A 60,948-nucleotide genomic window follows, 5' to 3' on the forward strand; every position below is an offset into this window, starting at 1 on the left:
TATTTTGAGAGAAAAAGTTTTCTCTGAAGATGTAAAATAGGCACATTAAGAAGCCAAATGTACATTAGTTACCTGCTCCCATCCTCCATTCCCTGCCCCCCCTTTTTTAAAGGTTATATTCTGCATGATGGAGGCTAAAAGGTGGCAGCTGTGCCAAAGTAGTGGACCCTAAATCGCTGAGCAAAAATGAGAGAGGAGAGGCTCTGATTGCTCGCAGTACAGGAGTGAATATGCACTCTCAACCACAAATCAAGCAAACTGAAAAAAAAAAAAAAAAGGCCCAATCAAGGCAGTAATGGCCTCCACTTCACAATCAGACAAGTGCTTCTTACTTGAAAAATCCTACCATTTATAGCTGATTGCTAACCCTGGCCTCATTTCTAATCTAAAGGGCGAGTAATAATTTGGAAAAGGAATTATAACAACTTCCCAACAATTTAGCAAATTGTTATTATTTCAGGGGGAGGGGAGGCAGGGAACAAGGAGTTGCTTTGGTAACGTGTTTCTCTTATGGGCTACCATTTTCATGACATCAAATCCCATTGCTTCCATGCTAAAATAGCAACTAATATATATTGGAAATATTTTTTTAAATGGTGATATTTTATGCCATGTTATGTATTTTATTTTTTTTAAAGATTTTACTTATTTATTTGTGAGAGAGTGACAGAGATTGCAAGAGAGAGCATGAGGCAGAGGGAGAAGCAGGCTCGCCGCTGAGCAGGGAGCCTGATGCGGGGCTCGATCCCAGGACCCCGGGATCATGACCTGAGCCGAAGGCAGACACTTAACCGACTGAGCCACCCAGGTGCCCCATATTACATATTTTAATATGGTCAAAATTACAGCTCTCCAAAGAAAAAGGGAAGAAGTGGAGGTGTCAGTTCTTCTGTACACATTTACCTACAATATTCCCAAATACGTTTGAGTGAATGTCCTTGAGCATCACTGTTTTAAAAGGGATTTTGACCTTTTGGAGAATTTGACTTCATAAAAAAATAATACTTTTAAATGCTCCACTGGGTTTTTCCTTCAGTATTGTAGTGTTGGTGGACTTGGTTCAGGTGAGGTTTCTGTTACTAGAAATATAGTAACATATAGAGTCATCTACACTCTTATTTTTGTATACTTCTACATTATAATGAAATAGAGAGATATCTATCTATCTCTCTATATCTATTTGGCATAGGTACTAGTTTGGAGATTAATTATTTTCTACTGTGCAAAACACACACATATGTGTGTGTATATAATATTCTCTTCACAAAGCAGCTGAGCATACATATCATACATATCTTATGTAATATTGTATGAAAGAGGTTAGGACCGTGTTGCTTTCTGCAAAAGAAAATTCATTGATAAGACTATAGGACAGAGGTTATATTGAATCACAGAGGTAGAAAAGATAGAGGAGACCATCCTATTCAGCCTCTTAATTATTATTCAAATGAGGAAACACAGGCTGGGTAAGGGTAGTAACTTCCTGAAGGTCACACATCTACTAAATGACAGATTAAATTAAAACGTGGATATCCTTACTCCGATCATCACACATTTTGCATTAATTATATCCATTCTTCCAAATGGCTTTAAATTATGTGGGGCTTTTTTAGGAACGGGACATGTTAGCCTCCTCTAGTATAGACATCAGTGATTTTTGTAAGAGAATATGCTTTTGTGAGCAATACCACTGTTTCTGCATGTTTCACCACTTTCCATGAACCCTGTAATGAAACTTCTTTGTAGTTTAGAACTCTTTTGCCCTTAGGTATGAGAAGATTAAAATGTCACCTATTGAAAATATATTTCATTCTCTTTTATTTTCCAAATTAAGACCAGTTGCCCACAATAGAATCGACAATTGAGTAGCAGAACCAAGACACAGTATTGTTCTTTCATTTCTCTCTTCAGGTGGGCAACCAACAGAATTCTGTGGGCAGACTGTAGGTCTCTGCTGTTGTAGTATACATGAGGCAGCTGACGTGTCTGGAAACTCAGGCGGTAATTCTGAATCTAAGTTAGAAAAACTGGAACTCCCTGTCATTTGAATCAATGTAAGCATAATGAACATTTATTATTATTTATTCATTTTCAGTGGAAAAAATAACTTTCTTTTGATATTTTTCATATGTTGTCTAGCAAATATTAGGGATAGAAAATATATCTCAAAGGAAATATTTTTATTTAAAATTGAAAATGTGAACTACGCTATGCTTTTTGAAGCACAACAGATTTTAAGCAGATCTAAAAATTGGATTTGGAAAAACAAATATAACTATCTTTATTTATGTGTGTAACTAGAGTAAGAAGGCTAAATTTTTCAGATACCCAGAAATGATTTATAGCTTGCAATTACCCACTCCATTCAATATAAACAGGATCATAATTCATATTACATAATCTATAGCACATTCTAAAATATATAATGCTACTCTGAAAAAAAAAATTTCCTTTATGTCATCTCTCATGTCCACCACCATGACCTGAAAGTGATTTTTTAAAAAAGATATAAAGATTTGATATTATTAAGTCCTAGAGACAAAAAGCAAAGTATTTTTAGGAAGGAGTTTGGAATTTAAAAACTTTTAAGAGTGGAAAATCAGATATTATAATGGGAGGTATTCATTTTGTTATGGGAAAGAAAAGCCCTGTTATAATGGATGCGTTTGCTGTAGTTCACAGATGTTTGAAAATTAGCAAAAATAAGTAAGACTTTCACTGTGGCTGAGGAGGATCAGAATGTAAATGCTTAAAGAAAAAGACTAGCAAACCCAAAAGTGGACAAAATTTAAAGTAGTGACCATAGGCAAAATTACAAAATGAAGCACTATGCCCTCAAAGTAGGCCAGATATTTTAGAAGAATTAACAAAAATGAACTTTAGATAAGAAATTCAAAGCATACTTTTGTTTTATAGTTTTAAAGTAACAGAATCTATTCACAGTCCAACTAGGAGAAAAATTTAGGGATCTAAGCTCAGGAAAATGTTTTTCAAGGATAGCACTCTTCTCGGAAGGGTCATATTCCTAACCTTCTGTTTTATTAAGTAAAACTAATATTGTAGAATATTAACACAAGCTAAAATGACCCCTAGTGTTAGGAAATAGATTCTTTAGGGTGAATCATAAGCACCAAATATTGTTATGAACACAGTAATGTTAGCACACACATTTTGTCACTGCCTGTAATACAATTAGTAACAATTGTGTTGCTTTAGTCACAAAGTGTGCAATAAAGGAGATCTCTTTCCTCTTGCCCATAAAACAAAAGAGTAGCTTATCCTCAGATTCACTCAAGCAGTTTTAGATTTTTATCATTCAGAAAAGATGTTTTCTCTCATTAGGAAATATATGTTTATAGCTACGAATTAGAGCAGATGTACCTACAAGGAGAAAAAAAAAAGGCAAGATTTTTAAATAAAAATTCTGGTCGCATCATCTAGGACAATGCGTGGAACAATTTCAAAGCAGGCTTCTTGAGTAGTAAAGTTACCTATATATGGGAAATCCTAGCCTTTATGGGCTAAATGGAAAAGTACTCAAGTTGTTTAGCTGTGTAAATCATTAGACACATTATAAGGAGACTCTAAAATGTCTAAGCATTTAAGAGCACTTGTTTCATTAAACCTGCACAAATGAATTTTGTGGTAGCCACTTAACAGTTCATTTTTATATCCTGAAGAGCGAATTTTGGAGGGAAAATGTAACGTTAAGGAATACAGTTCCCACAAGGCATCAAAGAAGTGCAACGTGTACGTAGTAACAATATCTCTTTCCTAAGAAAAACACAACCAAAAGAGGGTTGTGTTAAGATTCAATAAGGAATAACTAAACTCTCCTATGATTTTTGTGTGTTTGTGGCAAAGAAATGAAACTACTAAATACCAGTGTGGTTTAGAGAAGCAAGCAGGGATTAAAACAAAAATCAACAAAACCCTTGTATTTATTGTAATAAATGCAAAATGAAACATTATATAAAACACAGGCATATGGTTAAGCGTTTTAGAAACTATTGATTGTAAATGATAGATACTTCTGTTAAAAATAGGTTTTATCTGCACTGTATTATTTATCAATAACGATTAGAAAAAAAGTGAAAGTAAGAGCTAATAAAATACAGATTTATGATATAGATTAAGAAATAAAAATTGTTTAACCTAACATCCAAGCACAATGTAATTAATTTCAGAAAAAAATTAATACCACATACCTATGCATATTAAAAATACACAAAACCATTTTCAAATATATGTTTTGAATTCGGTGCTGAGCTTAATTGGAAAGCTTTCTTGGAGGAAAAAAACAAGAAGCTTCTTCCTATGCGCTTATTGCTACCACAGTAATTATCTACAAAGAATATGCCATGATGATAAACTTCATTATTCAATAACATTAGTAAACATTAAAATATTTAAAGAATATTGTACTGCATTATGGTTTATTCTATTTAAATCTCACAATTATAGCAGCCTTTTCTTCTTGTATTTCCCTATGGGATGAATTGCTAGGATTTGATAATCTGCTGCTAATGCAAGCTGATATTACAGTCATATGACCTAATTAAACATCAGAATTCATATTTAAAATATATAATTACCAGACTGTCATTTTTAAAAATGTAATTACTAGTTTCTACTTTAATAGCAAAAATTGATGTGCATGTCAACAGACTATGGAAAGTTTTCTGGAAAATGTTTTTCTTCTCTGATTGTAAAGAAACAATGAGAAATATCAGTGTTGAAACCCAATCATTAATATTTTTTTCATGGAATAAATTCCCTTGTCTTTCAGTTTTCAAGGGAAAATTTCGGCTTTCAGAGGTATATTACATGTCACTTCTTATTGTCACTTGGAATCCATTCATCTTTCTTTATAGGAACATATTTTCATTTTTGGCATTTAAGAAATCCATGCACAACACTAGTGTGATAGGTAAGTGAAGAAACAAACTTCCATTATTTTAAAACAAAATAGACTCAGATTTGGGGCTTTGGGGAGGAATTTTGCATTTCTGAATTGCACAAAATCATTTATAATTACCTCAGTGATTTCAATATCACAAATCCCTTCTGATTAGCCCTCTTTAAAAAAGAGACGAACTCGCTTTAGAATTGTTTGGCCCTGTTGGAAGCCCTGTCTTAGAGAAGGACAGATTATGTAATTAAGTTGAATCATGTATTTTCCATAGAAACAAGGCATGATACTGGAACTGATGCAAGCTATATGCTCATTTCTATATTTAGGCTGCTCAACGTCAACAGGGCAACAGTCCGCTGACCTACCAACCAAGAGTTAAGGCATCATAGGTAGCTTTTCAATTTTAAAAATATGGAAAGACCAAAAAAAAAAAGAATGACTATAGAAATGGCTGATGAAACATAACCCTTTTAAGGAACTATTCTTCGTTCCTTGAGTGAAAGAGTGTCCCCTCAAATAGTATTTTCCCACTTAGAAGACTGATTTGCTTTGAGCGCAGTATAGAGAAGTCTGGGGAAATAGTTAAGTTTAGCATCCAAAAAAGAGATCCAGGCAAGAAAGCGAAAACGTAAGTTCACAGAGGAACACATGCCAAGTACCTCCAGAAGTTTGTAAGTGAAAATGCAAATGCAATATTTAAGAAAAATGCTCCTTTGTTTTTTCAAATACGAAGTGTAAACTAGAGATTACAAGGTTAAACCAGACGTTGCTGAGACTACATCTAACACACAATAGCAATAGGAAAGAAACAAATCACTGAAGATTTCTCAGCTTTTGATTAGCTTTATCTTTGAATTAAGAACACTATTTCTTACTGGGCTTTACCTTTGGATTCTCTTATTTCCATTTTTTACCACCAAACCACAGTTGTAGTCCTAAATACCCAGTTGTGCTGTGTTTTGAAACCCACTGCACTACACTCTAAATTGAAAGTGTACTATGTACATTCTACCTATGCAATCATTAAGAAAATTCAGTGTCACAAGAGCCCCTCAAAACAAGAGATCAAAAAAACTTGTAAATGGTTGTACAAGATCTAGAATATGTTGTCGAGAATAAGTCATCAGGAATCAGTGAACCTCCATCTTACAATGATTCTTTTAAACCAATAGCAATGGACTATTTATAGACTTGGTGATTGTATATTTAAATTTTGTAACTAATTGCTGTCTAGGTGTTGAACTTACATTTAACATAAAGAATAGACAGGACCACATGAGGAATAGTAACATTAAAAAGACTAAAGAAAAAAATTTGACTTGGAAATCTATAATCCAAATAAATGCAATTATAATTACTCACTCTTTCTCTAGGATAACTGTAGACTTAATACAAATATACAGAGAGACACAGGAATTTTCTTTGAGGCCTATATAGCGTCATCTATAAATATATAGATCCATCTTTTGAATTTGTACAAAATGATGTTGATTGTTAGCTCTTTACACATACATTTTACTTACGTGTGTGTGAAAAATATTTAAAGTTATGAAGATGATCTTACAATTCTAACCCCGTAGATTTTAGATTCAAGCCAACTAAAAATTTGAAGTAAAACTTGTTCCCAACATTTCTTTCCTTTTAAGCCATAGACATCATTTTAATGGCATACTGGAATAGCAAAGGTGAAAACTTTGGAGAACATGGCTTTTTTATTAAGATACCAAATATCATTTGGCATTACATGATTTCATTTTTAGAAGAATAAGTGGAAGAGTCATTTTTTCTTATGTTACTTTTTCTTAAAAATAAAAACATCAAAATATTCTGGAATTGGTTTTATAAAGAAAAGAAAACAAACCCAAGCCCACAATTTCAGTTTTGAACGAGGCTCAGGCAGCTCTGCTGAGTCTACTGTGTGTAGTGTTCTGCCACCTGGTGGCTGCTTGTAAAAATTCTAGACAATGTGTTTGGGCGGTCTGTTTCTTTTTCTTTCTTCACCCTCCCCTTTATAGAACTGATGAATTAAACTTCAATTTGACAATATGCCTGATGCTGTGGGAAACACTGGCTATTTCATGGGACTTAATAATTAATTCTCTTTTGCCTCGTTTCAAAGCATAAGTACACATTAGCCACAAGATTAACAGGAGGTAAGTTATTGGCAATTGTTTAGTGAAATGAAATTAGCCAGAATTTCTTGATTTCTGCACAGTGCTTTCTTTACGCAAGGAATTAAAAATAGTTTATTTAAGTCTTACCATACCCTGGAAAATAGTCATAAAATAAGTCATGAAAAACTGAGGAACAAAGGAATTCATTAAATGAATATAATGCGACAGCATTTCTGTGTATTACTGTGAACATTCCCACTGCTACATTACAGGAAATAAACTTAGTATAGAGTCTGAGATGTCATTTCTGTCCATACATCTCATGGATTCTGTAAACTACAAGATCCAGCCTTTGAATAATGATCACTTACTGATTATTATACACTGATGAATCATTCCATAATTATATGTGTTTTTGTTTTTTTTTTTTAACTTGCTGTCATGAGCACACCTAGTGTTCAGAACATAATTGCTAAATGTCAAGGAACTGGGGCTTTTCAGCTGATTCTATGATTCTGTGGCAGCACACAATGAACCTAGAACATCTTTCTGTGAAAAATAATAAGGAAATGTTTAAAACCTGATGGGAACATGTGGAAAGAACACAGGAGCCAACTTGAAGTGACTCCCACTATTCACATCTGGGACAATAAAGAATGATAGCAACAGATTGTAATCCATTGAATAAAATAAGAATATTTGAATCCATCTCTCTCTCTCTCTCTCTCTCTCTCTCTCTCTCTCACACACACACACACACACACACACACACACACACACACACACACACACACACACACACAGTGAGGAGGAAACTTTCTCTTGAAGTAGAATGCCAACTAGTAAATGTAGAAGGAATAAAGGAATGGTGAATTACCCTTTTGCAATCATCATGGTAATAACTGATTCAAACAAGAGTTATGCTAAAACTACAGGTGAAAGTTTGATGAAGAACAGGTCGTTTACATACTCTTAAAGTATAGCGTCCTACAAATTTCTTATTAAATATAAAAGGAAAAAATATTACCTTAAGAATGGAGAAATCTGGCAGACACCACATTAACCAAAGTTAACGTCACCAATAAGAGAACCTGAAGTCACATGCCTCCTAAAATTATACATTGACTAGAATTCCTCATTATGTAGTTTTCTTGCCAAAAATGCATAACCTGAATCTAATTGTGAATAAATATGAGAAAAATATAAACTGATAGCTATTTTTAAAATCCTCTTCATGTATTTCTCAAACATGTCAGTGTTATGAAAAACAAAGACTTGCTAACAGTTAATGATTAAAAGAGTCTAAAGAAATACAGAAACTAAATGCAATTTAAGTTCCTAAATTGGATTCTGGGTCAGAAAAACGAATTACTAAAAAGCATATCATTGAGACAATTGATGAAATTTGAATACAATTTGTAGATTATATAATTAGGTTGTATAAATTTCAGATTTCCTGATTTTTATATTTGTGTTGAGATTATATAAGACTGTCCTTATTCTAAGGAAATATATATTGAAGTATTTAAGGATAATGAAGCATGGTATCTTCGATTTACCCTCGAATGGTTCAGAAAAAATGTTTATATTTATGGGTATGTATGTATATATACCCATATGCATAAAAAGAGAGAGAACCAAAGGGAGATGGAGTAATCAATCTGGGTAAAGTATATTCAGAAGTTCTTTATACTAGCATAACTTTTCTGTATATTTGAAATTATGTCACAATAAAAAGTTTTCAAAAGGCTTTCTATAAACAGAGACAGGACCTATGACCTTTAGTCACAAGATGTATCTTGGAATCTTGGAATGCTGGATCTGGAAATTTGGGTATCTTATCATATATAAAACAATATTATGCACACAGTGTCCTCTAAGCTTATTTTTTTCACCCCAGCCCCTTGATTTTATCAATCATATAAAGATTTTTCCAAGAAATGTATAGTAATTGGATTTGATAAGGAATTTGTCATCTGTCTGTAAAGTAATAGATAATGCTCTGAACTCTTACACATACAGTGTGTTTATAAATTGAAATAGTTTAGAAAGTTCTTGTTAAAGGGACGCCTGGGTGGCTCAGTTGGTTTAGCATCTGCCTACTGTTCAGGTCGCGATCCCAGGGTCCTGGGATCCAGCCCAGCGTCGGGCTCCCTGCTCCTCTCCGAGTCTGCTTGTCCCTCTCCCTCTGCCCCAGCTCATGTGCTCTCCCTCTCTCTTGCTCACTCACTCACTCTCAAATACATGAATAAAATCTTAAAAAAAAAAGTAAAGTGCCTGTTAGAAACCAGTAATGGGCAAGGCATCAGAGATACAAAAATGATAGAAATATACCTTTCTCCCTCAAGTTGTCAAAGTTTAATAGGGTGATGTTGGTGGATGTATCAAGCTACTCCTTAATATGTTTGATTCTAGAGATGTAAACAAAGTGCTATGGAAGTATAACGATCGGAAAGTGCTATGGGAAAACAGAAATGGAAGAAGTTAATTCTGAAATGGGCTATCAGGAAAACTTCTGAGAAGAGGCAACATTTGAACTGGGCTTGGATTGATGAGTAGACTCTAAAGAGCACAGAAGATCCTAGGCAACTCTGTGATGGTGTCCACAGTACGGTCCTTAGTAATGTTATGAGATGGGAAGCTCTGCCAGGGAAGGGGCTTTGTCTTGTCTCTATGTGACTGACACATTGTTAGGTACTCCTTACATATTTGTTAAGTAACTATGGTACAATTGTTGTATACACGTATGAATGGTAAGTAAACAATTTGATCATTGAGGAAGATTTCACTTTCCTCTTGAAAGACTTATATTTGGAAGAAAGAGTTTCTTTTTAATTATCATTGGTATAGCTAAAGAAAATAGGTCATTTCTATGATATACAGACGTAGGAAACTTTGTGTTAATAAATTCGACAGAAATATCTGGAAAAGGGTATATGGAAAGGGAAATAAACTTCTGGAAACGTTAAATAATCTGCCATCGACTTGGAAAGGAATCAAACAGAACTTCTAGAAATAAAATACAGCCTTTGAAATGTAAAACTCAACAGGCTAGCTAGACAGAGTTGAAATGAGAATGAGGTTGCTGGCAGATAATCTGAGTAAGTGACACAGAATAAAGTGCATAAACATAAAGAGATGGAGGGGGGGGGTGGCTGGAAAGACATGGAGAATAGATAAAGTCGGCCCAGTATATGACTAATAGTTTCAGAAGGAGAGACCAGAGATGAGGAGAGGAGTAAACTATGGACTTCAGGTAATAGTACTGCATCAATATTGGCATATCACTTGCAGCAAAAGCACAACACTGATGTAAGATGTTACAAATGGGAAACCGAGGTGGGGGGCAGAGAGGAAGGGAAGCGTATGACAACTCTCTGTACTTTCTTGTTTTTTATTTTTTAATGATTTATTTCTTTATTTGAGAGAGAGGGTACGCAAGGATGAGGGAGGGAAGGGGCAAAGGAAGAGAACATCCAAACAGAATCCAGATCCACAATGAGCTCAGAGCCCGACCAGGGGCTCGATCTCACGACCCTGAGATCATCACCTGAGCAGAAACCAAGAGTCGGTCCCTTAACCAACTGAGCCACCCAGGCACCCCTGTACTTTCTTCTTGATTTTTCTGTAAACCTAAAGATGCTCCAAACAAATAAAATGTATTGAAATAAATTAATTAAAAATAATAAGTAAAATAAGTAAATAAGTACACGTGCAATGAGTTAAAATTAAAGTTCAAACCATTTTGAAGGCAAAAAGAAAAATGGCTGAGAGATAAAGTCTCAGCAAGAATTAAATACATAAAAACCCAGTACATTAAATGGTTGAGTTTAAGAACATAAGCATTTATGGGTATTATAATTCTTTTGCACTAAGAGAAACCTGCATGTTGAGAGGAGCATAGTACAGTAGGGAAAAGAGAGAGGCTTGAGGGTCAGAGCCCATTTTTAAAGGCCAAAAATCCTAACCAAACTGATATCCCTTAATACACACCCTATACGGCTGTGTTAGATTTACTCCCCCTCCCCAAACCAGATTCAAGCCATTCGGGGGCCACCCACAGAAGGATGACACCAACCAGTTCTCAAGGTTCTTCACCACTTCACCCATGAGCTTCCACAGCTCCTGGCAAAATGGGGAAAGCCTTTGTTTTCAGAACATGGAGCTCCTGGCCACCTTTGCCTTTGAAGTCAGGTGGCTCTGGAAAAGGCTCCATTTCACTTGATCTGAGTTTAGCCACTGAGCCTTTTGCCTTGCCTTTCAAAACATCAGTGATGAGTATTCAGTCCTGGTATGCTCCCAAATGGCTGCCCATGGTCCAGCCACCTCAGGGGTGTTGTGTGAAAGCCAGCACCTCGACCAGGCCCATCCCACAATCTGTAGCACTCTGACCCTTTCCTAATGGGGGGGGGGGGCGGGCTAAACACCCTGACACTCATTCCCGTCTTCAACTCCAGAAACACCAAGACTCCAACCTAGGGCCAGCCTCATGGGTCTCCAACCTGTGCAACTGCATGGGGCCCCATGCTTGGAAGTATCCTGCACTTGACTTTAGAGCTGTTGTTGCCATTTTGTCATTGAACATTTTTCAACAAGGTCTCCTCTCCCCATCTTCATTTTTGCACTCTCCTCTGCAAATTATGTAGCCAGTCCTGCTCTGATCTCTTGTTTATTGTGTAATGTCATAACTAACATCATTGTGTAGGTTAATTCTCCCTGAAGTTCCACCCAGTGGTGACCAATGCTGGTGCCCACAGGTACAAGCCCTGAAGTGGGAAAGATTGCAGCTGGTGGTGAGTCAGGGAGCCAGCGGAGGGGCTGCAACTGCGGTGAGCAGAAAGGCTTGGTGCAGCCAGACCTTACCTCCGCTAAAGAGTTGTCACTGGCCCAGTAGAGTCCGATTTTCCAATTTTTAAAGAAAAACTAGAGATGTACTTCAAAAACCTCATCATGTTTTAAAATATTGGCTCAGTGAGGAAAAAATATATTCTGTGTAGGCCAAAACACATCTGTTTGGCCATACTTGCAACCACTAGTTTATGACCTCTGGCCTCGAATATTAAAAATAAAAGCACATTTTTAAATTTCCCTTCCTATTTCTCAGTAAACTTAACAATCTTTTTTTTTTTTTCTCTTTTAGAACAAATAGTTGTAGACTATAGGGAAAAATGAATCCAGGTGTTAGGAATAAATGTGTGCCTCCATCCTGGGGGAAGAGAAAGAATTCCCTTCATTTTGGTTGGATCAACAACAAAGACAACCTGCATATTGAATTATTACTAATTGCCCTGCTGCAGTTACTAATATTCTTGATCGGGCACGTGAATTGAATATAAAATAATATACCACGCTAAGGAGTGAGTGGGATTCAATGTCCTTTCGAGTTTATGGCCAGCACCTGGACTCTCTCCTCTACTAATCTAAGAGGTCCAGGATAGTTCTGTTACCTTCGATAAAGGGATTAGGAGGCATCCCCTCTCTTTCTGATTCTATGCATATGCTCAGTTTATAAAATTTGGGAATATATATGTCCCTATGGGCTCCGTTTAAATGAGTGAAGGATTATGAAAACCAATGGATTATGAGTTCTTTAGAGATATTTTTATTTTTTTTATTTATTTATTTATTTTTTTTTAAAAGTTTTTATTTATTTATTTGAGAGAGAGAATGAGATAGAGAGAGAGCATGAGAGGGGGGAGGGTCAGAGGGAGAAGCAGACTCCCCGCTGAGCAGGGAGCCCGATGCGGGACTCGATCCCGGGACTCCAGGATCATGACCTGAGCCGAAGGCAGTCGCTTAACCAACTGAGCCACCCAGGCGCCCCTCTTTAGAGATATTTTTAAACAACAGGATGCAGAATCATTCCACCACAGGATACCTCTCCCCGTTTCTCCCCCTCCTCCACCCCAACCCCCCTTTTCCTACAGTTCTTATTTTAGGGTTTGTTTTTTAATTGTTTCTCTTCTCTTTTCATCTACCTGCTAGCAGATATTTCCACATTTTATTCATTAAATTAGAAGAAATGTTCCAGACATTCTGAGACCGTAAGACTTCTTTCCTGCCCAAATTCCCCTTTGGCAGGACTGCTGTGTATGTTAGTAGATAATGTGCACCGCACACTTTTTAAGGGGTGCCATTCATACTGCCATCTGTGGGGATGTCCCCTCCTGGAGTTGAACAGAGTTCAAAGGGCACAGCTGTACATATTTTCATTCCTCCTGGCTTTAGATCTAAGGATAAAGACAGTGACTTAATATCTTAGAACCTCCTCCTTACCTTCCTATAATGTGTATACACAAAATCTGTGACATAGGTATATTGCAACATCTGATCATGTTACGTTTTTTCATTAAAAAAATGTTTAATTTTTCTCCAGTGCCTTCAGAATTAAGTCTGTTACCAGTGGATTCTAAAAGCATTGCACCAATTTTATCATGATCACTTGAATGAGTTTAAAAAAATAGAGTCCTAGACCCCAGATTGAAGATTCTGGCTGGAAAGGTCTCGAGTAAAGTCTGGGAACAAGTGTTCCAAAAAGCAGCCCTCCAAAACACTGCTAGCCTGGGAATTTCCGATGCATAGTCATGTCTAGGCAGCACTGGTCTGTGTCCATGGTGGACTGGAAGGCCCTTCACAATTGGGCTTCAACCACCTTGACTCGTTTCATACCATATATTGCATTTCAGCTTTTCTGGAATATTCACCATCACTGAATATACCAAGCTCTTTGATGCCTCAATTACATTACACATTCTTTCTGTCTGAAAGAGTATTTCTTGGATTTTTTTTCAGTGAGGTGAACTTGTTGTCATCCTCTTGAATTGGATTTCTAGTACTCCCTCACCTGGAATCAATTGTTCCTGTCTCTAGGTTCTTACAACAGTATGTATTCTAGAAATGATCCTTGGGGTGCCTGGATGGCATCCAACTCTTGGTTTTGGCTCAGGTCACAGTCTCAGGGTGGCGAGATCCAGTCCTGCCCTGCATCAGGCTCTGCGCTGAGCACAGTTTGCTTAAGATTTTTTCCCTCTCCCTCCATCTCTGCCTTTCTCCTGCTCACTCCCTCTCTCTCAAATAAATAAAATATTTTTTTAAAAAAGAAGTGATCTTCAAAAATTGTTGGTCAGATACTCACCCAAATTAGTTTTAACACTATGTACTTAACATCATAAGTTTATTTGCATCATGTTTATATCATAAGTTTTAATCACTACCAATGATATAATTTCTAACATATAAAACGTCAACTCTTTATATTAAATGTATGTCATCACTTTAAAAAATAGATCTAAAGTAATCTCAATACCTGTCATAGGTTAGGTTCTTGCAGAAGACACCATTCTAGTCCAACGGATTTATTAAGCAGGCGCTCCCAGGAGAAACGGGTAAGGAAATGGGAAAAACATGATAGGAGTCAGGTGAAGTCCCAGCTTCAGTCTGACACTGCTGGGAGCTTAAATGGCAATTGCATGTCCAAGTTTATCCCATGTCTGTGCAGCAGAGCTGCCTTTTGAAGCTCTGCACTTGTCCTTACTGGCTGCGAGTCAGTGGGTGTTCATGTGGCAGCAGGGTGGGAGGTGGACAGGAAACAGACTTCCAGGCTCGTTCTTTCTTTTAGAGTGGAGAGGCTCCAGAAGCCTAAAGCAAGAGCAACAAAGCATAGGAGCTGGAAGATGAGGCACAGCACTAAATAAAGGGAACTGTGGCTTTGGGATAGGTTCCAAAGGTGTCAACAATATCCCAACAAGGTGATGTTACCAATAATTTAAAAAATACATTAGACTTCGGATTCTGGAAGATGGAGTAGAGATGCTTTTTCCCATTCCTTCCACTAAGTACCAGTAAAAACTCTGGACATTATATATAAAGTAAACATAAGAAGACTGAAAGTGAAGAGGGGAAGGTGGACAGGCTAGGCATCTCGGGACCTAAAGAACAACACAGTGGTAGGTTCTCTGGGGTTTCTTCTGACCTCACATATGCTGGACGGGGAACTGGAAAAAAAAAAAAAAAAAAACAGAAATGCCAGTGGGCTCAGACCAAAAAAAGTCCCAGTAAACGTCTGCTCTCTCTAGCCAAGGAACCAGAAGACCGTGTTACAAGAGATCTTAGGAAGGAACAGCTGTACTGGAGAAGCCCCGCAGTTAGCTGGAGCTTAGCAGACAGGCAGGTCGGGGCAGGAGATGGGAGTTGTTGTCTCAGAGGTTAGAGCTGCTGAAATGGGTGAGATGGCTGGGATGGAGAGAAAAAGGCAAGAAAACCAAAGACAGAAATACGGGAATGCCTACACGTTATTGCCCTTTGGTTTACAATTAGAGAAGAATTTGGTAGCTTTAAAAAAAAAAAAAAATACACATGCTTACTGTCCCTCCCTGGAGAGTCTCAGATCCTTTCTGTATTTTTCCAAAGTTCTAAAGATGATTCCAAGGCACAATGAATGTTGAAAACTGTTAAAAGGTTTGAGAGCAAAAGACTTGAGGATTCGCCACAATCAGGGCAATTCAGAAGAAAGCATTCAGGATGCCCATGGGCGCAAGGTGATTGACGGCACCAAATGCTGCAGGTGGCAGAGGGATTGAGGACTCAAAGGAGCTTCTTTCTGGACCAATGGAGAAGACCGTGTTGGAAGACTTCCTAAATGTTGTGGGGATGCTAAATTAGGAGAGTAAATATTAGAATCTTCTTATAAAGGCCTAATAGGGAGCAGTTCAGAGATATGATAGAAAAAGGGAGCGAAGATAAATCTCAAGAACTTTAAAACTCCTTGGACATCATCCCTGATGAATTTATTTAGAGGATAATAGATGTTTTTGAAGTCCATCTATTTTAAAAAGGCGAGTGCAAAATGATATGACAGAAGGCAAGCATGTGGGATGCAAATCTAACCATAATTTACATAAAAGCTTAGACAACTTATAAAAATATTAGGAAATGCCAAAATCAGAACTCAATGTTTATTATCTTATATAATTTTTTCTTGGCATTCTGATTTTATCCTAGCATTTATTAGTTCTAGGGCTAACTAATAATTTCTTTTTAAATATAACTTTAATGATTTGATACTTTCTTAAGATACAGTATGAAAGCATCATTTTATAATGAAAATAAATGAGAGATGAGTAGTAACACATATGCAAAAGTCTATTAATAACTTTATTTTTATTTGATGTGAAGCTGTCAGTACTCCTGTCGTATAAATACAGCAGGTGTCAGAACTATTATGTAGAAGAGGAACTGGAAGGCCTTGGAAACTCAATGATTTGCTCAAGGACCACCCCAGCTTCTGGGTAGCAGCCAGAACTCGGACCCAAGTCTTGTGATTCCTTGAAACTTTCCAAAATAGTATATGAGGATTCTATAAGGATTCCTAGGTCTTAAATGATCATTTTTGACCAGGTTTAGTGAAAAACCAGGCCCACCCGTGTGGCAGAGACCATGCCAGTGGCAGGCTCTGGTTTGTGAGAAATAATGGGAAGAAAGGGTTCAGGTATTTTGTCCTGAACAAAAAGCGTATCAGTTGTTTTCTCCACAAAGTCAAAAGAAAGGGAAGGACTTGTTATTGGACTTCATGGCAACAAGAAGCAAGCTCATTCCCCTTTAAAGGCTGGAGATTTCAAAGTGAAAAAAGAAGTAAAATGTTGTGACGATTTTTACTCAAACATTCCCAGTGTTAAGGTTCTCTTGAAAGAGTATTATAATTCCGTTTTGCAGAAGTAGAAATTGAAACTTAAAAAAGAGAGGCATTAAAAAGTCAATTTTAATTTTGCAATGAATCACTATGTGACTAAAACAGATGGTATTTAATAAGCAAATATTATACAGAGCTATTTTAAAAAGCTAAAGATTTCTCTCAAATATAGAGAAAGAATAAATCTTGCTTTTCTGAATGGCTCATATACTCAAGAAACTAAAATACTCTTGTAAAGAGCAGCTTTGTATTATCTATTAGAAACATTATTCTACCAAGACTGAATCTTAGTAATCTTCAGGGAAGATAGTAACACTGATTCCTAGGTCATCATCATTTTCACATTCTTTAACATTTTCTTCAGTAAAACATTTGCTGTGTGCTTCTTCTGGGTTTCTTTTCTTCTTACGAGTATACGATGATTTATTTTTGTCTTTGATTTTCTCTTTGGGACGTGCGTTAGTAATGTTTTCTTTTTCCAAAGCATGCTGTAGGCAGTTATAAAGCCTGTAAAGAAATAAGTACTACTGTTATATCTGTGTTCTCAAACAGAATGGCTGAAATACATCTAGAACTTATAAATTTGATAATGTTCCATAGTAACCTTAAAATATAAAATGAAGCAGAGAAATAATAGGCTTCTTGCTTTTATAAGATCATTTAATTAGGAAGTGTGTTTTCAGTTCTTCAAGCACACTCCTGAAAATTGAGTTGGAAACATCTCCTGACAACCTGTATTCTACCTCAACTACTATTCCAGATGTAGGAGTCAAACAAGAAAGGTAAAAACAGAAGAGAAATTATTTTTCTTTATAAAAAATCATAAATGTAATAAAATCTCACTTTAGAGAATTTGGCAAATATATGAGGTTACAAATATAGACTACCTCTACAGAACTACCTAGAAATAACCTCTCAATAGTTTTTTTTAGATGAATTTCTTTTTCTTTTTTTTGAGATTTTATTTATTTATTTGACAGAGAGAGACAGCAAGAGAGGAAACACAAGCAGGGGGAGTGGGAGAGGGAGAAGCAGGCTTCCCGTGGAGTGGGGAGCCCGATGCAGGACTCGATCCCAGGACCCTGGGATCATGACCTGAGCCGAAGGCAGACGCGTAACGACTGAGCCACCCAGGCGCCCACCTCTCAATATTTTTATTCTTTCCAGTTAATTAATGTATTCTGAATTAATATAATTTATACATGCACCCAAATGCCTACTATCTTTTACAAAATTATTATATATAGTTTTACATTGTTTTATCAAATTTAATATTTATTGAAAACATTTTCTATATCATCAAATAAACTACAAAATAACACTTTTTAATGGTAGTGTAATATTATGTCATCTAGGTTGGCCTTAATTTATTTTCAAACTTTCTCTAATACAAACAGTGTGACAAACATTTTTAAAAAATAATGTGATCTGAGTTTCTAGCTACTTTTTTAGGACAGATCGCTAGAAATGTAATTACCTGGCTAAAGGATATAAACATTGTAAAGCTCTTGATAAACACCACCTGTTTTCCAGAATAGATGTTCAAAAAAACATGCTTCTAATAGCAGTACTTGAAAGATCACTTCACCCATACGTTGAATATTACCATCAAAAAACATACTTTACTTTGATAGGTGACAATGGTATCTTATTATTTTAATTATCATTTTTTGTTTGCCAGTGAAATTGTTTTTCATGTGTTCATTAGCTATCTTGATTTCTTAAGTGTAAATTACTCTTTTCCTTTCCTCATTTTTCTACTTTAGTTTTAGTGTTAATTTTGTGGTACAACAAACTGTTAGCTCCCCGAAAATTGGTCTTCATGTCTTTTCTACTCCCATGTTAACACCTAATACAATCCTCTGCCTGACACAGCAGCCTTCAGCCTATGTGGGAGGGCAGCGAGGTGGCATGGGGTATCACATGCGCTTCAAATGCCTTCCACTGGGAAAGCTAAAGGTAGGCTAATTTCAACCTTACTGAGTCTCGATTTCCTCATTTATCAAACCGGACATCATCCTGTACTGAGCTGCGTTGTCAGAAGGTTACAGGTGATATATGTAAGTACCTAGCGCAGTGCCTGGCACAAAGTAAGTTCTCAATATGAGAGAATTTTTATAGAATATAAATTCTATGAGACCAAGGACCCCATCTATATGGTTTTCTGTTACATTCTTAGCATGTAATACAATGCTGGCACACTCAGTAAAATATAAGTGAATAAATAACCACTGAACAAAAAGGTGAATAAGGATGTGTTACCCTAGGTCCCCAAGTAGAGGAATCTGGAAGCTGAGACCTCCCTTGCCATTGTGGGGATCTCATCATGCTTTTATATTCTATTATAATGGCAAAGTGTGACAGGGAATTTTTGGCACCTATGGAATAGATTATTATTTGGACCAATTTTCTTCTTTCTTTAATTCAGTGAATAGGCTAAGTTCTACTTGTAAAGGCTCTAAAACTGCCCTAAAAAACCAAAGATATTGGGGCGCCTGGGTGGCTCAGTTGGTTAAGCGACTGCCTTCGGCTCAGGTCATGATCCTGGAGTCCCGGGATCGAGTCCCACATCGGGCTCCCTGCTCTGCAGGGAGTCTGCTTCTCCCTCTGACCCTCTTCCCTCTCATGCTTTCTATCTCTCATTCTCTCTCCCTCTCAAATAAATAAATAAAATCTTTAAAAAAAAAAAACCAAAGATATTCACCTGTTTCCAAATATTCCACACAATTCTAATACATACCTAACACGATTACTACATATCCTGTCCATATTTTAAGAACTTATGTACTCACCACTTAGGTATACCTTGATATCCAGCACTACGCTTGGCAAATAGGTGCTGAACAGATATTTCTTCGGTGAATAAATCCATCTCAAAGACGAGGTACAGTACAAGGAAAAGCAGTATAGTAGGAGGTACAGCAAAAGGCTTTGAAAAATACTGATGTATAATTTTTTAGACCCTATTCCGTGGTAACAACCTTTTAATTTAATGCACCCCTATATCTTTACTTAATTGAAACCTGGTTCCCCCACAAAGACACCATCTGCTCTGCATTTCTCTCAAGTGGAGATGCCTACTCTTTCTATATCCCACCTAACAGCTTGGATGAGGTCAGAACTGAACTGGCTCATCAACACTTTACCAGACTAAACTCTTTCATCTGCCCCTCATGCCACCTACCAATATTTCGTTCAGTCTCTTACATTCATGAAAACTTCTACACTTGGCATGATCTTTCTCCAGGTCCTACCGTCATCCCTGATGACTTTAATGACTGGTTTTCTTCTCATCTTTCACCCTGCCTATTTAGAATAGCTTAACAAAATGACCCAGTAGAATGACTCATTTTATCTAAAACTTATAAGTCCAAAACTTCATGCCACCAAGTGGTGTGAATCACCCCTATCTGATCATAAGAGGCTATCGTGATGTGCAACTCCATTTTCTACCATTCTCCACCCAACCCTGAACTTCAGAATCAGGTCAGAAGTCTTTTTTCTGGATTATACTTTATTCCTAGAAAATTAAAGATAAGATTAAATTGCTCTCTTATGATCATAGAGAATTAATAGCTTGAGAAAAAATATCTTGTCAATCATATAAAAAAAGTAATTAAAGAGGAACAGGTGCCTTACTTTAATCTTCCGTTAAAGGACCTAAGAATTCACAGCTACATCCTTGGGGTACCAAAAACAACTGGTAAAATGCAACAAAGACCCTGTTGTCTGAAAGCCAAGAACAAATACTTCAAATACTTTTTCCTTTTGTTTTTCAAAGGGAATTTTTAAAAAGTCCTTTGGGAAACTATCTTTCTCAATAAGTCAGAAATTTGTTTTGCAATCACATGCTCTCCCCTCATAAGATGCCCCTTTATATAGCACTCTGAAGCCCAATTCTCAAAGTGCAATTTTCTCCGTTCTCACAGGCAACAAAAAGAACTCAGAAGATATTTTATCTTCTGAAATGTATGCACAGGCAATTGCCTTCCCCACCCCCAAAGAAAATCAAACTGTCTTCAGTTTCTCTACTTCTGCAGTCAAGATGATCATGCCACGGGGCAACTTGTACTTAGCTCTCTTCGTGACAGAACTTTTCAGACCCGCTCTAGGAAAATGAATTCTTGTTTTTCAGGTCAGTTAGAGGACCACTTGATATTTCTCTGACTTCTGAAATAGGAACATAAAATTAATGAAACCTAGCCACAATTTCATACCCTTTTAGGGTTCCATTATTCACAAATAACAAAGAAGGCTATTTTCATGGATATGTATTTAGATTTTAACTTGATTAAACTCTAGCATTTTTATTAAAAAACAGGTATGTGATGGAGCCCATGCCAGGCTCTGGAAAGAGAGGTAAAGAACCCGGTTGTGCTCTCAAGGAGCTCAGGGTTTAATGGGAGCAGCAGAACTGTAAAGACACATTCAGCATGCCATGAAGAAGACAAGAGGAACGGGGAGCATGGTGGGGGGGGTACCCTGCTTCAAGTGAGATCATGAAATGCTCTTTGGAAAAAAACCCAATGCCGGGGCTGAATTGCAAGGACGGACGGAAGTTGGCTAGGTATGGGAGAGGAAAAAAATGAGGGAACCGAATATCCAAGGGGTAACTATGCAAAAATAAAGTTATGTGTTTTCACTTTATATTATTTGCTTCTTTGATCTTAAGTAATGGGGAAATGTGCGAGTTATTATTCACCTGTTTTAGTTCTGTTTTAAAAGTAAGACTAGCAACGCTGAGGAGTCTAAGGCATCTGTTATCCTTGCCTCCTCCTCCTTTCTACCCCCATTTCTAGTCTGTCACCACGTTCTGTTTACATTCTGCACTATCACTCCCGTTCATCTTGCTACTCAAGCTCCTGTTACTTCTCACCTTGAGTATACAGCAAGAGCCTACACCGCTCACTCTTATCTCTAAGCCATCTTATACATCTTCCAGAATAATCATCTAAGGCTTTGAAGCCTTGTAAGTAGCACTAGTGATGGAAAAAGTCAGTTAGCAAATTTAGCAAACATTTATTAACTACTATTCTCACACCAGACACTCAGAAAATGATAAATAAGAAACTGTCATTGCCTTTGGGGAACTCAATTTAATGGGTTAACTTTTAAGTTCCTTTATTGTTTATTATTAATTCAATAAACATGTACTAGTTTTCTACTATGAGCTGGACACTATCTTAGGTTTTGGGATAAAAAATAGTTAAAGCATGTATGTGTATGGTTGGTGGCAGGGAGAACTCAGTCCTATTTTCAATGTGACCACATTGTAGTGGAAAAAAGGACATATATGCAATTAATTAATGTTTCAATGTGGTTCATATTTCTGTTTTGCATTGAGGAATTAACTGTACCAATACTGGTAAATAAGAAGAAGAATCTGAACCAAGGAAAGGATTATGGGGTTGAGACTAGGACAAGAAAGTTAATCAGGAAAGGCTGACGGGGTATTCTAGTTAGATACATTCCAGCGGTTATTGGATATCTAGGTTCAGGACCTGGGAGAGATTTCGAAGACCTATCATTACACATGGGGAAGTAGCTGAAGCAATGGGCCAGGAGCGGCATTGTAGAGAACAAGAATATTTAACCAACAGACAGACTAGTGAGTGAAATCCAGAAGGAAGCTAAGGAGGAGCACCATAAGCAGGAAGGAAAGCAGCAAAGTAATAACAATTTCATATACCTGCCAACAGGTATATGAAAAAATGCTCCATGTCATTAACCATCAGGGAAGTGCAAATCAAACCCACAGAGATACCACCTCACACCTGTCAGGAGGGCAACTATCAAAAAAACCCACAAGAGACAACAAGTATTGGCAAGGATGCTGAGAAAAGGAATGCCTGTGCATTGCTGGTGGGAATATAAAATAGTGCAGTTCCTGTGGAAAGCAGCACAGCAGTCCTTCAAAGAATGAAACATGGAACTACCATACGATGTAGCAATTCCACTTCTGGGTATACACCCAACAGAACTGGAAGCGGGACTCAAACATCTGTACACACATGTTCATAGCAACATTATTCACAAAAGCTTAAAGATGGAAAAATCCCAAATGTCCATTGATAAGTGAATGGATGGATAAATAAAATGTGGCATATAAATACAGTGGAGTATTATTTAGCCTTAAAAAGGAATGAAATTGTGATACATGCTACAACATGGATACACTCTGAAGACCATATACTGAGTGAAACAAGCCAGACACAAAAGGACAAATATTATATGATTCCACTTATGTGAGGAACCTAGAATAATCGAATTCATAGTAATAGAAAATAGAATAGTAGTTACCAGGGGCTGGGAGTCTGGGGAATGGGGATTTATTGTTTAACAGCTACAAAGTTTCAGTTTAGGATGATGAAAAGGTTCTGAAGATGGACAGTGGTGGCTGCATAACAATGTGAATGTACACAATGCCATTGAAATGTACAGTTAAAATTGGTTAAGTTTTATGGTATATATATTTTACCATAAAAAAGAAAAGTTTTAAAAAACATAACCAACCATTGGAAATAGATTCATTTACTTTTCTCTCCAATTTGCTTTATCAACAGTATTATATGCCAATGTATTCAGCCCTTTTACTCTTTATTTAGCATTTTCTTACTACACAGTTGGTGAAGAGAAGAACATGGCTAATTTTGTTCTACTCATAGTCACATGGTAGTTTCTTCTGACCAAGTCAGTCCCGATCTCTTAACAGTCCAAAGATAGCCTTTCTCTTGGTAAAGAGATCTCCAAACTTTGTATTTTTTAGCTGGGAACCATTATATATAAAATTATCTCCTTCTTTCCACTAAGAAGTGGGCTTGGGAATTGTTTCACACAAACCTTTTTTTGTATTAAAAATGTTTTACTTCTTAACTTTGATTTTTACATTTCTAGACTATTTCTTATTGCTGAAATGTTACTGATTAGGACTTGACTTTTAAAAATTCTACTATAGTTATTTGAATTGTGAACCTTTGGTCCTGTCACAAACAAATTTTAGTACTCAAAGTTTGATTGCAGAACTTATCACCTCCAGTATTTATTATTTTTTCACTTTTCCACATCAGAAGGGTAACTTTTTCTCTGCATTTGGTTGAATGTACAGCTGTTCCCAAAGGAGCTCTCTAATTTGTTCCCCCTTTCTGAATTCACATGTAATCTTCTAATCAGTATCTTAAGACACTTTTTACCCTTCTTTAATTTTTCACTGATTTTATATGATGAGCATGGCTCTCTTGATGGCAGCATGCACACTATAATCTCCAAACATATTTTCGAGTCAATGGATTTAAAGTATAATTTGATTTTATAGTTGGTGAACGTGGCTCAATTAACTTCACCAGGTGTATAGCTAGTTGCTCTTGGGCTATATTTATAATCTTGTTGAAATTCAAGTAAGGAAACAGAGAAACTGATTTGTTACTTCCTACATTTCAGCAAAGAGCCTCACTGGAATACAATCTAAGAAACGTGGTAAACTTATGGAACGGTACCAACAAGTACCTACATGTAGTTCAAACTCTGTAGTTTGGTGAAGTGGCTGGGTGCTCCTCAGTACTTACTTACTGGAAATTATCACTTCATTTAGAATGTTTGCTCAAAGCACCTGGTAGCCAGGCAACCCCTCAGCTTTCTTCAACCAGTGTTGTACTAGAAAATTAAGCTCCAATGCCCTAAGCCATCCATTGTCTATAATGAGTTAACTTCTCTCCAATGTATCTAGAATGGAAGATATATACCATTGTTGCAAGAACTGAGAAACAGTCCCTTGAATAATTTTGTGAATTCTGTTGTTCAAATGAGGAGTCCTGGTTAAGAAAGCCTGGATGGTTTGTAATGATGTGATCATAGGTTTATTTTCTGTATGTGTCAACGAAGAAGGAAAAGAGCTACCCTATCCTGAGAATCCATGACATGACAGGGATAGGGCCAGTCATTATACAGATGGTATTTATACTAAAACTGTTCTTTAAGACAGGTATTTCTCCCAAGTTAGATGGAAGAAAAATGAAGTCAAGAATGTTGAGTAAGTTGTGGTGGAACCTGGATTCAAATTCAGTTCTGCCTCTGGAACCAAATTCTTCCTCTTTCCACCATCATACACTGCTACCATTGGCACCTGTAGCCTTAGCTACTTTAAAAAAAAAAATTGTAGGTATTAAAGAATTTTAAGCAGGCAAGTAAAACACTAGGACTCCTTTGCACTTTACAGACAGGATTCTGATGGTGATAATAGAGAATGGCTCGGCAGAGAGACACACTAGAAACATTCTACTATGAGACCAGCTAACAAGGATATTGCAGTGGTCTTGAATAAAGAAAGTGACAGTACAGATGGGGAGAGAAGAATGATTTAAGAATTATTTAGGCAGTGAGTGACTCGTTGTGAGGTAGCCAAGGAGGTGGGGAGAAGGGGAAAGGACATTATAAATGACAAGTTGGCCATCACTCCTTGACAAACTCAGAAGCATGCATCTTGCTGATGGCAGATCCAAGCATTCCTTTCATATAAGAAAGACAGCAGCATCATCACTTCTTTATGTCAAAAACTCTGTTTTTATGAAAAAGTTGAAAAGAAAGTAATGTAAGAGTTTTATTTACCAGGAGATAAAATTTAAGGAGAAGAGAAGGTATAAAGATATAAACTGATAGTCATGATCCTGGGATAGTCATGATCCTGGGATCCATGATCCCTCCTGGGACAATTATGGCAATTCTAGATCTAATCCATAAGAATCAGCCACATATGTAAAATATTTATTAGGCAAAAATTAACCAGGTTGCTTTCCTCAAAAGGAGATTCTAGATAATCACCAGTAGATCACATTCAGGGGGCAGTGTGTACCTCTTCCCTGGCTGCCTTCAACTTGATCAGTTATGGTCCCCATTGCTGTTGGGCTCTCTTACCTGAGGGATTATGTTTCTCTCCCTTTATGCCTGTTGTTGCTGGTAGTCATGTCCCACTATCCTCCAAGTATCTTCCCCTTTACACTGCATTTCGTACCCTTTACTGTCTGGGCTACTCTCATCCGTTACTTTGATCATTTTTTTATTATCTGTGATAAGACTACAAATAGAAAAGCAGTTGGGCACCTAGGTGGCTCAGTCGGTTAAGCGGCTGCCTTTGGCCCAGGTCATGATTCCAGGGTCCTGGGATCAAGCCCCACGTCAGTCTCTCTGCTGCCTGCCGCTCCCCCTGCTTGTACTCTCCCTCTCTAATAAAAAATAAAAAATCCTTAAAAAAAAAAAAAAAGAAAAGTTGTTGGGAGTATAAACTGAAGACGGTGTGTATCAGTATTTTCAAATATGACCTAGATATATAAGAATAACATAGAAATATCCAACTAACATACCTTTCAATTCTCTTCTTGTTTTCCTCCATTTTTTGATTTGCTATCTTTAACAGGAAGTCAATGTATTCCTCAGTCACCATCAGTTTTCCCTTATGGCTTAATGGAACTTCTAAGCCATGTGTGCTCCGGATAGCCTACAAGGAACAAACAATTTTAGATATAACAACTTACGTACTAGACACACTGAAAATAACTAAAGAAAAGTCCCAGTCAGGGCTGTGTTTAAACATAATTTGGTTCCATTACAGGATTTAAGTTTATGCTTTAATATACTTTAGCTAAACACAACTGAATCAAAGGAGATTAAATAGATTTTCCCATCACATAAAGTTATTTCTTAAGAAAGTCATTCTACATATTGTCTTTCGGGAAGGCAGATAATATCCAAAAATCCAATCACTTTAACAGTTTCAGTCTCACTAAAGCTTAGAAAGCTTTAATACGCTATTTAAAGAAAAGAAATAAATGAAATCTCAACAGAAGCTTCAAGGGAAAATCAAAATGGACTGGATGCGGAAGAGCCTCTTAGTGCTGCTTGAGCAGAGTGAGGTTATAAACCATGCCTGTTCTATCTCACAAAGGGGCTGCTTTCTCCATGCTTTAGGGTTGCCAATCTTAGTAAACCTCTTGATGAAACAGTCAATGTGTTCCAAGTAAATCCAAACAGTGGAAATAGGTTAAGAATGGCAACAAAAACTAGCATGAGAAATAAAAATTCTTTCGGTGAACTTTTACTGAGCATCTACAGTGTTTTGGCCCCATGAAAGGTATGAAGACACAGAATAAATATAATATGATCCCTGCCTTTAAAAGCTCACACTTTAAAAGAGGAAATAAATAAGTGAACAAAGAACGACAAAACAACATAGGTGCTATGCCAGGAGAGACACACACACACATACATGTGAATGTGTCCAGGCCTCGGTTTTATGGGAAAGGTAGCATTTGAGTTAGGATTTTAAGGATAAGTGCAATTTCACCAGATGTAAAAATGGGGGCAGGGGACGTTCTGGCCAGAGAATGACTTATCTATAGTCATGGACACGTGAAAGAGCATGATACATTTGGGAAACAGCTAATAGTTTTCTATCTCACTGGAGCATAAGTATGGTAGAAGGAGATGAGCATAAGTAAGGTAAATGGAAAATAGTTTGGGTAGGGCCTTGAATAACAGGGGAAATATATGGAGACCCTGACTTTTTCTATTTATTTTATTTATTTATTTATTTATTTATTTTTAGGATTTTATTTATTTATTTGACATAGAGATAGAGCCAGAGAGCACAAGTGGAGGGAATGGCAAAGGGAGAGAGAGAAGCAGACTCCCCACTGAGCAAGGAGCCCGATGTGGGGCTCGATCCCAGGACCCTGGGACCACGACCTGAGCCGAAGGCAGACGCTTAACCATCTGAGCCACCCAAGTGCCCGACCCTGACTTTTTTAAAAGGGGGATTCTGATAGTATTGGTTTGGGGGGCTGAAGGAGAAGATGGTAGGAAGATGAGTCAGGAGACCATTGTAAAGGCTGAGGGGAGGGATCATGACGGCTTAAGCAGGGGCAGTGACAGAAGGCTTAGACAGGTGGAGTCGGGCATAAGAAATTAGAGGCAGATGTGATAGGACTTGTAACTAACTGAATACGGAAGACAAAGGAATGGAAAGTGAGTGAATGGTTCTGTTCTTGCTTGGGCTACCAAATGGAGTGTATGGGAAGGAGACAGGGACATAAACCAGTACCGTGGCTTTGACTTTCTATTTAGGCATGTTTTTTTAATAAGTGTCTTCTTTTGTAAGCCATCTCTATTTGGGAAATGGGCAACTTGTTAAAAATAGATAGAAAATAGGAAAGTCTAGGAAGCCAGAATGGAAGAAAACCTGAAATAGTTAAAAAGCAAAGAATACATACCATTACAAATAATAAATACTACAGAAGATCAGAAGAGGGCAAAATCACTAGGAGTTAACTCGGCCAGGAAAGGACTCAGAGAGGCTGGAGGCTTAGAAAGGGCTTTAAAGATCATCTAGTCCAGGGTTGGCAAACTTTTTTTGTAAAAGGATAGATAATAAATATTTCTCACTTTGTGGCCATACAGTATCTGTCATAACTACTCACTTTTGCCATTGCAGCACAAAAGCAACCTGAGACGAGAATTATCAAGTGGAGTAGTGGGATCTGACCTCCCATGGACTAGACCTGGTCCCAAGGCCGTAGTCTGCTGGACCCCTGATATGGCCAAGAAAACTGAGACCCTGAAGGATTAGGAGCTTGCCCAGGTTCATACAGCACAGCTGTGGTGCAGCCAGTCTCTGTGTAGAGGACTTCAGACCCCCTGTCTATGATTCTTTCCACTGTATCATGGTGCTGATTACAGTGAGCTTTGACTATTTAGGATGAGGAGGGCACAGAGAATCAGGTTGAAAGTAAGTAGAGGAAGACACTATAAAATAAGAGCTCAAATGCAAATCTAAGAACTCTAGACTTTGTAGGAAAAAATAAAGTACTAAAGATTTCTGAGCAAGGGAATGGCAAGATTTGAGTAGGGAGAGACTAAAGACAGGAGTCTAATGAGGTTCTTCAATAATCTGAATCACTTCATGCCCAAAGAATTGCTTTTTGCCAAAAGTTATCTTACCAACATAGTCTTTCCTCTCTTTCCCACGGTTATGCCGGAGTTCCTGAAACCAGAATCTATTGCCACTGAATGCTGTAAAAAAAATAAATTGGTTAAATTCTGATAATCTGGCTAATCAAATAAACTGATTAGCTCTAAAAATTGCAGAAACACATATAGCCCCAAATCTATAATTAAATTTAAAAACTCATTAATTAAACTAAAATCATATTATTTTTTTGGTAGATTTAAAGCTTAGAATTAAATCTACCCACATACCTATAAATTCAAGTATAATCATAAAATGTTACCAGAATCTGTGCATCCTGCAACTGTCGACACTGCACATGAAGAACGAGTGGTTCAAATTTCAAAATGGCATCACCATTTGCTTTCTTCAGAGCTGCCATCTAAATAAATGAGAAATGTTAGCATCAGACACCAATATATGATCCTTTTCTATGCTGACCCTTTACCATATGCAACTTCAGTTTTTCCCAGAAACATTCAGAATCATCCAGCATCCTTTTTCTGCAATAACTTTTCACTCTGCTTTCTTGGTCCTCTTCCTCCAAACACTGATTAATCTGCTTATTCTTTTAAAAGACCTGATCTCTAATTCTCCCATAAACCTCTGTGTCATTCTTTCCAGCCATACCTGGGAAAGTAAACTACTACTCTATTTAACTCTGTAACAGATTTTCACTAAGGAATACGGTATGCGGGTGTCTGGCTGGATCAGTCCGTAGAGCATGTGACTCTCGATTCTGAGGTCATGAGTTCAAGCCCCATGTTGGGTATAGAGCCTACTTTAAAAAAAAAAAAAAAGGAATATGATATGAAAGTTCTGTTTAGGGAGCCTGGGTGGCTCAGTTAAGCATCTGCCTTCGGTTCATGATCCTGGGGTCCTGGGATCCAGCCCCACATGGGGCTCCCTGCTCAGCAGGGAGTCAGCTTCTTCCTCTGCCCCTCCCTGCCACTTGTGCACATGCTCGCTCACTCTCTCTCGCAAAAATAAATAAATAAAACATCTTAAAAAAAGGAAAGTCCTGTTTAAATGCTTTGTTATTAAATTGACGTTTGAGACGCATATATGTCTGAGCTAGAATTTATACAAGGTGGTTGTTATTTCTGTCCACCTAGTGTCCTTGGGCTATATCCTCCCTTTTTCACACCATTTGATTCTGATGGGACTGTCAATCATGACCCTATCACTCATGACTCCTGCTATAATAATCTCAGAGATGCCAAGTGCCTAGGTCTGATCGAGGATAGTATTCCATTCTACTGGCAAAAATAACTGATCTCAAGGGGAGAACATCTAACCCAAGCAGGATGACTCAGACTCCTCTGGGAATAATACCTGGATATTAGCAAGAAGAAGTCCTTTTCTAATGGGGCTGTTGGCAGCTATTTTTCCTACTACAAAGACTGTCTGCAGCAGAAGAGAATAAGGGCCAATATGCAGAAAGAACCAGTACCCAAAGAAAGAGATGAAGAATGAGTGAGTATCCTAAGACAACATTTGAGCACCTGAAAGGTAATGTAAAGTGCCTCACTAATACAAACTTATATGAACTCTTCTAAACATTTTTAATTTCTGAAACTAAATAACCCAGGACAGATGGGAAGACTTATAAGAAGCAATCCAGATAAATAATGTATAACTTATTTATGTCAATATGTTGGTAATATATAGATAGTACCTTTCTCCAAGCTCCCTTCTCCTTGTATAATTTATTCCAGGTTACAGAGTTATCAAATGGTAGAACTGAAATTCAAATTTTTTTTTTTTAAAGATTTTATTTATTTATTTGAGAGAGAGAGAGAGAGAGAATGAGAGATAGAAAGCACTAGAGGGAAGAGGGTCAGAGGGAGAAGCAGACTCCCTGCTGAGCAGGAACCCCGATGCGGGACTCGATCCCGGGACTCGATCCCGGGACTCCAGGATCATGACCCGAGCCGAAGGCAGTTGCTTAACCAACTGAGCCACCCAGGCGCCCCGAAATTCAAATTTTCAATCTACTATGTGTCCAATACCCATGAACTCTCTATGTTGAAGAGGATGTGTTTTGTTGAGCAATAAATAATGCTTATATACATATTTATACTTTTATTTCCCAAATCAAAAAAGCCACTATAATGAATCTCCTCAGGTTTTTTAATCTTCAGTCCTTATAATTAAGCACATTAATCCACCTTGAATGTTCTATTTTTTTCATATGTATTTAATATGATTCTGAATTAAAAGTTTATTTCTAAGTTTATATATAAAAACTTACCACATCATCCTTTACACAAGGTTTGTGTGTAACCAGTAGCCAGCAACGGTTTTGCTTTTGAACCTCAAAACCATTTATATCCTAAAATTAAAAAATAAACATAATTTAATCATATAATATTTACACAAATAATAAGTACAATGCATAGCATAATTGTAAGCTTTCTTAAGATTAATAATTCCAAGTGGTTATTTTAAGTATTACTGAGAATAATTCACTAGGTTTTGGGTAAAGTTAACCCAAAACAAAAATGAAACCAAATTAGTTGAAATATAAAGAAAATAAATTGTTTATTAAGGTATAAAAATATTTTCCGAAATATGATCACGATTTTGTCAGGAGAAAAGGGATTATTGTAAGGCGTTGTACGTTAGCAGCCCTGAGTTATACTCTAGTTGTTTTATTTGGCTTGTAATTTTTTTTTTTTTTTTTTTTTTTTGAGGGAGAGAGAGGAGAGAGAGCATGATTCGGGGGGTTGAAGGGGCAGAAGGAGAGGGAGAGAGAGAATCTTAAGCAGGCTTCACGACCCTGAGATCATGACCTAAGCTGAAATCAAGAGTCAGATGCTCAACCTACTGAGCCTCCCAGGTGCCCCTTGGCTTGCACAACATTAAAAAAGCAAACAAAAGAACTTGGAATTTCCTTTGTAAAAAAGCACTGTCCCAATCCCACACAGGACCTATTACTTTTTACTGACAGGTGGGCTGTTCACACCCTTATGTCTCTAGTTTCTAAAGGCATACATTTATAACATCGGGATTAGACTATATATACAGACCCAAAGGGCAGAGCTAGGACTGCAAGGTCAAAGCTTCAAGAAGCCAATACCTTAACATCAGGTTTTTTTTTTTTTTTAATTAACTTAAAAAATGTTTATTTGTAAAGTTCTTTTAGATTCTTTGGATATAAACAGATTCTACCCTCAAGGAGGCTGGAAAGAAGATGCAGGAAACCATACTTAAGTCTAAATCACTATACTTCTACAAAGTAACTATTTTTACAATGAATTCACAGGAGACTTGGCTGTCTAGCTTTGGAAAGAGGAAGAGCTGTGCCTGTCCTAAATAACTGGTTTGTTTTCACTGAATGACCTCAGTGACATTTATCTGATCTTATGTTGCCTGCTCTAAATGTTAGAACGAAATGTGTGACTCACCTCTAGCAAATTTACAGAATCTAAGGGCATACTTAGGAACTAATGCCATCTCTAGCTTCATCTTATCTATATTCCCTTCATCCAGATTTTCCCACTTTTAATTTTTCTTCTTGTATTACTTTTCTGTAAGTTGATGCAAATCCTTCCCGAAATAAGACTAAATGAAAATAAATAATACACATAAAATGAAAAGAGGTTCTGAAAAAGTCCTGAGGCAGTTCAGAAGAAGCAGTCATTACTTACAAGTGGGTGTGTATGCTTGTGTTCAGATGGGAGAGGGGAGTTTTGGGAGTCACATCTCAAATATACAGAGATGGGGGGAAACATTTCAGGAATAATAAATATAAACAAAGGCAAAGGCAGGTAAATATAAGATGAAAAAGAGAATAGGGCGCCTGGGTGGCTCAGTTGGTTAAGCGACTGCCTTCGGCTCAGGTCATGATCCTGGAGTCCCAGGATAGAGTCCCGCATCAGGCTCCCTGCTCAGCAGGGAGTCTGCTTCTCCCTCTGACCCTCTTCCCTCTCGTGCTCTCTCTCTCTCATTCTCTCCCTCTCAAATAAATAAATAAAATTTAAAAAAAAAAGCTATTAAAGAAAAATAGTTCAGTTTTAGTAAAGAGATAAACATGAAGAGAAGTAGCAGAAAATATCAGAGTAGCAGAGGGGTCGGAAGGTATACTAGAATAGGGGTTTGGATTTTCTGATGTTGGAAAAATGTGTAATAAAAGATTTCGGCATAGATGAGTGACATGCACAGAGTTGTCTTTAGGAAGGTGAATCTGTTAACTGTATGTTACATGGTTTGGAGTAGAGAGAATGGTAGATCAGTGACCTGTTAGGAAAACGCTGCAGAAATCCAGATAAAATAGGGCAGTAGGAGAGAGTAAGTCCAGCTAGAGTGCCACTGCTCAGGAGGCAATGGTGGCAATATAAAAATATACAGGCCCTGCTAACCTGGGGGACCAGCAAATTATCAGTCAATGAGGGATCTAAAAAATGAGCTTATGAGTGTGCTGTCTTTCATGCTCTGAATTCAATCCTAATGTTAAAATTGACATGCAGCTAACTTTTATGGCACACTTAATATGGGCCAGGCATGTGCTAAATGTTTCAAATTATCCCATTTCTACTATGCAAAATCCCTATGAAGCCGATACTCCATTATCCTCAGTTCATAGAACAGGGAGGGGCTGAGCTTAGATAACCTTCCTAAAATCATATAGCCAGTAGGTCCCATAATTAGCTTAGAATCTAAGCAGCATTACTCCAAAGCCTGAGGGCTTGACCACTATCTCAGACTAACCCATATTCAGCGTAATGTAAAAATTACCAGAGCTGTAATAACGGAGTGGGCCACCAGGAGGCAGTAAACGCCTTAACCCTGGAGACGTTCCGTCAAGTAGTTGATTTGGTAAAGGCGGCTGAGGAGAAAAGCCGCCTTGCCCTGCTGGGAGTCTTTAAATTCCCCCAGTATTCAGAATCATATTCTCTAATCCTTGCAACTCAAGAGCATTCTCAGGCCAGCAGTTTCGCCATCACTTGGGGGCTTGTTAGAAATACATAGTATCATCAGCTCCATCCCAGAATTACTGAATCAGAATCTGTATTATAAAAGAGCACCTGGTGACGCTCTTTTATAGACACATTAAAGTTTTAGAAGCACTGGTCTAATTCAACATTTAAGTTTCATAAAGAAGCGGAAACCACCCATCAGAAGGACAAACACAAGCTGGATTGGGGTGTTGCACTGGGTGGGCACAGGGCTCTCGGTGTTGCACACCACAGGGCTGGCACTGAAACAAATAGGGCCTCACCCCGTCTAGGAGGATGATGCGCCCAGCGCAGGAACTGGTGGTGAAGTACGGTTCTCGCCCATTCAGGAGCTGCACAAGTTCTACCACATCCTCGTCCACACTGCCCTTCCGGCTGAGGTCAGCTTTGCTCAGACACTGCGCCTTCCATCTCCTGAACTCTGCGGTATGATCCATGAGAGGAAGGGTTTAGAGTCTATACTTTGACGTTAGCCCACGCCTCTCCCTGGGGGAAGCCATTTTGGAGCGGGTGGTGGCCGGAAAGGCCCAAACTTCCTCCTCGTCCCGAGTTCGGGAGCTTGTCGTGCCCTCCCCTGAGGGCGGGGAGAGACGCGCGGGGGAGGCGGAGCCAGCAAGTGTAGAAGACGCCCAGCTCCATCCCCTTTTCTGTGGAGTCTGAGTGAGCCCTCGCAGGTTTTGCCTCCCCACTCTAGAACCGGGTAAGTGGTTTTTAAAAAAAGTTCCCTGTAGTTGTTCAGGCAGCGGATCTCCCCGCCGCTGGTCCACAAAGGAGTGCGTTTGATTGGGGTCGCGCTCTTGTCCCGCGTTCTGTCCTGGAGAATGTGAAAAAGGAGCTCGTGGCCGAAGACCTTTCCCTCTAGGGGTTACTTATTCGTCATCCGTAAATCACGCAGGGACTTTCACTTGCTGGCCGCGAGCTCCCAGCCCTGGTCTCCAGTGAGATCTGCGTTTCGGCTGCACCGGGCAGGCCGCCGCGGGCTCCGCGGGTTCCGCTCCCGCCGCCAGGCCCGGGCTTGGGCGTTCCTGCTGCAGCCGGTGTCGGCCGCGGGCCCTGCGCACAGCCCCGCGGGGGGGAACAGGCTTCTCCTCTGCGGTTGCCACGACTGCGGGGGCTCTGGAGCTCCACCCGCCCGGTCTTAAGTCGCCTCTGCCATCAGAGGTGCTGTCTTCCTTTGGGAGAGAAATGCCTAGTTTCTTTGACACCCCCACCCACCCACTCCGGTGACCCCCACCTAGAATAATTTTCAAAGGAAAAGAAAATTATAAAACACCGCGTAAACACATCGTTAAATGCTCACTTAGTTCCCAGATGAGGCTTATCACAGTGACCAGAGAATGCGTTCATGATTGAACTATTTAAAGGCTCACGTTTGGACTGGTAGTGGAAAAGTTGTGCGATTCCCACTGAAGCCACTGGCACGCTCCATGTAAGTCTGGTCAGCATTAGCAAATCCCACTGAGCCCTTCCCGAGCACGGAAGAGCTGCCGGCCTAGTTCCATCCAATCTTTACATCCAAGAACCTGGAGGAGTTTAGAATTATCTGTTCAACTCCTCCTCCACCACCCCCTCTTATCAGAAGTGGGCACTGAGATCCAGACCAGGGAAGTAACCTGACAAGGTCACCCAGCCAAGAAGAGACTTTTCTTAGGCTACTTTTAATTGTTTGGTTTTTTTACATTTCTGGCTTAAGGCTAAAAAAATAAAGGCTTACATGAGTCATTCCTGATCGACAGCGGCACATTTCGTAATGATGATTCTCTTTACAAGTTCTTATTTTTTTTATGTCTTGCTAGAAATTCTTACTTTATTTTACTTATGCCCTTCTCTCATAAGTGCCCTTGCTCTGCCTTTGTGACTTGATTTCTTCATTCTATATTAAAATATAGTTCTAACATTTTCCCTGTCCCTTCAGTTTTTATTTAAACCAAATGGATTGAAACAGAGCATAGAGAAGATCACTGTTTGAGGAGGAATTTTAGAATTCTGTATTTCCTAGATTTCCAAAGTATTCTTGGCAACTTTTTATAGGTCAAAAGTACAACCAAAAATTAAACCAGGTCCTCTAATTTAAAGCTTACACTTGATAAATAGAAAAATCTATTTAAAAACACTAGCAAGGTGGCAGGCCTGCTGACACGCAAATGATTTAGTCTGAATAATAGAGCATATTGCATGCTGGGCATGCTGTGAAGCACTCACACCCCGCACTGTTGCAGTTAATCTTCACAAGGATCCTATGCTAGGGAGTACTGGCCCCATTTTACAGATAAGGAAATTATTAGTTTTCCTAATAGAATCTTGTCCTCTGTGTCACTACTGGATCCTCCTAACTGACAGACATTTGGAAAATTTCACACTCTGAGCAGATGCCTTAATCATAAAATATGTAATCCTACCTGCAAGTTAGTTGAATTTCAGATTTCTAGCTGAGCCTGTCTCACTCATCGTCATAAAGTATATTTTTAAGAAGTTAAAGGATCTTCTATGCCAACATTTCAAAGGGTAAGATGAAAAGGATTGTACAGTAAGGGTACATCACCAATCAACATTTAAGGTAGAGGACTTGGATTCTAGCTCTGCTTCTGTGTGACCCTGGTGAGTCTCTTACCCTCTTGGGATGTTTTCTCATCCATAACATGGATGGTGATTTTATTTCCATTTCCGCATATAATTAAATGGTTGCTTTTCTACCTCTTGTGAAAAATAATTATACTAATGGACATAAAAGATGTGCTTTTTAGAAGAAATCAGGTATTAGGGGTTTAAGAATTATAATTACAATTTGTGTGTTATTTTATTCTTTTTATTATTCCTTTTGACATATCACCTTATGTGTTATGTATTGTGAAGCAGTTGATGATCCTATGGGTAGTTGAGGGGGTTTTCAAAGGCAGTTTGTACAGATTGAAGCCTGATCGATCATAGTGGCAAAGGCTCAGTGGGAAATAAGATGGACAGAAGCAAGTAGAAGACAGCGCTGTCAAGGTTATGCCTGGTCTCCTTACACGCTCGGTAGGATAAGATGGTAGTACTAGGCAAGGCAGCAGGGTCTTCTAAATCCAGTATTAAGGATGAGAATCCTCCTTCCTTTGTTCTTTTCTCCCGACTTAGCAGATATCAAAATGTAGGGGGGAAATGTATGTGTTAGATAATTTTGCCAGATCCTATTTCGGGATAATTTTGCTTTTATTACTGCTACAGTTCTTTGAGGATAATGATGTCTGTTGGTGAAAAGGTAGATGCAAGTGCTTGAAAGAAATAAATAGGTAGGAAGTAGGTAGAAAGTGGAAAAGGAGCTGCAGATCTTATGTGGTGTGTGTAGCTGTGTGAAAGAATGAGAGCACAGAGTGAACTGGAGCTAAGAGAGGGGCTGGGGCATTTTCTTTTTGCCCTTTGTGTTCTATGGGGTTAGCACAGGGCCTCGCTTACAGTTAATGTTCCAAGTATACATGTTGAATGAATAACAACCAGTATTTTGATATTAATGTTTTGTTTAAATGATTCTCCAGACTGAATCCTTTGAGGCCAAGGTCTTGTTTTTATAATCTGAGTCCTGTAAATATTGTTATGTAAAATCAAAAGTGATTATGGAATTATAGAATCAGGAGTATTTTAATGAATAAGAAATTGAAAAGGAGAAAAGAGATGGGAAAGGAATCATATCTACTATATATATAGGAGTGAACACTTGCCAGGTTCAATGCCTGATGCTTGCTGTCTCTAGCACAGTAACCCTGAGTGGGAGCCCAGTTTTCAGATGAAGAAGCTCAACAAAGTTGACTGCCTTGCCCACGGCCATTTGGCTAGTAAATGATAGAGCCGGAATTCATACTGAAAGTTGTCAGATTCCATAACCGTACTCTTTCCATAACACCGTGCTGGCAACAAAAAGGGAAAAGAAAGCTGTGTTCTTATTTCCAGAATGAAAAACTCTGAGCTGGGCAACCTTGGTGGTGGTGGTGGTGTTGTCATTTCTCTTTTACTGTCTTTATATTTTCACTTTCTTGTCTAAGAAATACCCAGCTTGAGTGAAGAGCTAGATCAAAATTCAGCAGTGAGACTGTTGGCAGGTAGGGGGTGAGCTGCCTTTTCCCAGTCCTCACACCACACAGGTGTCACCCTCAGGGACTGCCCAGCTCCTCTGCAGTGACCTTAGGTTTATGTCTTCTGCCTGCTTCTGCCCCCTTGTATTTGAGGTCTGCCCTTCAGGACATGTCATTGCTCAACAACCTTCTAGCAATGGACAATTTACTTTCTCCTCTGTGCTAGGTACTACATGGCATCACTTAAAATAAAGGGTTTTAAAATAATACAACTTTGGATTAATTGTATCAAGAACTTTCTACTAATAATACTATCAAAATGCTTTCAATTACCCCCTATAGTTGGAGGGACATTTTATAGTTAGCATGTGTTCTCTTCTGAGTAGCCCTGTGTTGAGCTTCAATATAGTAAAAGTGTGAATTCTTTCATCTCAAGTCCCTAGTTTCTACAACTTTTTGATCTTTCACCTACTCATTGTTGATGAATATAATTATTCCAGACATTAGCAAGGATGTTCTGGGTGGTGGCAGAGTCTAACTATTTGACGTGGTTAATTTCAAGAAATTGTGATAACCCGCAAGCAAAATTATGGAGATACAGTCAAAACCCTTTCATTACATCGCTATAGGTATGGAAGATTTCCATAATTAGCTATTTTTATATTCAAATATTCTTTAGACCTTTTCTAAGAGTTTAACTCTTGAGTTTTCATTTCAATGATAGCAGTGGTAGAAAAAAAAATAGCAGTGGTAGGACAGAAAGGTTAACTGTAAATGACCCTTGTAATTTATAAAAGATTACATACAAAGCATTGTTTTTAGTTTTTAATGTTTTCGTCCTTTGTTAAAATGAATGAGCTTCATAAAGCTAAGTGTTTCACCATTGATAAATCTCAAAAACTTAATGTTGAGAAGAAAAAGCAAGTTGCAGAATTAAGTACAGTATGATCCAATCTAAATAAAGTTTGAGAACATGCAACACAATGGCACATATTGTTGAATGAAGTAGTGATATGACATCATGCCTGGGAATCATGAGCACTGAGTTTATGGTAATAATTACCTCTTAAAAGGGTGGGCCAGAAATGGGATTGGAGATGGGTACAGAAGGCTTCAGTTATATCTATAATGTTCTAGGTTTTTAAAATGTTAAGATTTGTTAAAGCAGGGTGGCAGGTAAATGTGTTCATTATATTCTTTATGTTTCTCTCTATATTTGAAATATTTCATAATCTAACAGAAGGTCTATTTCTCTAATGTTAATAAAACTTAACAAATTTCTAAGATGTGGCAGCACAAACTTGCACAAAAAGAAACCTAAGATACTGTGTCATGCTATGTCTAGCCAGATGTTTTTGTTTGCATGTTTGATTCCCTTGTGGAAGGCACTGAATCCCTACAGGAAGTAATATCAAGTATTTTGCTTTGTAGCTGAAGAATTTGTAAGATGAAAGGCCCTTAAACATGAAATGAGATCTGTGTAAGCTCATGATTTAAATTGTTGTTTGAAAAATTGTTTGATCTGCCTCCTCCAGGGGAAAAAACATAGTGATATAGCCTAGATACCATATGACAGTACATTATTTTTTTTTCTTTGTGTCTAGATCACCATGGCGACTGGACAGAAGTTGATGAGAGCGATTCGAGTTTTTGAATTTGGTGGACCAGAAGTGCTGAAACTCCAGTCGGATATTGCAGTACCAATTCCAAAAGACCATCAGGTGGAAATAATTACATAAAAACAGGCAATAATTACACTGAGTGTGAGTCTCCAGCACATTAGGTTAATGTTCAAAAGAAGCAGACTCACAATAATTCGTAGAGACACTGAATTAGGACAAAGTTTATACTGATGATATATGTGAGCTCTGACAAAGAGAGCATAGTTATAACAATGAGGTAGATCTATAAAAAGGAAAAATATCTTGCTATAAGAACATTTTTGAGGTTGAGGATCATCTGTGCAGGGCAATAATTGAATTTTTCTGCACGGAGTCATAAGTAGTTTTGAACAAGTTATTCTATTACAAACTTTCATGATTTCTATTTTGTGCACAGTAGGAAAATGGTTTTCTTCTGCATACATGCCCTTCTATATGTGATTTAAGAGAATTTAAATGAAGAGTTTAATCATTTCCGGTGACTTTAACGATATACTTTCTCATTAAAAATTATGTATTTTTATTACCACACCTTCCATGACTCCCAAGTCTCATTTCCTTAATGAACCTTGAGCCTCCTGAGAGTTTTTACAATTTGGCCATAACCTAACTTTAGAGATTCATTTCTTACTGCTCCTTTTCAATAGACTGTGCTATAAAAAGCAGCACTATCTGGTTTCCCCAAGAGGCCCTTTTATTCCTTCTCATACTATTCCTTCTACCTGAGATATCCTTTTCTCCCATTCTGAAAGAATATCTACTCTTCTTTTAGGGTCTAGCTCAAATACCACTTTCTTTGTAAGGCCTTCTCTTAACTCCCACAGCAAAAGTAATCATTATATATTAAGTAAGGTAAAATTAGCTTCTGTGGTAGATGTAACCTCAAAATCTCAGTGGTTCAACAATAGAAAATTATTTCTCATTCACTAAATTCCAGAATTCTAAAACATTGGTGGGTAATTCTCAAAGAGTGATTTACGGACCTAGCCTTCCATCATGTGGCTCTGCACCTTCAACACCTCTGTCTTCTGGGGTCACTTCTTTAAAAGGGTGGAGGCACAGTGTGGATTGCCTAGAACATCTTTATGGGCCCTGACAGTGACTCTGATCACTTTTGTTCACATTCTATTGGCTAAAACTCAATCATAAGGCACCAAGAAATAATATTCTTCCTATGTACCCAGGAGGAGGAGGAATTAGATTTGATGAGCACATAGAGGTTTGTGCCACACATCCTCTCAAGTACTTCCACTACTATTGTCCCAAAATGTTTTTAATATAGCATATAATAAGCCTTTCTGTCTTATCTTTTTTATGTATACGTTGGTTTGCAAAACTGTAATGTGAGTCAATTGAAGGTGAGGTTTTCTCCTCCATTTTTATAATTCCCATAATCAGTGGAGTCCTAGCATAATGCTGAATGAATGCCTAAATGTTCCGTGTGAACAAAAGTACATTGTCATTGCAGGTTCTGATCAAAGTCCACGCATGTGGTGTAAACCCAGTGGAAACATATATTCGTTCTGGTACTTACAGCAGAAAACCACTCTTACCCTATACTCCTGGTTCAGATGTGGCTGGTGTAATAGAAGCCGTTGGAGATAATGTATCCACTTTCAAGGTATTACATTTTCAATTATTTCCATTTTGGCTTAATATTTTTTCTTAAAACATTTTAACATGGCTTTAAAATGTGTTGTTATTTAAGTCTTTAAAAGGCCCCGTCACAGATTAAGGAGTGCACTTGCTGTGATGAGCACTGGGTATTGTTATGGAAGTGTTGAATCACTAGATTGTACACCTGAAACTAATATTACACTGCCTGTTAATGAATTGGAATTTAAATAAAAACTTCAAAAAAATGAAAGGCCCCATTACACAATTTCTGCCACTTGGGGGACTCCTCTATTCACAAAAGAGATTGCCTTTTATCTGGAGGTCTTCCTTGTTTCCATTGTTGGGGACAAGTGCTGGGTAAATTCTGTATCTTCACATCCTCACAGAATTCAACTGTGATCCTTTTGATGTAGCAGAAATATGTAAGGGCAGAAAATAGGCAAGGAAATTATACTGTTTCCTAACTCTCAGTAATACACAAGCCAACATAATGTCTAATTCTTTTTATAAATTTGGTTTCATAAGATAAAGGGAAGGCCAATTCTTTTGAATAATAAGTAAAAGATGAAAAAAATGCCAGGTCAACTATACATTTTTAGAGCTTTGCCTCAGATCAAGGTGACTGAGTCAATAAAAATGTTACGATCAGGGCTTTTGTTATTTATATGCCAAAAGGAATCTAAAACATGGATAGTGTATTCATGTTCTAGCATCTTTCCTCATAATTCCTTGACCTGCTTCACTTTGGCAGCACATTTACCAAAATCGGACTGAGACAGAGAAGGTTAACATGGCCTCTGCGCAGGAAGATTGTCCGATTCCTACAGCGTTGCTCTCCTCAGCCTGTGGCTGTCTGGCTTCTGCCCTCATAGCTCCACTGAAACATTCTTGCTAATGTCACTAATGGCCTCTCGATTGCTGGAGTTAATGGGCCCTTTTATGTCATTATCTCTCTTGACTTCTTGGTGACATTTGACACTCTTCAGCCGCTTTTTCTTAAAAAAAATTTTTTTTTTTCTTCAGCTTCTATGACATCATTTTCTCTCGTCTCGGCCCCACTTCCTCCTAGGCATTGTTTTTCAAGCTGCTTTTTCTCGGGATGCTCCTCCAATTTCAGTGTTGCCCAGTGTTCTCAGTCTTCTTTACACTCTGGAATTCTGTGCCTTCATCATGACCCCACGGTTTCCAGGATCACACGTGACATCTTTACTTAGAACTTTCCACCAAGCTGTGGACCTGTGCTGTCCACTAAGGTGCATACCCCACACTCTTCCTTCTCTGTCTTCACTCGTGTTGGTTCTTCTGCTTGGCAGAATGAAACTGAAACTTACAAACAGAGGTGCGGGGGCTTTTACCCTCCAGCTTTAGTTCCTTTTCATTTTATCTCTGAAACTATTACCTTCCATATATAAGACTACTTACTCATTGGGCACAAATGCTAGCAGTTCCTCAGCATTTATTCCTGCCACTGTTCCTTTGTTTACTTTGTTCTCTTCACTCATAATGACTCTTGTCAGTTCTAGTTTCCAAAATCTTGTCCAATTCCTCAAGACCTACCTTAAATATTGGCTTCTCAGTGAAGCTATTTTTGATTCCTTCAACTTAGAAATAATTCCTTTCTTTTCCTGGTTACTTATCTTTGATGGTTCATCATGATTTCTTCCATTGTAGTTACTCCTGTCCTTTCCTTTTCTCTCTTCCCAGGGTTTAGGATGCTTTAGATGGGGGAAGTTGTTTTGTTATTAATATCCATCACAGAACTCAAAGTCCTGCTTTCCATAATGAATTCTTAGAATGTGTTTGAATTATATTGCAATCTGTGCAACACCTTTTTAAGCTATTAAAGCAGGATTAATCTTAACACATTCATAGCTGCCCATTTGCAAGTGGCACTGTTAAGCAGTGATGAGTCTGACTGCTGGGTGGATGCCTTTTGAATCTTTTTTGTTTCTGTCCCACCACATAGTGCTATTACTTTTTTAGATCTTTTTGGGGGGGGCAATTTAAGTATCCTGAAGGTTATTGCCTTAATATTTTGCTTATTCCAAGGAATATTTACATTTTTTTCAAGAAAGAAGAGTTCGGGCAGGTGTCTGTAGTAGACAGTCTGATTTCTCTAGCATGCAGGTCACACTGGGCAGGCGCTAAGTCTTGCATCGTGCCTTACCTCACCCTCAGTTATGCCTCTGCTTTTCAATAGCAAGGACCCAGCAGAGTTTACTGAGAGTTTACTGTGTTTCTGATGCTGTAACAAGTGAAGAAGCCTGTCCCAGCTCTTCTTGCTGTCAGGATCCAGGCATAGTTTCCGGCTCTTGGTGTTGTATTAACTGTCATTTACTAACTGCTTAATCTGAGCAAATTATTGAACTTCTTTGTCCCTCAACTTCCTCATTTGTATAGTGGAATTAATCTAAAGTGGTGATAAGAAAAGTGCTTACCTCATAGGTTCTTGAGAAGATCAAATTAGACAATACTCATTAGACTCCTAATACAGTGTCTTGCACAGTAAGCTCTCTCGATAAAGGCAATAAAGGTTAGTTGTTTTCTCATTATACCATTCTGGAGGTTCTCTTTCCCCTTTTTTTTTTTCCTATTTTCCTTAAGTTTTCTTCTTCTTGGTTTCTATTAATAAAACCTTTAAAAATGTTTAATATGCTGAAGATAGTTTTATGAGACTGTAAGATGTAGAAAACAATACATAAATACTTGTTGTTATACAAGTTGCATTATAAAGGATTATACCCATTTGACATTTTTAATCCCTGGCGCATTTATCAATTTATTGCTTTCCCTAGAAAGGTGACAGAGTTTTCACTACCAGCACCATCTCTGGGGGCTACGCCGAGTATGCTCTCGCAGCAGATGACAGTGTTTACACACTGCCAGAAAAACTGGACTTTGAGCAAGGAGCTGCCATCGGTATTCCCTATTTTACTGCTTATCGAGCTCTGCTCCACAGGTAATGACACACACGGTCAGTCATACAGCCGGTATCGCCTGCCTTCCTATCATGCATCCATATCTCTCCTATCCGGTTACTATTTAGTTACCATTAAGCATTTATGGAGTGGAAGCTGTGCTAATTTGGGAGATTATTCTAATCACTGGGGATACAAAGAAGAGCAAAATGCTGTCTTTGTCTTTAAGATGCTGACAGTCTGGTAAGAGACACAGACATAAGGGTTATAATATTGATGTGTAATGTGGAAAGTACAGTGGTGTAGATGTGCATAGGGATTTATGGGATCATAAGGGATGTAACAGTGGTGATGAGATAGGGCTTCCTGCCAAGATGTAAGGCTTGGATTATTTTAAAGTCATGGTTCAAAAAATCTTGTTATCCAGCCCTAGAAACTAATTGCTGCAATTTAAAAATACCATGTAGGGCCCTACCCTAGACCCACTGGTCAGTTTCCATGGCTGGGATCTGACAATGTGTGTGTGTGTGTGTGTGTGTGTGTGTGTGTGTGTGTGTGTGTGTGTGTGTGTATATATATATATATATGATTTTTTTTTAAAGATTTGATTTTTAAGTAATCTCTATAGCCAACATGGGGCTTGAACTCACAACCCCAAGATCAAGAGTCACATGCTCCACCAACTGAGCCAGCCAGGCGCCCCTCTGAAAATATGTACTTTAATCAGGGAGTTATCTTGGGGAAGGATAGCTGGGAGGCGAGAGGAAACTCGACAATGGGAATAGCCTGGTGTTGTGGGGGAGAATCATGATATCTAAGGAGAGCTGTAGCAATTTGGTTTTGTTGGATGGAAGGTTTGAAGGCAAAGAATGGCATGGAATTAGGTTGGAATATAGTAATCTTTTAATAAATATTAGCTGTCACATGAAATAGGTAGGTTTCAGATTGTAAAAAGCAAGATGATAGAGCTCGCACACTGTTCCGTAAGGGATTGGGGGTCATGAAATGTTTTATTCGGGAGAGTGATACTGTTATATGAGTGTTTTATTAAGATCGCCTATCAGTATGTGAAGGATGGATTTGATGACAGGAGTGGAGAAAGAGATGGGTGGGTCTTATACGAGTATCCTTTAGGTAAAATACCTAAGGGCCAGAGCAAGAGCCATGGTAGAAAAGGTGGAAGGGAAAGGACAACTATTAGAGGGTAAAATCAGGTGTGTTTGGTGACTGTTTGCATGTAGAGAATGAGAGAGAAGATGAACTTAACGGATACTTCTAGCTCTTGAGGTTGGTAAATGTTTAACTCTGACGAAGAAAAGAAGGAAAACGTTTCAAAGGGAAGCTTGGTCCAGTTTTGGAGTTGAAACCAAGATAGGCATCATGTTGGAAAAGACCAGCAACCTGTTGTGTGAAAGAATCTGAAGCCTGAAGGGTAAAGATGTCAACATGGGGTTATCATCCTGTGGGTGGGAGTTGACAAGATGAAAGTGACTGAAAGCCTTCAGGGAATGAAGAACAGTGGAGTGAGAATAGAAAGTTAGAGAAAATCAGCAGGGAGGAGTGTAGTCAGAGGTAGGGGGCAGAGTCCTAAGAGACCAAAGGGAGCGTTTGCCAAGGCCAAGGGTGTCTAGAGGTCATGGTGTCTGTTAAACACCTAAGTTCATGGTCCTTGAAGACAGAAAGACTTGGGTTACAGGACTGTCTTCTCCTACTACCAGCCATATGACCATGGTCCAGTTACTTCCCTGTCTCGGCTGTAGTTTAGTGGTTTGAAAAATGTGAATACTAATAGCTCCTCCTTCCTAGAGGTGTGGTGAGAATTCAGTGAAGTCATACCTTGTGAAGCTCAGTGCAGACCTTGGCATAGAGTAAGTACTCTGTTGGTGTTGGTGGTGTTAGGGGCAGTGGTTGATGTTGCTACTGAGAAGGGAAGCTAGCTGTCAAATGCAGCAGTGAGGTGTGTTTGGAAAAAAAAAAAAGAACAGTTAGGATTAGCAATTAGGAGGTGACTGGTGACTGGAGTCCAGGTCACTTTCCCAGTAGAGCGGCGGGACAGAAGCTTGATTGAGTGGGCTGAGGAAGGAGGTGGAATTGGGTTCCTCGAATGGAGCTAGGGAGGAGGAAGTAGAAGAGTACTCGGGAGTTTGTGGGGACAACAGGTTGAATGGGAGCTGAATATGTTTATAGCTGAGGAAAGATCTAGCAGCGGGAGCGACGGAAGGTTTGGAAGAGAGGGTGGAGCGGCAGATGGCAGTATGGAAGGAGGTAGGACGTGTGGCGAGACTGGCCTCAGATATTAAAGGGTATCTCATCTGCTAAACCCAGAATAGGTAAAGATGGTATAACTATGGAAAAGTTTGTGGGTAGGGAGGTAGAGTGTTGAAGGAACTCATATGAGATTGCCTCACTTTTCATAATTAAATGGGAGGCAAAGTGATCTTTTGAGAATCAGAACAGAAGTGGCACCAAAATGCATGGTCACGTGATTTTTTTTTTTTTTAAATAGTACTTCATCATTTGGGTAGATTATCAAGGAAGTTGGATTTTAACATTAATCCAGGGCTGGAGTGTTAGTGACAGAATGGAGTAGCATGAAGGAAATGAGAGCACAGGAGAGGAAGAGAGAGGAGTCGGGGTAAGCTGCTGCGGGGTCCAGGCTGGCTAGTGCAGGAAATGGAGCCAGGAGCAACAAGTGGGCAGAAATTGAGCAATCCAGAGACGGCAATCTCTGGGAAGTTGAAGAAAAGATTTTGAGAGAATATGGGCTTACAGAATTAGGATTGGAGATTACTGTCATAACACTGGTTATTAGGGTCTGATACTTCTCTAGTAGAGATTTTGGGGGTGGTTACCAGGTTCCGCCTTGGGAGAGAGTGGCTAAAGGGGAGAATTCAGGAATTGTGATTCAAGGTTTTCTTCCCAGAGAATGTTGAAATCTTTTAGATTAGGGCTGGCTTTGGCGTGGAAGAGAAAGCCAGGTACTAATGTGCCAGGTACTAATCTTCAGTGACTGGGAGGAAGTCTGGAACAATAGCATGGAAGGCCAGGCCAAGGCTCGAGCCCCTGCCATGAGCCCCGAGGGGAGCTAACTGTATTAGTCAGGGTTGTCCAGAGGAACAGAACAACAGAATGTGTACGTACATATGTATGTATTACATACATACATATATACGAGAGAGAGAGAGAGAGATTGATTTGTGGAGGCTTGGTGAGCTTAAAGTCTGATAGGGTAAACTGGCAGGCTGGAGACCCAGGAAAGAGTTGCAGTTTGAGTTCAAAGGCAGTCTACTGGCAGAATTACTTCTTGTTCCAGAAGTCAGTTTTTGTTCTTTTAAGGCCTTCAGCTGATTGGATGAGGCCCTCCACAGAGACATCCAGAATAATGTTTAACCAGATTCTGGCCCCATGGCCCAGCCAAGCTGACACATAAAATTAACCATCACAATGACTGTGTAAGGGTAGAAGGATCATAGCAGGGGGATCCGCGAGAGGGTTAGCTTGCTTTTTCACCACCTGCCCCAGGCCCAGTGGTTTAGGAGAATGTGCTCTTAGTGTTTGAGGGGTTGTTTGAAAGATTCTTAAAAGAACCATTACTGGGAAAAGTATTTCATATCCCATAGGATGACATCAGTAATCCTATTCCCTTACATTCATATTTTACTTTTTAAAATGTCAAAGTGTTTGGTGATAGTTAATCATTTAGACTCTCCATTTAACTCACTGCCCTCAGTCCCCTCATCTCTAAACAAGAGTATTGGAAGAGGTTTCATTTACTGCTCGTAATTGCCATTTGTCAGCTGTTGGCACGCAGCCTTGAGCATGACTCTGGGTCATTGTGTTCTTACTCCCAGATTGAACATAACGGTCTGTACAGTGTGGCCACCCCTATTGTTCTAGGAAGTAAGAGATCCTCCCTGAGAGTCCGATCCGGATCACAGAACAGCTGCTGGATTGGGACATTAGCATTGTCCATCTGGAATAATAAAGCATCTCCTGTCTGTCTTGCTGCATGTGCCTTATTTTCCGTATAATGGAAAAGTAGTCAGATGAACCAGAAGTAGAATATGTCATTTTACCGGAGGATCTAGACGTTTTTTGGTGTGACATGGAAACCTTTGTGACAGGATTGATCATATTTCTTAGTCTCGTACCGCTGCTGATTCAGCATTGCTCTCTGAAATGTGGGCTTAGAGGCTGCACGACCTGATGTTCAAAGGCATGGAGAAGGAAAAATGTTTTCATAAATCATCTAACTTCTGCGTTTTCTTGGGCATTCCCCTGGGTCACAGAACCGAGACTGGGCTATCATAAGCCTGTTTTGAGACACTTTCTGTAGGAATGAACGAGAAACTCCAGTTCCTCTAGGTTCAGCTGTTTCACTTCACGTGCCTCCAAAGACTGTAGCCTCCCAGAAGGAAGGTAGCACCCTGATGTGCTACCAGCATCCAGCACCGTGCCTGGCACGTAACAGGTTCCCATTAAATGTTTGTTGAACGAACAAATGAATTTCATGTTTTCTTTCGTCTATGGCCCTGAAGAACCCTCATTTGATCCTGTGAAGCTTGGAGAATATTTTGGGCTGTAGAGCAGAATGAGTTTCCTGTTTGGGGACGCGTTAGCTGAACTGAGGGTAGAATTTCCTTAAGAAGAATGACAAACACCTGAGCTTCATTACCTTCGACTTGAGGTGATGAACCCTTGTCTTGTTTTGCAGTGCCCGTGTGAAAGCTGGAGAAAGTGTGCTGGTTCATGGGGCTAGCGGAGGAGTAAGTATTTATTTTTAAGTTTATGTTTAAAGGAGCTTATGTGTGTGGGTTTCACATTATATTTCTTTTCAGTCATTTTTAAAAGCCAAGTTAATAAATATGGTCAATATTTGTAGTCAGTACATATATTCCTTTTTGTAGTATAGCTTCTTTAAATGCTGTCTTCTGAAGGTGATTCCTTGTCATTAGTTTAGCATTTCTTGGTTAATACGTTCAGCAGATCACCCCATTAAAAATGTCTGGGTTAGTTTTTCCACCTGTGTCAGGTGCAGACCAAAATGAACTGGCTTTGTTTTTGCCTTCAAGTAGCATATGTTGTAAGAGTATTTATTTGGAATTTTAAACAGTTTTTTAAAGTTAATATTAATTCCATATTCCCTTAGCTAAGGAAACTAAGGCTCCTTAAAGCTTTACCTGTGTTGCCCCAGACAGCACTGGAAAGCCACTCTGTGAATTCTCAGACCCTTCTATCTCCCTCCCACTGCTTGCCTGCTGCGCTTTAAGGACATTCACGGAATGCACGGTGTATGGCTGTGTCCTTAACACCACAACCCGTGGCTTAAATGCTAATGGGGGGGGAGGGGACTGAGAACTTTAAAATAAGCCCTTCAGTGAAATAACCCAACACAGGGCTGTCAGAAGCTTCTTCAAGAAACCGGCTGTCAATCTGCCTCTGAGGAGCTTAGAGGAAAAGTTAGAGCTCTGAGGTTGGAATTTAACAAGAAATCCACATGACCTCTATCCTGCATATAGAGGCTTTAGAAATTTTGGAGATGAGATTTCACGTTTTTTTAAAATAGAGGGCCTGGGGCTAGATGGCTCACCTTGAGGAAGCTGGTTAACCCTTTCAGAGCACTGTGTATTCTGCAGAGTAGTTGAAAGGAGTAGCCTGTCAAATGGCACATTGTTCTGGAATAATGAGTGGCATCCTAAAAATGTGAATTTACCTCTAAAGGTGGCCAGGGACTACAGAGCGTTCAGCCCATTGTGTTTCTGTTACTTTAAATAGATGAAGCACAAGGTTCCACACTTAGCCTCCTGTCGACCTCAAATAGATCAATTCTGAAGGATTTCACAGATCAGAGTATTTACTAAAAAGACTAAGATTGTCTTTTTGGGGCTTGAGAAAATATGACAGATATGCTTTGTCAAAAATTCCCATTGCTTAGCTTCACCAAAGAGGCTATTTTTGGATTAAATTAAATTTAACCCAAAATAACTAAAGGATCTGTCAAACTTGCATTTATTTAAATTGCTTTGGCTTTCTGAGAGCTAACCTGGTGCACTGTATAAAAGGGAGAGGTTTCAGTAGGAAGGGCAGAGAAGAATTTAAAGAAAATCTCTTTTTATTCCCTTTACCCGCTTGTAAAAAGCCCAGTCACTTCACCATGATTTTTTTAATTTTTTTTTTTTTTTTTTTTTTTTTTTAAGGCAAAATCCACACTGTTCTCTGAGCTGGCTGAGTTTGTTAAATCCTTGGCTGGCAGGGATAGGCTGGTGGCCTGGTGTGAGAAAGCTTCTGATCCTCCCCGCCCTACCAAAGGGAAATAGTGCTGGGTTTTGTCTTGCTTCTCTTTGTACTTTCTGTCCTCATTTAATTCAAATTCCTCTGGGATTATGGTGTGTATTTAAAATGGTGTGGAATTTGTGAACACAGCTGTTATCCAGATACGTTGGTGGGGAGTGCCCTATTTTAGTGTCAGCAAAGTAAATAGAAGAATAACTGACACATAATGGTATATAATCTATTGAAGTACTGTTCCTGGTATAATTGTTGACAAGAATGGCATAAACAGTACCTTCAGAATAGCTATTAAATGCCTCTTTAGAGCAGAAGGAGATATATTTACATTAAACCTTTAGTTTAGATGTAGTTTTATTAAAGGCCTGTTTTGTTTTTTTTAAAGTAGCAAAAATCAGTAGTGCTAACTCCATAGTATTTCATGGAATTGAATGTCTCTCTGACTCAGGAGACTGTGAGTCCTGGGCATTTGTTTGTTTGTTTTGGTTAAATCAAACAGGTCCCTGCCAAAACCCAACTGAGTTCAGGCTCATCACTCCCATATGCCATACAGTCTTTAAAGTCTATTTCAGACCTGGGAGTCTGTGATTCTGTTACAATTTTAATCAGTTTCTATCATCATTTTTCATTTTAATTCTTTTCAGTCCATAATGATTTTACCTCCCTCTAAATCATTGGTTATCATTGAGGGGTGGGTTGGCATCATCCCTCCTCCCCCTTGAACATTTGGGGCAGTGTCTGGGGACATTATTGGTTATCACTGGGTGGAGGGGTTCTGGTGTCTAGTAGATAAATACCAGACATGCTGCTAAACATCCTTCAAAGCACAGGATAGCCCCCTGCAACGTAGAATTGTCCAGCCCCAAATGTCAGTAGTGCTAAGTTTGAGAAGCCCTGCTCTAAATGTATGTGACACTTACCTGTACCATTCATGTGGCATGTAACCAAACATAGATTTCCTAGTATTGCAATTTAAAAAACCGTTTTTAGCTATATTCCTTATATGCTTTTATTTTTCCTTTATCCTAAGTACATTTATTTAGTGATCTAGTGATTTCATGCAATCCATGGCTTTGTTTTCTTACTTTTTTTTAAAGGTTTTATTTATTTGACAGAGAGATAGTGAGAGCAGGAACACAAGCAGGGGGAGTGGGAGAGGGAGAAGCAGGCTTCCTGCCGAGCAGGGAGCCCAATGCGGGGCTCGATTCCAGGACCCTGGGATCATGACCTGAGCCGAAGGCAGACATTTAATGACCCTCTTTCAGTCCTTTGAATGCCCCAAGCTCATTCCCATGTCACCAGGTGAGCCACAACCATTCTGCCAACAGCATTCTCCACCAGGCTTTCCAGATACTCACACGGCTCATCCCTCACTTCACTCAGGTCTTTCTTGGTGACCTCACTAGTCCCTCTCCCTATCTCTAATAGGCTGGGTTTTTTTTTTCATAGCACTTTTTCTTTTCTGAATGTACTTTATTCATTTATTTGTGTATTTATTATTTTCCCCCTTTCTCAGAGTATAAGTTTCTTACATGAAGTACCATGCCTAGCACATAGTAAACACTCAGTAAATGGTCATCATATGGATGAATGGATTAATTTGCTCATATACCTATCTCTTCCACTTAAATGGTGTCACATTTGTCATTTAGCGTTTCATATGTACTGTTAAAGTATGAAGTCAGTGAGCAGGTTTTGAATATCTTTAAACCCCATACCTTCTGCACAAAGTAGATGCTAATAGTAAGCATTTTGATACCGTGGTTAAAAGCTCAAGCTCTACAGACTGAATTGGTGCAGCTCTGTGATTTGGCCATGTTCCTATCTCTGTGACCTGGGCATGTTACTTATATTTTATAAGCTTCAGTTTTCTCATCTATGGAATATGGACAATAATAGTATCTACCTCCTAGGCTTATTGTGAGGCTAAAATAAAGCAATGGATAGAAAGTCTTTTGAGTGGTACCTGACACATTATAAATGCTCAATATAAGTTAGCTATTGTTGTTCTTATTTCTTCATTTAGACTCAAAATTCCTTAAGGATAGGGTAGGACCTAGAAGAACCTTAAGTTTATTACATATATTTAATAAATATTTGCAGGGATGCAAAGAATCTAAAACTAGGCATTTATATTTTGTTTTTCAGGTTGGACTAGCAGCATGCCAAATTGCCAGAGCTTATGGCTTAAAGGTTTTGGGCACAGCTGGTACTGAGGAAGGACAAAACATTGTTTTGCAAAATGGAGCCCATGAAGTGTTCAATCACAGAGAACTTAATTATATTGATAAAATTAAGGTAAAATTACTCTACAATTTTATAAAAGTAGATTTTATTTCTTGGGAGACTTTGTTTTTTTGTAAGTTCTTTTTTCTTATCAACCACTCTCTTAAAGTTGTTTGCTTCTTTTTTATGCCTATGTGTTTTACAGTTTTAATAAATTAAAAAGCAGAGATGTCTAATTTTCAAACCTTTACTCTCATCTGTCTTGTTTATGTTTATCAAATAAAACCTAGCCTTTCCAGAGTCTTATAGCTATAAAAATTGGTACTCTTTAATGTAGTCACATTTTAAGTAAAGTCATAGCTCTGTATTTAGAGCCCTGAGTTGTTTTTTTTTTTAACATTTATTTATTTTTTGTTTTTTGGGGATTTTTTAATCATTTAAATTCAATTAACATATAGTGTGTTATTGGTTTCAGAGGTACAGGTCTGTGATTCATCAGTCTTATATAATACCCAGTGCTCATTACATCATATGCCCTCTTTAATGTTCATCACCCAGTTACCCCATCCCTCTACCCCTCTCCCCTCCAGCAACCCTCAGTTTGTTTCCTATGATTAAGAGTTTCTTATGGTTTGTCTCCCTCTCTAGTTCTGTCTTGTTTTAGTTTTTCCTCTCTTCCCTATGCTCCTCTGCCTTGTTTCTTAAATTCCACATATGAGTGAGATCATATGATAATTGTCTTTCTCTGTCTGACTTACTTTGCTTAGCATAATACCCTCTAGTTCTATCCACATCGTTGCAAATGGCAAGATTTCATTTTTGATTGCTGAGTAATATTCCATTACATATATATATAAAATATATAATATATGTATCACATCTTCTTTATCCATTCATCTATTGATGGATTTATTTTTATTTTAGAGATAGAGCTAGTATGGTGAGGGGAGTGGGAGGTATAGAGGGAGAGGGACAGAGAAACTCAAGCACACTCTGCTGAGTGTGGAGCCCAATGTGGACCTCGATCTCATGACCCTGAGATCATGACCTGAGCTCAAACCAAGAGTCAGACACTTAAATGACTGCACCATCCAGGTGTCCTCCTTTTACTTTTTTTGATATTTGTAGATATTGTGAAATGATCACCACAGTAAATCTCACTAACATCCATCACCATACATAGTCACAAACTTTTTTTCTTCTGGTAAGAACTTTTAAGATCTACTCTTAGCAACTTTTAAATCTGTGGTACAGTATTAACAGCTGTGTTCGCCATGCTGTACTTTACATCCCCGTGACTTATTTTTTTTTTTTTATAACTGGAAGTTTGTACCTTTTGACCGCCTTCACCCATTTCACCCACTTCCAGCCCTCTGCCTCTGGCAACCACGAGGTTTTCCTAATATAATTTATGTTGGTGTAACTTTTTAGTGAAAAGTGAGGTATCTACAGATTACAGACTGGATCTGTCTAGCCTAGGGAAAAGAGTTTGTTTTTAATTGGATGCCGTGGAGGAATAATCATTACCTTATCCAGAGCAGTGAAGGTTTTAGTTAGTTGTTGCATATATTCCATTGTTAGAGCAGAATTCAAGCAGATTCTGAAGTTCTCTGTTTGTACTATAGTAGCAATTTACTAAATACTGATTACTTTGCTAAACCTCAAATTACTTGCTTATGTTGAGAAAGACTTAGAATTTTCCAGGTACTGATTACTGTGTAACCTCAGTCATTAACAAATTGAGGAGAATATGAGTGAGAGTTTATTTATTAGCACTAAATCATACTGCCAAAAAACTGAGTAAAGTTACTCCTTTGTATATGTCTGGGAAACCTAAAATTAATTGAATATTTACTCCTGCTCCCATCATCCAACAGTATTTACAAAGATGAAAAATGGCCAGTTAATTTAAGAATATGTTTTTGTTTTGCAGAAATCTGACTTTAAGACCCTGAGGTCTTGTGGCTTCTTTCTCTTCTACTAGCTCCTTCTGCTTAAGTCTCTCTTATTCTCCAAATCATTCCCCTAACCTTTTATCAAACCCTCCACCCCCTCTACCACTGCACTTCTTGAAAAAGCAGTGAATACTTACTCCTTTTACTTCCTTACCTCCCAGCACCTTCCACTGCATTTTGCTTGTCAGAGGTCACCGGTGAGCTCCTACTTACCCCTCTGCTGCTTTTGGCTTAGCCTTCGTACTGTGTGATTTTTTGGCAGCAGCTGACCCTGATCACATCCCCTGGCAGCTGGTTCTCTTCTCACTTCCCTGAGTTCATTTTCAGTCCCCTTCCTCCCGTATTACTTAAGTGTTGCTGTTCCTTAGCCTTTCCCCTTGGTCTCGTATCTTCCTGGTGCTAGACCTTCCCCCGATCAGTCTCATCTACACCTATGGCTTCAGTTTGTGCCCACATCCTGCTGATTTCCAGCACTGTCTCTGGCCTGCGTTCCCTTCCTTCGTGCCATCAGCCTGCTGGACGTGGCCACTTATCTGCTCACCCGAGACAGACCCACATTTCATTTTTCATTCCTATCTTTTAATCACTGTTCTCCTTCCTGCCCGTCAAGTCTGCCACCTCCCTCTGTCAGTTTCGATTCTGACATGCCTTTCAAATATGTCTCCCTTTGTTCTTGTCTCTGCTGTGACTTAGTTTAGTCCTCATCTTCTCCAGCTTTGTCTGTTATTTATAACTGACCTAATATCCCCTTCTGTCTTCACATTTTCTAGACTTATTTGGTTCTCCTTTAAAAAAAAAAAATCTCCAGAAATAACTAAAATGGAAGCTCCATGAGAGTAGGAATTTTTGTCTTTCTTGGTCCCTGCTGCACCTTCAGATCTAAAACAGGGTCTGGCACAGAAATTAGCACCTGCCTCCCAAAAGTCTAGCTCCTTTAACATGGCATTTAATACGTGTTCCCAGTCCATACTGATATAGTTGACAGTCGCCTCTCTACCTCTTCCCCGCCGCCCGCCTTCCCAAACACGTGCCTCAGCTCCTCTGGGCTACTTTCTAATCCCGACTCGGACTCTCAGTCCATAGCTCTTCTGTTTTCTCTTTCTCCCACCTCAGGTGCAGCTTCTGCTGGCTCCTCTTCCTTCCATTTTGCTTAAAGAGCTCCTGCTCACTCCTCAGGGCCCAGGTCCTCCTCTCTGTTGAACTTTCTCTGATCACTACAGGTGATCGCAGTTATAGCTTTGTTTTTCTCTATAACCTATAGTTTATTTCCACTAACGCAGCACTTAGCCCATCCCGTCACAGCTATGATTGCGGTAGGTTTCCATCTTTCTCCCTAGCTTTGTTTTGAGTTCTCTGTGTCCATCTTTGAATTCCCAGTACTTAACAATGCCTGACACAGGTATTCATTTTTTTTGTTAAATAAAATCAGTATAAGGTATATATGTATAACTTATTTAAGAGAAGAGCCAGGTTTGGATATTGCAAACCAACATCTCTGAAAACCCAAAAGAAAAGTAGTATGCCAAGCTGATTGTAAACCACTTGGGACAAAATTGAACGCACACACAAAAAAATTCGGCAACACCAACAGCCAATGATTTTCTTCTTTTGCTTTTTGTTTTTTAACAAAAGTGGAAGTCTTTTTGGGATTTGGGATTTGTTTGCTTCTCTGTGAAAATACATTTTGAAGACAGAAAATTTTCAACTGAGGAAAAAGTATTTTGTAGTCAAGTTGAGTCGAAGCACTTGAAATTTACTTAGTATAAATCTTTATTACTTTAAATGTTATGACTGGTACCTTGGAATTACATCAACACTATATAATTAGATCACTTAAAATTTGTATTATTAGTCTTAAAAATGTAGCATTTTATGTCTTTTGAAACATTTCTGTAATATATGGGACTGTGATAACTGTTTTACAGTTGTTTTTTTTTTCCACTTATCATCTTACTCTGCATTTTTTTATTACATAGAAATCTATTGGTGAAAAGGGAATTGATGTGATCATTGAAATGTTAGCTAATGTAAATCTTAGTAATGATTTGAATCTTCTGTCATATGGAGGACGAGTAATAGTAAGTATTTTGGTTTCTTCTTACCACTTTGAAGCTTTACCATAACTTAATACTATTTTGCAGTAATCTTTAACTATAGACAAGTTGTTTTTCATACTAGGTTGTTGGCAGCAGAGGTCCTATTGAAATAAACCCACGGGACACCATGGCAAAGGAATCTAGTATAATTGGAGTTGCTCTCTATTCATCAACTAAGGTAGGAAAATAAGTGACTCTGATTTTGATAACTTAAAACATTGATACAGTTTGCCTAGTCAGGCAGACTGAAAATTCCAGTAGATGTTAAACTTTGTTATCTGACTGGATGGGTATGTTGAGGATTAGTCACTACAAGATAACTAGGGGCGCAATGTAATTTATTTTCCAAGGCAAGACACTTTTGAGAGAGAAGGGAGATACTATTAGTAATTGCTTCAGGACAATAGGCTTTTTGTAAACTGACACTGCCTCAGACAAATTGGACTTAAGGTTACTATATAGAAAACTACTTTTTCTCTAGTTCTGGACAAGTGACAAAAGCCACATATTTGTAAGGAACTGTTTATGTTCCGACTCTTATAATCTGAAAATTTTTCTGAAAATTAAGTCACGAGTTCTACAAAAAGACCTTTTTCTTTCACTTAGGAGGAATTTAGGCAGTTTGCAGCCGCCCTTCAAGCCGGAATGGAAATTGGTTGGTTGAGACCTGTAATAGGTTCTCAGTATTCACTGGAGAAGGTGGCCCAGGCTCACGAAAATATCATCCATAGCAGTGGGGCTCGTGGGAAAATGATTCTTCTCTTAGAATGATTAATTCTTTCATGTATTTCCTATGCAATTAGAAGTTTCCTGTCCCAGTTTTACTTACACTACCTTTGCTCTAATCAGCATTCATTTGATTCAGTGAGTTTCTTATATTAAAAAACAAGATTTGCCTTTAGAGATCTGAGCATTGGAGTAGAATTTATTTTATAGCTCACAATATTCTTTATGCCTCCCACCTGCCTCTAATCAAGGAGTCATCATAGTAGGAAATAAAATGTCAGTAGTCATTTGGCATTGGGTGCGTTACAGAAATTCCTGGTGCTTGATCATTAATTCCATACCTTTGACTAAAAGAAGCTAATTCAAAATAAGACTGTGTGATTTCCAAACCTACTTGTCCTTGTAAAGGTTCTTTAATAGCTGATTAGCTCAGAACTGTATTGGACTCTGAAGATTTTCTGGACTAAATAAGATCCCTTTTCTAAACTAATCTCATCTGGATCTACAAGTCTCTTGCAAGGGCAAGATAAACAATGTCCAGAGAAATGTGTTTTTTAACAAATAGTTTTCCACTATTTCCCCAATATTAGAACATCCACTGTGTTGATGGTTGATTACTCATTATCCACATATTCTTTTTTTTTAATTGTACATTTAGTGCCACCTTTTTTTAAATTTTATTTTATTATGTTAATCACCATACATTACATCATTAGTTTTTGCTGTAGTGTTCCATGATTCATTGTTTGCGTATAACACCCAGTGCTCCATGCAGAACATGCCCTCTTTAATACCCATCTCCAGGCTAACCCATCCCCTCTAGAACCCTCAGTTTGTTTCTCAGAGTCCATAGTCTCTCATGGTTCATCTCCCCCTCCGATTTCTCCCCCTTCATTATCCGTATATTCTGTGAAGAGAGCAGCCTTATTTTTGGCATAATGTGATAGGTAGGTACCTAGTCTCCTGAGAGATACTTCCTGATGATTTGATTTTCCAAAATAGATTTAGAATTATCTGAGTGATGGGAGTTCTATGTTTTTATTTAAATTACTAAACAAATTTGATACATTAAGAGTGATCTGCTTTTGTCTTCATTACATGATAACCTGCAGTAAATTCTGTAGAAAAATAAAACCTGTGTTTATCTATTTGGTCTTTATATAGTACTTGCCTTACATCTCTTTTATGTAGTTCCTAATGGTTAATTTCTAACAGTGTTCTGTGCTGAAAGTCCTTATCGAAACTAAATAAAGGGATGATTACTTAGAAATCTTGCCATCAATGTCATGCACAAGGAAATGAAGTTTGATTATTTTTGTTCTTGTTTTCCTTCCTACGAGCCTAGCCTCCTGTGTACGTACAAACACGCACCGACACACACACGTGTTTATAAAGAGATGGGGGCTGATAAGCCAAATCAATAGGGTGGGCCAGCAGGGTTTCTACATTGCAGAATTCTTTCTCTGAGAAACCTCAGTTTTCAATATGAAGGCTTTCAACCCATTGGGTGAGGCCCACCTTCATTATTGAGGATAATCTACCTGAAGTTACCCGGTGACTCTTCGTAAACACATAAACAAAATATGGTGATATTATGTTGACATATAAAACCAGTCATCCCAAGAAGGTGGCATAGGGACACAGATGAGAAGCACTTAGTATAGCTTGGGATTTCCAATTGCACATTTAATATTTTTGATGCATTTGTTAGCTGCTTCCATCCAGAATAGCTTTGGCCATGGAAGTTCAAAATAACATACATGCTTCTGAAGAGGAAAAAAAAAAGGAGGGGGTAACATTTTATAATGACCTTAGCTTTACTGAGGCAAGAAATTCTATGTGTGCCAAGGGGTTCCACAATTCACAGTGTAAAGAGCATTTTCCTGTGCAAGATAACGCTCAAGAATAGCAAAACCTGTCGGGTCTCTTTGACCTGGCTCTCTCTGCCTCCTCAACTACATCTCACAGGAAAACACCTCAGCTCAAACCTTAATTCTTTTTCCAACACTACCATTAGCATAGTGATTTTTTAAAAAATACATCTTGAAAATTGTCATAGGATAATTTTACTAATCCATAGGGCCTTAGGAATAGCTCATATTTTGGGAACTTCCTACATCCAATAAAAGAGCCCAGAAATGTTATATCATAAAAAGGAATCTAGATTCACTTTGGTCTAGAGTCAGACTGCTAGGTGTTGATGGGGGGACAGCCTTAAGAGTGAGTCTAAATCCCAAACCCACCGCGTGATACAAATGCTTGTCAAATGTGTTAAACATGCCAGAGGTTGGCAATCCCTGGTTACCCTTTCCCAGCTTCATGCAAAAATACCCTCAAAGATTGTAACAGTACTACAAACTAAAGATGAAACCCTGTGCCAAAATCCACTGGGAATTTATATTAACTCCAGTGCCCATCATTTGATTCATGGATCCAGATTAACTGGAGAGAAGTTAAGAAAAAGCCCCAACTCAAGTCACTAACTCAGGACACAGGAGCTACACCACCTTGAAAATCAAATCCTTGTTGCCCAGCCATCATCTGAGCTAGCTAGAGTTGATGTCTGTGCCCACTCCTGCAGTATTCCTCAGCCCCTTTCTTTCACCTGCATGATAGAAACTACAGATTTCAATTTTTGGTACAACTGTGGATTGAGGAGTGAGGGGCACTTTGTACCCCTGGATATACAGTCACCACAAAGAAGTCTTGCAAATGGATCGAGAGTGGAGGATCCCTAGATTGTAGCAAATGCTGAGAGTGTATAACACTTGTTCAAAGAACACTTGTCTGACTGTAGCAATTATCTACGCAGATTATCTAAGAATTGGAGCAGAAGATGCTCCTGCCTTAGTCCAGCAGGCACTGGAATTGACACAGGTACTTAGGAGGCCACCTCATTACAGATAAAGATCTGAAAGGAACTGAACTCCCCTGTGAACAGGGAGGAGGCCCAAGGGCATGTGGAAACCTGCTTGCAGGGTTGTTAAAAGCATGGGTTATGGAGACTGAAGGCCTGGCTTTAAATCCTGGCTCTCCTACTAATCAGCTGTAGAGTGCAGGGCAAATCACCTAGTCATCCAGAGTTTCAGTTTCCTCACACATTACATGGTAGTGATATCTACCTCAGCGTTTGTAGGAAGTAAGCAAGTTAAAGTGTGAAGTGCTTAGTGCTCTGGCTTGCACAAAGAAGTGTTTAAATAATTTCATTTTTATTAGCCATAAAGAAGGAATAGATTGAGATAAAGAGAAGGAACGAAAAGGGAGCATCCTGAAATATGAAAAAAAAAAATAAAAGGAAATTCCAAAAGTAAATTCCCATAAGAGGGACTAATCAGCATAATTGACACTACTGAAAACTTCATAGGTCATATGGGTAAATTTGATCACTCTCAAAAAAAAAAAGAAAAAGAAAAAATTAAGATATAGCAAACGAAAGAAAAATACGATTTTTGAATTCTGTGTATGCCAGCCCAAAGAAAACAGAAAAATGAAAGAAGTAATAATTAAAACTTTCCTGGGCGCCTGGGTGGCTCAGTCGGGCTGCCGCCTTCGGTTCGGGTCATGATCCCAGGGTCCTGGGATCAAGTCCCACATCGGGCCCCCTGCTCCGAGGGAAGCCTGCTTCTCCTTCTCCCACTCCCCCTGCTTGTGTTTCCTCTCTCGCTGTCTCTGTCTCTGTCAGGTGAATAAATAAAATCTTAAAAAAAAAAGAAAGGGGACTCCTGGGTGGCTCAGTTGGTTAAGC

The 60,948-nt window shown here is 38.5% G+C and overlaps 2 protein-coding genes across 3 annotated transcripts; one reads left to right on the forward strand and one right to left on the reverse strand.

The window, feature by feature from the left end:
* Positions 1-16,807: 16,807 nt before the first annotated feature.
* Positions 16,808-34,211, reverse strand: TYW3 (tRNA-yW synthesizing protein 3 homolog). Its single transcript, XM_028102594.2, has 6 exons — positions 33,934-34,211; positions 30,964-31,044; positions 28,993-29,091; positions 28,703-28,774; positions 26,071-26,204; positions 16,808-17,224 (listed from the first exon to the last, which is right to left on the reverse strand). The coding sequence occupies exons 1-6, from the start codon at positions 34,105-34,107 to the stop codon at positions 17,005-17,007; spliced, it is 780 nt and encodes a 259-aa protein (XP_027958395.1). The 5' UTR covers positions 34,108-34,211; the 3' UTR covers positions 16,808-17,004.
* Positions 34,212-34,280: 69 nt separating this feature from the next.
* On the forward strand, positions 34,281-58,783 carry CRYZ (crystallin zeta). 2 transcript variants are annotated; one of them, XM_028102590.2, is made up of 9 exons: positions 34,281-34,370; positions 39,321-39,437; positions 40,846-40,998; positions 43,790-43,953; positions 48,627-48,678; positions 52,349-52,498; positions 56,358-56,459; positions 56,560-56,655; positions 57,084-58,781. In XM_028102590.2, exons 2-9 carry the CDS (start codon positions 39,327-39,329, stop codon positions 57,246-57,248), a joined length of 993 nt encoding a protein of 330 aa, XP_027958391.1. In that variant the 5' UTR covers positions 34,281-34,370; positions 39,321-39,326; the 3' UTR covers positions 57,249-58,781. The 2 variants fall into 2 exon arrangements, with proteins under 2 accessions (XP_027958391.1, XP_087878512.1); XM_088022386.1 differs by lacking the exon at positions 56,358-56,459 and having other exon boundaries at positions 57,084-58,783.
* The last annotated feature ends 2,165 nt before the right edge of the window (positions 58,784-60,948 follow it).

The sequence above is a fragment of the Eumetopias jubatus genome, unplaced genomic scaffold (genome assembly GCF_037043125.1).
Source record: "Eumetopias jubatus isolate StellerSeaLion01/CBP00866 unplaced genomic scaffold, mEumJub1_p1.0 scaffold_4, whole genome shotgun sequence".
NCBI classification, from domain to species: domain Eukaryota; kingdom Metazoa; phylum Chordata; class Mammalia; order Carnivora; family Otariidae; genus Eumetopias; species Eumetopias jubatus.

Bases quoted from the DNA above. Each gene is read 5' to 3' on its own strand.
- TYW3 (XM_028102594.2), bottom strand. From the start codon at position 34,107: ATGGATCATACCGCAGAGTTCAGGAGATGGAAGGCGCAGTGTCTGAGC. The intron at 29,092-30,963 runs GTAAGTTTTTAT...TCATTTATTTAG, and splicing joins CTTGTGTAAAGGATGATGTG to ATGGCAGCTCTGAAGAAAGC. The intron at 17,225-26,070 runs GTATGTTAGTTG...ATTTCTTTACAG, and splicing joins AACAAGAAGAGAATTGAAAG to GCTTTATAACTGCCTACAGC.
- CRYZ (XM_028102590.2), top strand. From the start codon at position 39,327: ATGGCGACTGGACAGAAGTTGATGAGAGCGATTCGAGTTTTTGAATTT. The intron at 39,438-40,845 runs GTGGAAATAATT...TTGTCATTGCAG, and splicing joins CAATTCCAAAAGACCATCAG to GTTCTGATCAAAGTCCACGC. The intron at 56,460-56,559 runs GTAAGTATTTTG...TTTTCATACTAG, and splicing joins CATATGGAGGACGAGTAATA to GTTGTTGGCAGCAGAGGTCC.